At 34.8% G+C, this 72089-nt stretch overlaps 2 protein-coding genes across 6 annotated transcripts; both read left to right on the forward strand.

Moving 5' to 3' along the window:
• The first annotated feature begins 11141 nt into the window (after nucleotides 1-11141).
• Nucleotides 11142-17624, forward strand: LOC113689050 (uncharacterized). 5 transcript variants are annotated; one of them, XM_072054136.1, is made up of 6 exons: nucleotides 11142-11373; nucleotides 11779-12491; nucleotides 12601-12969; nucleotides 13201-13386; nucleotides 16702-16787; nucleotides 17453-17624. In XM_072054136.1, exons 2-5 carry the CDS (start codon nucleotides 12101-12103, stop codon nucleotides 16737-16739), a joined length of 984 nt encoding a protein of 327 aa, XP_071910237.1. In that variant the 5' UTR covers nucleotides 11142-11373; nucleotides 11779-12100; the 3' UTR covers nucleotides 16740-16787; nucleotides 17453-17624. The 5 variants fall into 5 exon arrangements, with proteins under 5 accessions (XP_071910237.1, XP_071910243.1, XP_071910220.1 ...); XM_072054142.1 differs by having other exon boundaries at nucleotides 17456-17624; XM_072054119.1 differs by lacking the exon at nucleotides 16702-16787.
• A 203-nt stretch (nucleotides 17625-17827) lies between these two features.
• Nucleotides 17828-20447, forward strand: LOC140016681 (uncharacterized). Its single transcript, XM_072070265.1, has 4 exons — nucleotides 17828-17924; nucleotides 18033-18940; nucleotides 19069-19209; nucleotides 19704-20447. Exons 1-4 carry the CDS (start codon nucleotides 17828-17830, stop codon nucleotides 20445-20447), a joined length of 1890 nt encoding a protein of 629 aa, XP_071926366.1.
• The last annotated feature ends 51642 nt before the right edge of the window (nucleotides 20448-72089 follow it).

Consider the following 72089-nt stretch of genomic DNA (forward strand, 5'->3'; position numbering starts at 1 on the left):
TTATATGAACTTTGTTACTTGGGTGATGGTACCTCATTGGGCGAAAGGTCACTCCATTAAATTTTGTTTTCCTTACAGGGAACCACTTTTGGGGACTATGATGTTTTGAAGCACGAGTTGAGTTAGTTTTAATATATTTTTGTAAAGCTCCTCGATAGTTGGAAAACTCTAAATGTATTTTGATCTAATTATCTTCCTTTTGTTTTGTAAATTACAAACGTATGTGTATAATACTGTTTAACCCTGTTCATGTATCCTATTTGGTTTGGAAATATTTTCCCGAGTTATTAGACATGGCACCCACTATTCATTGACGATTTTGATTTTCATGTTGCTATTTTGCAATTTTGAATAGATTGAGCGCGCTATTACCTTCCGGAATGTTTTAGAACGTATTTAACTGTCTCGTTAGTCCTGACGAGAGTTGGGCAGGCAGTCCGCTGACCCCTTTGGTACGCCTTAGGGGAAAGTGGGGCTGTCACATGGTGTAACGGCTCCTGGTGTAACAGCAAGCCCCAGTTTAACTTGGGGAGGTGGTGATTTGGTAGCAGTGGGTGGCAAAGTGGCTTTGTTACCTATTCCATTAGGAACCGCAGATTTTTTGGTACATCACATTCATGCATTTACGATTCATGTGACAGTATTGATACTCCTGAAAGGTATTCTATTTGCTCGTAGCTCCCGCTTGATACCGGGTAAAGCAAATCTTGGTTTTCGTTTTCCTTGTGATGGGCCCGGAAGGGGGGTACATGTCAAGTATCGGCTTGGGATCATGTCTTCTTAGGACTATTATGGACATACAATGCAATTTCGATAGTAATATTCCATTTCAGTCAGACATTTGGGGCAGTATAAGTGATCAAGGGGTAGTAACTCATATTACGGGAGGAAACTTTCCGCAGAGTTCTATTACTGTTAACGGATGGCTCCACGATTTCTTATGGGCGCAGGCATCCCAGGTATTTCAGTCTTATGGTTCGTCATTATCTGCGTATGGCCTTTTTGTAAAGACCCGTAAATTTTTCTTATTTTTATATTATATTATTTTATTTTCTCGTATGCATTTTCTTCATTATATCTTATTATATTGATTTTTTCAGACATTTTATAAGTGAGTAGAGTTTTTAAATCATTTTTCTAGTTTAAATTAGTTCATATTCAGTTGAAGCGTATTATGGATGTGGGGCCCGCTAGTGCGCTAAGTGCAAGAAATTTTTGCCGATTAATTGAAGTTTTGTATAAAGGAATATTACTGTACAAGGTGCTTGGAGACAATTAGAGGTTAGTTAGATAAATTACCATTGGTAGACAAAAGGATAAGATTAAAATGCTAAAGGACCATTTGTCACAAAACCATTGGATCTTGACTTTTGACCAAGACTTTTTCTGATCTTTATCTTGGAAAATATTGGACAAAATTTCTTCATTTCTTTCTTCCTCTTGGTCGACTTCCTTAGCTAGAAAAGAGAGAGAGAAAACCTCAACTTCATCCTCCATTTCATGCTTGAATCTTGAGTTTTAACCGTTAGTTTTGGAAACTACACCATACAAGTGCTTATTAAGGAGGAACAAAGGTCTTGGTGGAGTGATTTTTGTAGAAGAAATCCTAAGCTATCATCTTTCCTCTAGTTTCAAGGTAAATTCCCTAGAAATTTCCTTTTACTCTTGATAATTGTCAATTAGTGGATTGGAGAGGTTAAATATGTAGTTTTGCGGACAAGTTTATGGTTTGAAGTAGGGGCATGGTGAATTTCAGTTTTATAGTAAATTTTCTGTCCTCATATGATGATTGATGTTTAGCCATGATTTGGTAGTTGTCATGAGTAATTTTGAGATTGAAAATGCTAGTTTTGCTTGCCTTCAAAGAATTTCAGCTAGAGTGCATAAATTTCAGTTTTAAGGTTTCTAATTTGCCCTGTTCTGCCTAGTTCTGTTTGACCATGTTAGAGACCGAATTAGGCTTAGCACAAAACATGAAAGTTGTAGAAAATGATGTTTTATAGCTTTCTGTAAAGTTTTAGCTCGATCGGAGCACTGTAGTATGTGAAATAACTGAAATACCCTTGACTGCCCATAAGCCCTGTTTCGCGGACAGTTTTCTATCTTCGTGGAGTTTTCAATTTTTGACTCTAAAAATGCATGATTTAGCTTTGAAGGCCTTTATAATAAATGTAGGTATATATCTTGGCTTCGAAACGCCATAAGATACACCTCAATCGGACTTCGGTAGCCTGAGTTATTGTCGCTTAAGCATAGTGCAGTTAACTAGCCTGATTGTGAGATTTTGGTTCTGTAATTTGAAATTTTGACCTGGATACCCTACGAACTGGACTGAGTGGTCTTCGTCAAAGTTGTAGGCCTTTATCTTAGCTTCGAAATGGTATAAATTTCACCCCAATCCGATAAGCATAGCTTCGATTGTGTCTGTTCTGCTAAGCGACGTCAAATCTGTCTTTTGTTTTCTGACTTAAACTTCATTTCAGGACATTTTTCTAGCTTGAATTTGTACTTGTACGACTTTGAACCTATTGAACGGCTATTGAAATGAGATTATTTTGTGTGTGACTTTGGGATTGATTGAGGAAAACAATGAAGCCATAAATGGCTGGAAAATAGGTAAATACAGAGAGCATGCTGCCTAAAATTTTAGGGCTACACGATTCCTTCAAGTTGAGTTAATCTTGGTAAAAATGAAGGGTTTTGGGATTTGTTTGTAACCCTAGGACCAACTGTTATATTTTTGCTCAAAAGTCATATTTTACTCTTTTGTACTAGTACTTAACCTGGGAAGGCATACGACTTGTAGTCAAGCCTCATTGATGCATTCCATTTACTGGGTTTGTGGATGTGCGAACTATAATTGTTTTATCTTGGTTATTTTAGGGTTTCTTGGCGATTAAAGCCACTTTGGGTAAAAACTTTTGAAGTATCTGTACTGGAACCTGTGAGTGTACCACTCCCCTCATTTGTTGCTTAACTTGGTTTCTGCACCTGCAATCTGTGATTTGAATGACTGTACTATCTGTTTATTCTGTTTGAGATGAGGGTGTACTTTATCACACTTGTTCTCTTGTCTGTCTGTATGCCTATTTACTGTGTGTAATCTGTTATCTGTATCTGAGTCTGTTCAGACGTCGTTTGGAGGCTAGTATCCAACGATCTTTCTGTGACCTCTGAACTCAACACCTGTGGCTAGTTACTCGAGTCGGGCCGACAAGGGTCTGGTCGATTAGATAACGAACCACGGTAGTCTGTTTCTGGGAATCTTTGGGTATTGAGACTCTTGATTCCGGTATACTCGAGTATTACCACTTCTCTATCTGTTGAGGTGTTGGGCCCGGTAAGGGGTATGTTTGGTGGACGAAATTTGGTGTAAAGTGGGGTCTACGGACATGTTGGTTCTATATACGTTGACGGAGAGTCAACGGGTTTGGATCAAGTTCTGCCATGGAAATCTGGCTCCTGAGAGCCACCTGTATCCTTCCTATTTGAATCATGGTGTCTAACTGCTTTACTTTATATCTGTCTTGTATACTTGATTGGTTAAACGTGAAATGCCAAGATTTGCCTTTTATTATTTTGATATCTCATTGAGCGTAAACTCACCCCCTTCCCGTTATCTTTGTTTTCCTTTCAGGAGAAACTTTGAATCCTTGATTTTGGAAGAAAGGGTCGAGCTAGTGTAAATATTATTTTGTTGAGCTCTTTTGTAACCGAAACCCGAATTGTATTTTTAATTGTATGAATACTTTGGTTTGTACTTTAGTTTAGTTAATTTTTTAAAGACTCCGATGTAAATATTTGTATAAGTGTTTAACCTATTAAGTGTATTCGTTTGAGATATTAAGATTTTATGGTTTGGTAAGCATGTTCTCACCTTAGTAGTCTCCGATTGTTCATTTTTCGTTGGGTCCTATCGCGCGTATTATAGGGTTTGTGTGATTCGACTCCTAGTCTTGGCAAGAGTTGGGCAGGCAGTCCGCCGAACCTTTTAGTTCGCCTTAGGGTGAGGTGGGGCTGTCACACTTTTTTTCCTAGGTGCTCATTTTGTATGGGCTTTTAGTTTAATGTTTCTATTTAGTGGACGTGGTTATTGGCAAGAACTTATTGAATCCATCGTTTGGGCTCATAATAAATTAAAAGTTGCTCCTGCTACTTAGCCGAGAGCCTTGAGCATTGTACAAGGACGTGCTGTAGGAGTAACCCATTACCTTCTGGGTGGAATTGCCACAACATGGGCATTCTTCTTAGCAAGAATTATTGCAATAGGATAATGGCTAGGAGGATTTGAAAGGCATTATGCCATTATGCCATTATTACAGTAGGATAATGGCTAGGGGTTGGCTATGCTACGCACAACTATGCCCATTGGAATGTGTAGACTTTATCCATAGTACAGTGTGATTCAAAAAATTAAATCATTGTATGGTTCAATAGCAATTTACTGAAAAAAAAATACACAAATTAGCAATCAATAAATACATCCTAAAAAATTAACAAGTTATCTGGCATGCTTATTTGATAATAATATTATCACACATCATATAAATTTGCATATTCATATCAAAACTTTATTTAGATACATGCAATGACATCTAGTTGGCAATGTTTTTCATAATAGAATTGAATGACATTAATTTTGACCTAAAAAAATATTTCATACAAAGTAGTAGTGCTAATGAATTCACACGTATTTAATAGCGGAGCCTTGCATCCCCTGAATTTTAGAAAATATCTTTTTCCCTTTATACTGCCCCTATATTATGAGAAATTTCCTTTCTTTTTATATTACCTTCTTAGATAATCAAAAGTTTTTGGACATCTCTTCTACCGTTGAAATTTTTGAAAGCTATTAAAACCTTATTTATACTTAAATCTGTTACGCCAACCCATTTATCTGAAATAATGATTCATAAATTTATTACTCGCATAATGTATATTGATATCAAATACTTCTGAATTAATTGTTTATTTTTTTAGCAAAGAAATAATAAACAATAAAGAAAAATGTTATTCGTTTTCAATTATAATGTTATGATAATCATTAATTTATTTAACATTTACTGTTGGTGTTAAATTCTTTAAGGTAGCCAGAAAAACTTTTACATTTGTTGCTAGCATTTATATATATATTTGTTAGCAGAAAATTATCTTCAATGTAACCCCAAAGAAACAGGTGCACTGGCTTTTCCCAAATTATATTACATATCATAATGTTATTTCATGGGCCAAATTTTGCAGCCCAATTATTTCTTGTAATAGCTTCACAAGTCAACGCAAAAGAGCAAATGCAAGGCACAAGGTTCACCTTGCAGCTGCCATGTGGCAATGGCTCAAGCAACTACAGTAAGAAGAACTCGTTTTTATATTATAGTTAGATATATATATATATATATATATATATATAAACAAAATTGAATAGTATCTCTCCTTAAAGTTTTTATGGTCTATTTTATTGGTAGTGTACTACGCATTAGACTTCTTGATGTATCTTAATTATTGTATCTTTATATTCCCTTAACATTAGTTTTCTGTGTGATTTTTCACCTTTAAAAAATGATATTTAAGGTATGGCTTGTGATTGGATAGGAGTAAAAGCGATGAAAGGAAAAATGATGGAAAAAAAGCTAAAAATTGGAAGAAAAGTTCTAAGTTCAGAGAATCATAAAGGAATGCATCAGATGTTGAGTTTTGGCCGTAATATGTTCTTGTCTTTTAGCAAATTTTTCATTAATTAACATTTTCTTAATGATCAAAAACTGTGTCATGATTAAAAGTCTAGTATTTGAATTATGTAGAAAATGACCAAATCTTCATGTTCCCTCTTCTCCCTTTGCTTTGGCTGACGTGAACCAACCATTGAAGTAGAAAGTTGCAAGAAGAAGCCATAGTAGCCACAGCCCACAGGACAAATGTTCTATTCCATGACAATGTGTTTTTTGTTTTTGTTTTTTTAGTTTCGGCCATTAATTTACATCTTGGGCTAGTAAGGTTAATAATGTTGCGAATTGAATACAACTAATGCTGTAAGCCTAAGAATAAACCCAGAGAGTTCATACAGGCCCAAATAGTGTTCAATTATTAACTAATTTATTTGGGCCTTTTCCTGAAGGTGTTAGTTTGAACTTTTAAGCCCAATCTGTCTTTCATTATTAATGGTTTTCTATTGGACCTTAATTATGGGACGGAAACTGTTTCCCATAATTGAGCCCAACTTCACACAGCTCAAACCAATTAATTTATAAATTAATTTTGTCAAAGCCCACGGTAAATGTTACAAAAGCTCATTTTGAAATGCTTAATCGATTTTTGGGAAGCCCATATATCACTGTGACCCATCTTATAAGTCATGCCCAAATTTGCTCTTAAAGGCCCAGCTCAGATAGAAAAAGGTTTTGTTTAAAATTGTTCTTTTGAATTAAATGGTCATTAAACTATTAAGCTATCTAAAATGACACTATCTTATCACCGAACATTTTTTTTTGTGGTAAAAAAGGTCTCTCAACTCCTTAAAATGACATTTTTTCACTCAATTTAGCCAGTAAAGCAATCGGAATAAGCACATTTGACTTGCTATTGTAGGTTTTCAAGGATAAAAATGTCCTAAATTGATTGACACAAAATTTTCCCAAAAACCAAACTTTAGCTTAAGGAGCTAATCTGTATTTTGGTCAAACTTCAAATGAGGTGAATTTAATTAACCCAATAAAAGAAACCCACAAACACCACCGCCTTCTGCCTCTTTCTCCTGGTTCATGATTCACTGATGATTGTTAGAAGGATTTTTCAAGAACAAAAGAATCAGAGGACCTCTTCTTGTTTCATGATTCACTAGCCAAAAAATTCCTACAAGAACCATCATTATCATCATTTTCAACCCTCATCTGAGCTAGAAATTTCGACTTCCTCTTGCATTTCCTTCAATTTCAGTCCCAAAAAAAAATCATCAATGGCTGTGATCAGGAATCATCATTATTTTCCACCTTGAATCTCCTTTAATTCATTGAAGAAAATTATCATCCACCATTAATAACCAACACCCAAACCCCATTAAAACCGAAAGAAAAATAGAAAGAAGAACAGAAAATTAGAAAAGAAAAAAAAAAAAGAAGACCAAGGGAAAAACAGCGGCGAGTTGTCAGTCTGTCACCTTCGCTGCCATCATCATAGCTTATTTCTTCATCAGAAAATGTCTGGCTGAGTTTCGTCCCTAAACTTTTTTGCTAATATCAATTTCATCCTTGAATGTTTTTTTTTTTTTACCTGGCATTAGTCTTTGAACTAAAATCTTCCTGCCAATTAAGGATCTTTATGGTGGTGCCACCTCAAACATCTTTTTCTTTAGTAAGACGAACAATCACTCGGGGCATTTTACGAAGTTTCAAAGAAAAGAAGTCTTTGCCCATCTACAGCACTCACAAGCATCTACTGAAGTATTTTCTAGAATAGCAGGTTGTACACCTTCAATGGCGAGCCATTGACAAACTACGGAACAATCCAAGGGTGCTTTGGTAAATGAGCTTCAATTACATCTTTAAAATCCACGTCTTTGTCATCAACATAAAACAAGTCCCTATGTCCCAAGTGCTCTTCTAAACCGCAAAGGATCCCCGGAGGCAAAGCCATAAATTGGCTCAATATTTCATAATCTGAGTGCACTATCAATATCTTCCGCTGTCAATTTCTCTGCTAATGGCGCATGCAATTGATAGCTTCCTGCATGATTTCGTACAAGCAATATTCGACATCAGGAGCAAGAGCGAGGGCAGCAATGATGGAGCCAATGGGGGCTGAGGGGCCATGGTCCCTAAGTTTTGAAAATTTTAATTGATAGTATGAGAGTATATATATATATATATATATATATATATATGAATTAGTCACTTTTGAATTAATTTTTTTTTCAAAAAGATTATTTTTTTTTGTTGTGCCAATTATTTCAATTTCAAAAAATTTAAACATATAATATGATGATCCATAGGAAATTGACCCAATTTGATATATTATAATAAAAGACCCAATTCATGCTAAAACAAAAATAATTACTTTATTGACTCATATACAAATATACAACTTAGTCCAATTGATTAAACTTGCTCTCCCTTTTCTTGTATCAGTTGCAACTACAGAACGGATATTTTCAATTATGAAGATAATGGAGACAAAACTCTGAAACAAGATGGAAGATAATTTTTTAAACTATTGCCTACCTATGTACATAGAAAAGGAAGTTGTTAAAAAATTTAGCACTAATTCAATCATAGATGATTTTAGTTCTATGAAAGAATGTAAAAAATCATTTTACATTTAAGAAAAAAAGGTTGAAATTTCAAGATTTGTTAACATAACTTATATATATATATACACACACACACACATTGAAAATAGTCATATATTGAAAACATTTTTATATAACATTTTTAATTGAAAAAAGGTATATTTATATTGCATAGTTATATATATATATATATATATATATATATATATATTTTGCATAGGTGACATGTTGGAGTATCTTCTCATAACGTGCAACTTGGGTGGTTTGTGATGTTATAAAATATTTAATCAAATGTTATTTTTTGTCTTAAATTTTGTTATGACTATGCTACATATTTATTAAATAGACTTACATTTATAATTAAAACTAATATTTGATACTTATAGGTGTTGTATATTTACATAGATGAAAATTATTTTGAACATAACATATTAAGATAATTTTTTTAAAATAATTTTGGCCCCCCCTAAGAAAAAAGTCCTAGCTCCAGCATCTGGGAACAATTAGTTTATCCCAATACTCATCTTTTCCTTTTGTTTCCTAATTATTAGAATTTTCGATATCAAAGAATATATGAAATCTAATCGCACTGAACAATTTACAGGGAGTACTTTTGAGAAAGAGTCTAGTACTATCTTCAACAGATCTCCTGGAAATGCTAGAGGTGCTTAATGGACACAAAAACATGAAAACAATGGGTTTGGAAGCAAAAATCAAGAACTCAGGGATAGCCTCCAGTGTTGTTGCGAAGCTAATAGATTTGGAAGCAATACCGGATTCTATTTCCTTCGCTGAAAGTAAAAAGAGTACTTGTCGAGGAATCAATTAGCTTTGCTAGTCTCCAGACTTCAGTGATCAATGGTGGGCGATGATGACGTTGGTCCAACACAAGTGTAAGCTGAATTTTCTAAAATGCCACTGAGTGGTTATTGTTTGGCTGAAAAAAAAAAGTTTGGTGTGGTGCCAACCTAGAGGTCCTTAATTGGCAGGAAGATTTTAGTTTAGGGATTAATGCTAGGTAAAAAAGCATTCAAGGATGAAATTGGTATTAGTGAAAAAGTTAGGTAAGAAATCGACGATCTTTCCAAATGATTAATTCAAACTTTTAGTAGCCCAATGACCAGAGTTTATATTCGTTTTTTCCTTTCGTCCCCACCATCTTACTTTTCATTAGTGTTCATTTTACATAGAACTATGGGGGTTATTAGTATTTTACTTAATTTTTTTTTGTTGATGTAAGCTTCCTGATATTTTCTCTATGAAAAATTACAAATCATCTAACTTAATTTTGTACATTTGCCACCTAATATTTTCTTATCTAACAACCTTTTATCCTGAAGTCCACTTGACTTGTTTGAGACATCTAACGTTTGTTCCTAGTATTCAAAAAATTATAAGCTACAGAATACAAGTGTAGAATTTAACTTTTTCTTTAGAGAATTTCATTTTGACTAGAAGTGAAGAAGAATGAAAAGCGTTTAACTCTTTTTTGATACTTTAATGGTATTCAGACACATTGTTTAATGAATTAATGTGTGTTTACAGTTTAAAATACGTACCTTTCATGAATAGGCACTTGTTAACAAACTTACCTTTACCATAGGCACATCTTTTAATATTCAACAAACAATGATCGTTAATGCAAGTAAAAATGAGCCATTGGCCATTTGGTCCAGTGGTCATCACCATTAAAGGTGATGCTGGAGGTCAGGGTTCAATCCCTGCCTCCCACAAATTTGTCACATTTTGTGGCGGTCTTAATTGACCTTCATCGATGGAGTCTGTACTCACATCGAACCCCCTCCCCTTCCCCTTAGACTAGGCTAGATTAGGTTATACGACATCTATCGTTTCGACAAAAAAAAAAAAAGAAGTAAAAATGACTATATTAAAATTAATAAAAATTCATTTCGGGTTTGATAGCCCATGTTTCCCCAACTGCGTTTAGGAACTAAGAAAAGCTTCCTCTCGTGTATCAAACTAGATTTTTCTTTCCCGATGTTTGGTAAAATTTTCTTGTTATATGACAACTCGTGAACCAACATATTGTAAATGTTTGTATATTTCTAGAAGATACAAACAATAATATGAACAGTGCAACAACTTAATATACCAAATTTACAAGACCAAATCTGCCTAAAAGTGTTGACGCTTATTGTAATCATCGACTCTTTCCATATCTTTTCATGGTGACATTTTCTTTTTGGGATGTCCACAAAAAAATTTTTGTTGAACAATCTTAAAGTATTATGAATTTTGTAAATAAATGAATGCTATCCTTGGTATGCTTGTCATAATTCCCATGCATAAATGAAATAAATACATTTAACTTACAGGCTTAAGCAGCCAAAAGTATTGAATTGGCTCGTAATTGGATAGATATTCAGTTTTGTATATTAATTATATTATATAGGCTTAAGTACATATGACACCTGTAATTAGAGATTGGTTTCAGTTCACGCCTTTGACCATGAAATAGATAAAATAACCCTTGAACTGCAATTTCTGTTTGTCTTTTTAACTGACTTAAATTGTCTGACCCCAAATTTTATTCTTCAAATTTGAGAACAAATTTGCCCTTATAATTGGAGGGAGCCAACGGGCCCATTTTAAGTAGTTGCTAGTGCTTAATTATATATCATATCATATCATAATCATAACTATATGTAAAGCCCAATGCCTGTTGTGAACAGTATTTTTTAGGCAGGTTTAATTGTAAATATGGGATTTGTGAAGGGTAAAGACTTTGTCCGGTTTCTTTGTTAATTTTGCTTATTAGAGGGGTGATTTGGGAACTTGGCTTTTTTGAATTCCCTGATACATGATTTGAAGCGGTGGCTTTTTTTGAAGCGGTTAGTCAACATTAATTTTACCCTGGGATGCACTGGCCTTTTTTTAAGCGGTTAGTGGACATTAATTTTACCCTCGGGAAAACATTTGGCCAGGTGTCCTTTGCTTGTTTTGCATTGCAATTTGCAAGAGATAATGGGTTGCTCTTGCCTTTGTAATTACAAGTTCCTCTCGTTCATTGTTCCGAATAACAACGGCTAGGCTTTGACTTGCAAGTTCCTCTGGTTCTTTGTTCCCAACAACGGGTAAGCTTTGATGCTTCTCCGATTTTGGCTTTGTTCAATCCTTTGGTTAGTCGCGATTGTTATTCTTTCTTGCTTACAATTCACTGGTATTTATCTGCATGTTAAGAATTGAAGTTTATTAGTTTTTCTTCTTTCCGATGAGTGTCAGCTCAAGTTTTATTGCACCTGTGATTTAGTTGTTCCAGAGGTCTTGCGTTTTGGAGGCAGCTAGGTAGTTGCTTAATATGAGACCCATTATCATTTTTTTTTTTTATTGATTTGGTGATGTATTTATCTTCATACTTTGTAGTTCGTTGCTTACTTTTTATGCATATCACGTATTTGTTTCATTGACAATTGTTAATTCGTGTCTGATATATTATCCTATACTATGCATAGCTGAAATTAGTGCATGTTTAATTGCAGGTATTTGTTTGGAGTCCTGTAAACGTTTTTCCTTGCTCTGCATCTTCTAATATCATGTAAGTTTCTTTCCATCTGTCTGCGTTCTCTTTACCTGTATACTTTTTTTTTTTTTCCTGTATACAATTCTTTTCTTTTTGGTTTTGCATGAAAGTTAATCTTGTTTGCTTCTTATTCATTCAAGTACATTGTGCTGTATTTTACTTGCATAAAATCTGTTGATTTTTCTCCCCTGTTTTATTGGCATGAAAATTATTTTTCTTTTGTCCTCGTTAGTTGAACTATAGTATATAAGTTAAACTATAGTATATTAGTATCACTGAAAATGGGTCGAAGGAGAAAATATGCTACGCTGGAGGAACTTTACAGTGAAAAAAATCGTCGTCGTCGTGAACGATATGCTGCAGCTAAGAAACAAAAGGAGAATGGTCCATTTAATACAACTTGCACTATTGCTGTGAAAGCATTGCGAATGATGGATAATTTAGCCGAGACGAGTACTTCCTCTATGAAGCGTATGCGTATCGATAAACATAATGATGGCACTTCTTTTACGAATACGAGCACAGATGATACAATTGAGAATCCTTTGTCCTCTTCACCTCTTATGAATAAATATGGTTCTCTTGGTTCCCCTACTATTCAAAGCGATGAAGCATTGACTCCTGTTAATATCCATGGAAAAAGCATTGCTAATGTTAACAGCATTCCAATAGGTAATTCTCCTATTCCAATTCAAAACTTAGCTTTGTTTTATCATTGTAAAATTATCTTTTGATTATATAATATATACTTATATAATTACTAATGTAAAATTATGTACAGTGCCAAAGGACAATACAAGTGATTGTAATACATTATCGACTAAAAAGGCTGCTCCATGGCCTAAGACTTCCAGTTCAATCAATAGTTCTTCATCTAAGGATAATGATGTGAAAGTCTCATTCGATGGTCAACGACGAAGAATGTACGCAACACCTGAGGAAGCTCAAAGGGAACGGAATCGTCGTCGTCGTGAATGTTATGCTGTAGCGAAGAAAACAAAGCAAAAATCCTCAGTTGATAATATTTTTACTTTTCCTTTGATCACACCTGAACTACAAGAAGACATTAGAACTAATGCAAATTTTGAAAACAACAATCACGTGCCTTTCAATGATGAATCAGTATCTCATGTCCGCAGTTGTTTCCAAGGTACACTTATTTTTTTCTCTCCTGAACTAGCAATTATCTGTTTGGTTATTTACATGTCATTTTATAATATCCAGTGCATCTTCTTGTATAATTTCTTGCATATCTAATTTCAAGTAAAAGGAAATTTATTTACTCAAATCTTTGTGTGAAGTATTGTTTATATTTTCTTTGCCATTACAATCACTTGTAACTTGGTAGTTTCATTTGTTAATAATTGAAAATAATATACAGGACCTGAGCTTTCTGAAGGCAATACAAATGATTCCAGGATCGAAAATACTATTTCAATGATCAGAACTTATGATTCCACCAAAAATTCTACAACCAGTGAACATGATCAATTAAAGTTTCCTACACCAGAAAGTTTGCTTGGTCCAAATTTTCGAGATGCCTTGTCTTCAACAAGAAACATACCAGGTACTAATCTTTATATGATCGTTCGTTTTGTTCTCTCTTTGAAGTGCATTTGTTTAGATAATTGAATTACAATTTTTTTTGTCTTTTGTTGATTAAAACTATCACTAAGTATTTATCTTAAACTTTATATACATTATCCTGGATTATTACATCAAATTTATGTTTATTGACACTATTGTTATAGGTAGACGTCGTTCTGCAAAGCATGATCCATTGCAAAATATAGCTGTTGAACCTGATGTTTTACCTTCAGTTCCAAATTGTGAATATTGTGATGCTAAGAGATTTCACAAAGAACCACCTAGATTTTGTTGTTCTTCTAGAGAAATTCAATTGCTTTCAACTGAAATGCCTAGAGAATTAATGCTTTTATATCTTGAGGATTCGGATGAGGCTGCTGAATTCTGACGGTGGATTCATAGTTATAATAATATGTTTGCTTTTACTTCACTTGGCATGCACTGTGATCAATCATTAAGTAAAGATTATCATGGAATTTATACATTTAGAGTTCAAGGGCAAATGTACCAGTATATCAATCCATTGGTATCGCCAGAAGGCAAGAAAGCAAAAAACTTACAATTATACTTTTTTGACACTGATCATGAGACAATCAATCGATTATCTATCTCAAGCAGATTTCGAGAAAGCTTGATTACGAAGATTGAAGAGATCTTGAAATTGAATCCATACTCTGCATTTTTCCGTGGTTTACAAAATCTTCCCAATATAGATGATTATAAGAATGTTCTTAACTCAAATCCAGATTTGGCTCAACGAGTGTTCAATCGACCTACAACATCTCAAGTCGGAGTTGTATGGACAGAATCTGAAATTTCTGATCAGATTACCTCGCATCATATCCAAGTATATGGAAAAAATGGTGAAACACAAATTATCAAGCATTATTATGCTTGTTATGATTCACTCCTGTGACGCCCCCGCTTCTCCCAAGGGCGAACCCTAGGGTATCGGCGGGACGCCTGCCTAGCTCGCGCCAGGACTCAAAACACAAAGCTAACAAAATTATATTAAACCAAAAGAGAACTATTTATAATAGGGCTAAGTAGGGTTTTAGGGCTAAGGAGGAAACCCTAATCTCGGTTAAGATTGAAAACCCTAGTTTATGTATTAGTTTGAAATGGTTAGCAAACTCTAGATTAGCAAACCTCTAGTGTTACAATTTATTAGAAAGATTAAGTGGAGTTTTATTTATCGCCCGCCTTTTCTACATTTTCTTTATTAGAAAATTCCCCAGATAATTTTTATTGAGTAAATATAGGTTTTAGATGATTTTTCTAGTATCGGTTAGTTTTTGAGAAATTAAGAACATATATCGGACGTGGGACCCACTAGCGCGGAAAGTTCGGTAAAATTCGGCCAATTAGGTTAAGTTTTGGATATTGGAATTAATTTACCGAGTGTTAAGAGATAAGTAGAGGTTGCAATTTGGATTGATATGAGAGAGACAAGTTAGGTAGGTATTTAATAAAAAGTGACAAGTGTCACCATGTGATTGCTTCATACCTTAAGACCACTATTCATGGTCTTACCAATTGACTAATTAAATCAAAAAACAACCAAAAATTCTTCATTTCTTCTCCCTTGTTGGCCGGCCCTCTCTCTCAAAAAGAAAGGAAGAAACTCTTCAAGTTTTGCTTTCATTTTGCTCCAAATCATCAAAACCAACCATTGAAACTTGAACTTACTCCATAAAACCTCTTCAATTAGTGTTAGTAAGTTGTTTGGTGGAGTGATTTGGAAAGCTAGGAGGACCTCTTGCTCTCTCTCTCTTGTTTTTAAGGTAAGTTGTGAAGAACCACCCTCCTCCCTTAATTGATGCTTAAATCATGCTTAGTGGTAGTATGAGATGCAAGTTTATGGATTATTTCTTGATTTGTGGTTGAAGTGATGAAGTTTTATTATTTTTGGGGATTTTTCTGTTTTAATATGAACATGGTTGTGTGGTTATATATGATGATTGGAAATGATGTTTAAGGACTCTAGAAGGTGGAAAAAGTGGACAATTGCAATCAATTTCTGTTTTGGAAGAAATTTCAGAAAATTAGGTTTTGTGAAGGAACATTTTGCCCGAATTTTTAGCTCCTAATTAGAGGCCGAATTGGCCTTGGCTTAAAACATGAAAGTTGTAGGGAATGACATTTTAGAGGTGTCTACAAAATTTCAGGTCAATCGGCGTAGCGTAGAGTGAGAAAAGTCAAAATTACTATTGCTGTTCTGGTTTTACCCGAATGTAAGAATTGCGCCTGTAATTGATTGTTTTGGTTAGGAATGCTTACGAATTGGTTGTTGAGGCCTTCTGATGAAATGTAGCCCTGTTTCTTAGCTTTCAGCTGGTTTTGGAATTTCTGGATTTGGACTTGGATAGCCTGATTTATGATGTTTCCGCTAGAATGCATTCTGTGAATCTGTTTTTGTGATTCTGGTGTAGTATTTTACATTTTTGACCTAGTGACCCTCGAAACTGGACTGAGGAGCCTTCTTCAACATTGTAGCCTCTTAAGTCCTGAATATATCTGCAAAATTTCCGGTCAAACGGATCTGTGTAGCTCGAGTTATAACCAAAACACTCGCACCTGTTTTGTACCCTGAAATTGTGTACGTTTTGAATTTCAGCTTCTGACCGTGCATTTTTCCGTTTTGATTCCGTATGATCTGGGTGTCAACTCCTTCATAAGAAATGTAGATCTTGGTTTTAGTTTCGAAACGGTATAAAGTGTGTCGAAATCCGAGTTCCGTAGCTTCCGTTATGATCAAAACAAGATTGATCGTTAGAACTGCCTTTGATCTGGATAGTTCTGACGGGTACTTTGCCACTCAACTTTCGTTCTGTTCTGAATGGATTCAGGTCTTGGCCAAAACATCAAAGTTTTAGCCTTATGTCTCAGTTTTCTAATGCCTTTGGAATTTCCTGATTTAGATTTGTGAGCTGGGAGTTATGGTCCAGCAAACATACCCTGTTCGTTACTCTAGAGTGCGAATTTCTGGAACGATTTTCCATACTTTCGACCTATTTCTGTTCAGATCCGGATTTAGGTGTCTTCATGAAAATTGTAGCCCTTCCTCTTTTCTTCGCAATGGTACCTCATGTACCTTGATCCGACACTCCTAGCCTAACTTTTGATCAAAACGGTTTGAGAAGGCAGATTTGGCCATTTCCGTTTGCCGTTCCGCGCGGGCGCGTGCGCCCGTTTTGCCGTTTCCGCACTTGCATGTGCCAATTTTGCCCTTTTGCTTGTTTTAAGTATGTTAGTAGCCGTTTGTGATATATTGTGACACAATCTTCAATTTCAGACGTTGGTGAGTTAGGTGGAGCCGGTGGGGCCTACTAGCTACTCCTCGCGGCACGAATTTCGTACTTTTGCTCTTTTGTTCGTTGTGTAAGTATTCAGGCCGCTCTTATGTGTTAGTTGCTTATGTGTTTCGATATGTATGAAAAGGGTACCTAGGCGAGGGTGTACTTTATCGCACTCGACCTAAACCCTAATTTACGCACACATTTGTATATGGCATATGTATATGAATCATTTTGGAACTAAACCCCTTGAGCTTGTGGCTCGGGGTGACTTTTGAGTAAATTTTGTGAAGTTTGTGAGTTTGGGACCCGATCTCATGACCTAGATGGACTATTCGAGTCGGTTAGGGATTGGTCGAAGTTAGTCCAACCTGGTTTGAGGTCACCAAGTTTGTGAATCCGGTTCACCGATTATGTGAACCAAGTTTGTGACCCGAGCTTGTGAACAAAGCTCAATTTCGTTCGCTCGAGCAAGTTTGTGAGGTGTCTGGCCAGAGAGGGTGATAAGGTGTACGGTGGGAGTACAAGTGAAGTTCTACGGACCATTATGTGTGGTCGACGGAGTGTCGGCATGAGGTCACACATGGCAAACGATCTGGCTTTGGAGCCACCTGTATCCTTATTATGTGATGTTACTTTTCCGCTTTTGCTTTACTCTTACTGTGCAATTGTTAATATGTGAGATTTACGCTTTTGCCCCTGTTTACTTGCTAAGCATATAGCTTACCCCTTTTCTTTTGTTTTCCTTAGCAGGGGCCGACGCGGGGACTTTTGACACATACACTAGTATAGTTAGGTTTGCTTGTAATAGTCGGACAGTTAGGATGTTTGTTTTTGTTTTGGTGATTTGTATAAGAACCCTCCTTAGGGTCTACCTTCTGATGATTGTTATTATAATGTATTAAAGTGGTTTGACTCGATACTTTTGAAGATGTAAATAGAATTTTTGGCGGTTGTATATATTCCTCCTTAGCCCTAAAACCCTACTTAACCACACCGAAATAATGAATAACCCTAATATCAACTTACGAACTGATTGGGGCCTCACAACTCCAATATCCATTAATCTTCGTCAATGGTGAACCTGGATGGCATCCTTCTATTGAACGAGTACATATTGATCGAATGAATCCTCATCAACCAACAACTTGTGCTGGAGAAAATTTATTGGACCCCCATCAATATACAAGTCCTGATCAGTTATTTGAAGCTGAAAAAAAAGGTAACTTAGAATTATTTATTATATATATATTTTAAATGTATAATGAATTGTTTCATCTAGACATAAATTTATATTCTTTATCCTGAACATCTCACTTGAAAAATGCAGGTACTAATTCGAATAACCACAAAAGAACCACTGTTTCTTGTAGAGAGTATTATTGTTATAAACTTCAAATACGACCAAGTGATAAGTCAATGTTACTTCATATCGGCCGATTATTACAACAATTTGTGGTCGACATGTACATAAAGATTGAATCATCCAGACTTGCTTTTCATAGAAATGAGGAGTATCAACACAAATTTCGGACAGAATTATATGAAGGGTTACTCGATAGTCTTTCTCGAGGTGAGGCATCTTCATCAAATGTTGGAAAAAGAATCATCCTTCCAGCTTCATTTATTGGCAGTCCTCGAGACATGCGCCGTCGATATATGGATGCAATGACATTGGTTCAAAGGTACGGAAAACCAGATATTTTTCTCACTATGACATGTAATCAAAATTGGCCTGAAATTAGAAAAGAGTTGGGGTCGACTGATACGATTGATAATAGACTTGATTTAGTTTCAAGAATTTTTCGAGCCAAACTTGAGTTATTGAAACACGAAGTCATCAAGAAACAAATCTTTGGTAAAGTTGCTGCACACACTTATGTTATCGAGTTTCAAAAAAGGGGATTATCACATACACACTTTCTCATCATTTTGAAACAAGGATCAAAAGTATATTCTCCTGATGCTTATGATCGGATCGTATCTGTTGAGTTACCTGATCCTCAACAACAAAAGCATTTATACAGTTTAGTTGTCAAGCATATGCTTCATGGTCCATGTGGTATAATGAATCCTCAATGTCATTGTATGCGAGAACACATTGGCTGTAAAGATCGATATCCAAAGGATTTCACTGAATTGACAATTCATGGACAAAATTCTTATCCTATCTATCATCGAAGCAATAACGGTAGAAAAGTGTTCATCAGAGGTCATCAACTGGACAACCGATGGGTGGTACCTTATAATCCATATCTTTTGGCCAAATTTAACTGTCATATGAATGTGGAAATGTGCTCAACGATTCAGGCAGTTAAATATATATACAAATACATATACAAAGACATGATAAGATTATGTATCAGTTGAGCTCAACAGAAAGAAGCCAAATTATTGATGAAATTAGCAATTATCAAGCAGCACGATGGGTTTCACCACCTGAAGCTATGTGGAGAATTTTCGTCTTCGATTTGAATGTGTTGTATCCTTTGGTCATGAAACTTCAGGTACATTTAGAAAACTTTCAACCTATATCATTTCCTGAAAACCAATCCCTGCACAGTGTAGTAAACAATCTAGCTATAGGCCAAACAATACTTGCTCACTTCTTTGAGATGAATAGAACAGATACTCTTGCTAAAAAACTCGGTTGCCTTTATGTTGAATTCCCCCAATATTTTGTATGGTCTCAAAAGTATAGAATATGGCAGCCACGAAAAAATGTGAAGTTGTCGGAAGGATTTTAACTGTTCATCCCAGTGAAGGTGATCGGTACTACCTCAGAATGTTATTGATGCATATTCGGAAGCCAACTTCCTTCAAAAATCTTCGAACTATAAATGGATGAATATATGCTACTTTCAAGGAAGCCGCTGAAAAATTAGGCCTTCTCAGTGTTAATAATAATGCTGACACATGTATGGATGAGGCTATTCTCTATCAAATGCCAGCATCTTTGCGACAGTTATTTGCGATTATTTTGGTCCACTGTCATCCTTAGAATGCAAGAGAGTTATGGCTGAAGTACGAAGATTACTTATCAGAAGATATTAAGCTTAACAAATCACTTTCCCAAGAAGCAGCTCAGTTCAAGGTTTTACAACAGATTGACAAATACTTGCTATTAATGGGCAAGAGCCTTGGTGACTTTCACTTAACTGACATATCCCTTCAAACTTTTACTCTTGAACGGGAAACAATAGAGATTGAAGCTGAGAGAAATATTATTGTCTCCAAGGAAGATCTTTCTACTATTGACCAGCTCAATCAAGAACAAAAAATTGCATATCATAAGATACTAAGCTCTGTCTATGATACTACCTCGACGGCTTTCTTTGTTGATGGTCCTGGTGGAACCGGCAAGACTTTTTTATATAGAGCTTTGCTAGCTAAGATACGCTCTCTAAAACACATTGCTTTGGCAACGGCAACTTCAGGAGTAGCTGCGTCTATATTGCTTGGAGGACGGACTGCTCATTCACGCGTCAAAATTCCTCTTAATGATGATGAAGGAAAAACCTGCAACATTAGTAAGCAAAGCAGCATTGCACAGCTTATCAAGGATGCTAAATTGATCATTTGGGACGAAGCAACGATGGCTAAAAGAAAGGCAATAGAAAGATTTGATCAATTGCTACAAGATATAATGAGTAATAAAGAAGTATTTAGTGGCAAAACAGTTATTTTTGGAGGCGACTTCCGTCAAACACTGCCTGTTATCGTCAAAGGGAAAAAAATGATATGATTGATGCTAGCTTAGTAAAGTCTCATCTTTGGAATCATTTAGAAAAAATCCATCTGACAGAGAATATGCGTGCACGCCTTGATCCTGATTTTAGCTCATATCTATTGAGAGTGGGAAATGGTACAGAAATTACAACAAATCAAGATGAGATTAAGATCCCACCTGGAATAAATGTTCCTTTTATTGATGATGCTTCATCTATCACTACTTTAACAGATATGGTATTTGAAGATCTTTACAATATGGCTGCAGATAATACTTCCAATCAATAAGGCTATTCTAACGACCCGAAATGATTTTGTTCATGAAATCAATGATCTCTTAATTGACAAATTTTCAGGGGATGAAAAGTGCTATCTTAGTTTCGACCAACCTTTAGAATCATCAGGGTAGATTCAAAATGAAGATTTCCTACATACATTAATGCCGAAAGGTCTCCCACCTCATCAGTTGAAACTGAAAAAGAATTGTCTCGTCATGCTTCTCAGAAATATAAATCCTACAGAGGGCCTTTCAAATGGAACTTGCTTAATTTGCAGGGAGTTTGGTAACAATGTTATTCAAGCAGAGATAGCATTTGGTTCCTTTGCTAAAAAAATTGTTTTTATCCCTCGAATCCCTTTAGAATCTCCTACAGATGATTTTTCTTCAATTCCATTTAAAAGAACGCAGTTTCCTCTAAGATTGTGTTTTGCTATGACTACAAACAAAGCACAAGGACAAACATTAGATTATGTTGGTCTCTATTTAAAAGAACCTGTTTTTTCACATGGACAGCTTTATGTGGCTTTATCTAGAGCAAAAACAGCAACAAATGTCCAAGTCTTGATTCGACCACTTCATTTTTTTTGCAAAACAACTGATAAAACAAGAAATATTGTATACAAAGAAATTTTGTCATTGGTTTCAAATAGGTAACTCTACATGAGCTAGAAACTTGATGCATGTGATTTATGTAACTGCTGACATTTATTTTGCAATTATTTTTCTCTCTGTTCTCTACTTTTACATTCATAATTTCAATAACCATAAGGTAGTGTTTCATGTTTCGACTTTTTCTTCCCTATTTTGCTATGCTTCCATAGTTTTGTATGACTTATGCTATAAAATTTCATTCCCTTATTTTTTGTTCAAGCACTTTTATGTTACTTTTTATTTTCCTCATGAAATAGTATTTATTGATTTGTCCATTGCAGTTCTATGGAAGCAAGGTGTATTCCAATATCTGAACTCAAACCAAAAATGAGAAATTGGATTACAAAGCTTATAGTCATTGAAAAAAGCTTAGTTCGCTACTCAAAAAAAACTGGTGCTCCATACCAAAGACTGGTCTTTGCAGATGTCATGGTAAGAATAGTTTCATTATAATCTTTACTCAAAAACAAATATCTTAGCAATGCATATATTTTCACTAATAAATTGTCTCCCTTAAATATGACAGGAAAATACTATTCAAGGAAGCATTTATAGACAAGATATCGATGCATTGGATCCAACTCTCATACTCTATTCAACATACTATATTGGAGGAGCCGAGATCGATCCAGTGTCCAATGATGCTTTTCACCTTGCTGCATCGCCTAATCAATTAACACTCAGCAAAAGGACATTTATCCAACTTGTTCCTCAACAAAACATCATCGCTACCCGTAGCTACTATAATTTCACACCTTTTGTCGATATCCATAGACACCTAAATGATGCCAATGCTACAATAAGTAATTTTACATATTCATTTTTCTGTACTTATCAAACCTTATTTTACTTATTTGTTATTGATTTGATCATTTCTTTGTCCTAGCTCTCTTATGTGCTGTTGTTGTCCATGCATTACCACCACGACAGATTCGAAAAAGCGAAGGACATGGCACCATTCAGGAATTTGTCATCGTGAATGAAGAGCAAGTCACTAAAACATAATCCATACTTATATTTATGACATTATGCTTATTTTTCATGATTTCATGTTCAAACCTTAAACAGGCAACGGCCAATCATTTTCACTATTTGGGATGAACTCTTACATCCGGAGGCCACACACTTGATGAGCATGATACATGAACAACCAATAATTCTCATTTCTAGAGCGAGAGCCAGTACTAACAATAGTTTTTATTCTATACTCTTAATTTACACTTAACTCTATTTTACCTTATAGACACTTTTTGCTAATTAACTTACAAAGTAATTTCTCTTGCAGCACTCTCTGTTGGAACGCAAACAACTTGTATTATCTTGCATAATCCTGCCAACCCATAAGCAAACCTGCTGAGACAATGGTAATAAAATTTCCCTTAAAATTCTTTTATACAGGCTTTAGACCCATTAAACTTACACTTATCTAACCCACTTATGATCTGAATTTGAGTAATTCTGCCCATGCTTCACAGGACCAAAGCAAATAGAAATTACATAGAAAAAGTTATACATGAAAGACTTTATGACAAAAATCATCAACCAGTTCAGCCTCCAGAAGAATCGCAGCTCCGTCGACTTGAATACATCGATGCTTCTGTCCAGATGGTATTATTAATATTTCACTCAAATATTTTTCTATTAAATCATATATTTTACTAATTTAAGTCATTATAAACAGCCCAATACGCAAACAAAACCTTTTTGGGTCAAGACAGAGATCAGAATACCTACCACTAATCAAAGCTTATATGTTATGACTTGTCCTACACCAAATTGTAATCAAGAAATAAAAGCTCCAGCAAATACTGAGTTTCAATGTCACAAATGCAAAGCCACAATTATAAAATCAGTGCCCAGGTAATTATAGTTTAGATTTACTCACAACTAGCTATATTTTATGATTTTTAATACATATTTTACATATTGACATAGGCTCAAATTCGAGATTCATCTTTTCGATTGAAGTACTATCATAACTGCCTTAATTAGTGATAAACATGCAAGTACTGTTCTAAACATGCCAGCTGATGAAGTCATCTTACTAGAACAACAGGTATATATATACCCTTTATTCTACTCCATGTGGATTTTTTTTATATTGCATTGATGAATTTTAAAAACATTAATGGAAAAATTATTGTCAATTGACATGTCAAATTTTGCTTACATTTTTTAGTTTAACTTGTGAGTATTGAATTTCTTCGGTTTCTCATTGTTGCAAAAATTATTCAATGCTTTCATAAGACATAAATAGATAGTTTTTTGTTCAAAATTTGTTTCATTTTCATGATGCAAAATCTTACCATCATTACAAAATCAGATCTGGTTAATATCGATGGGCACGAATCGTATGAATCGAATACAGAGAAGTTTAGGATGTATGCAAATGAATCGTATGAATCTTAAACCTTGTTACATATACACACAAATTGAGAAGTTTAGGATGTATGCAAATGACAGGGTTATCAGGTTGACCATACAACTCATTGCACGAGTCTTGATCACTGGAAAATATGCAGAGTAAGATAATTTTGGAATAGTGAAACTATCTATTGTGTAGTAAGGGAAAAATGTGCTGCTCACCTAGATTTGCTTAGAATGTTGTGTGATGTTTTGTTATCCTTCCTTTGGATGAAAAGCAACTATTTAGTAACTTGATTCCACAATTTAGATTTCTTTTGTTGGTTGCCCCTAGCAGAATTATGATGTTTTTTGCATGTAAGGAGTCTGAATTAATTTTCTTGAACAACTGTAAAGACATAGTACTCAAAACCAAATGAATTGCCATGCTTATGTCCAATTCAAAGCTACAAGCAAGTCTACCACTTTTCATTGCTGAAGTAAGTGACCATGATAAAGTACAGGAAAAGCACAAAAAGCGCTAAGCGAAGAACAAGCCTGGCGCTATTTTAGCTTTGCTTTTCTTAAAAGCCATTGGATCTCTTTTTGTCTTATATTGACCCTTGGTCAGTGAACAGTGGGATTAGTTCATTGGGCTCAGAGGATAAGTTATTATAATTAGACAAAAGCCTCGGATGACTTGATTAATGAAGTGTAGGAGCTTAATAGTTGTACTCATTAATGCTGCTTTAGACTATTGATTCTTGAGGCATATCTAATTTTTTTGCTGCACTTGTATTATGGTGCATATGTTATCTGTTATGGTATTTCACTTTATACATATAGTCTTTGATGAACTTATTTTCTCTGTTTATGCTAGAATCTGTTATTCAGCATGCATTGTTAATTAAATACAGTCAAGACATATTATTACCTACAGCAAGTCTAATCTTCTTTCATGCATATCTGTATATTCATGTTGTTTAAGCGACAGTAAAATTGCAATAATTTTAAATTTATACTAACTAACTGACATCTATTGCTATCCCTAACATTTTTTTGTTTGTCATTTTAATTTACTGAATATCAAACTTGAAGGCTTCAAATTAAAAGCAATCTTAAATGTTTATTTTTTTTCTTATAATAGCATTTGCAAGAACATATAAATCAGATAAACACTACATTGGAGAATACTAAATTTTATGTCCATCTAAAAAGCTTCTCCTATCAATCAAGATCAGCTTGGATCACAAAATACTATGTACTTGCCTGCATTCAAACTCCCAAAGATACATTACAACTCCCTTCACCTGTAGCAGAAACAAGTACTTCCACCACTGCAAGAACAGAAACATCAAGTTCGGCTCAAAACATTAAAGAATCCTTCCTGGAATTGACTCCTGATCAATATCCTTCCTCCACTTCAAAAAGGAATATCAATCCAGATGCAGTGACAAAGGAAAGTGAACCAAACAAGCGTTCAAAAGTTTAAGTTATCATCATTAGCAATCTCATTCAGAACTCAGGTAAATATTTACTGTTTACAGTCTATTACTATACTAATTTTTGTCTATTAAAATCCAAAGGCATTTCCCATTTCCATAAAAATATAGCAACATAAAATTATAATAAAATTGCTAATCACTTTACACTATGATTAATTCGCTGACTATTCATCGTGCCTTTTGAATCAGTGCAACTCTTTTGCTGTCTTTCAGCTCTGCAGCGGTTTTTCCTACCTCTCAAGTATGCGTGTAGATGACTGTCGATCTCTTCAAAGCAAATGATATGCAACATCTTGCTTACCTTTTGAAGTTAACTGTTTGTAGTCATAGTATCTATCATCTTAATATCTATCTTTCCAAATATTCCGCTCCATGTAAATATTCATCTTTTGAAATGCTTTTAGTCCAAGTATATATATGTTCCAAGGACTATTTTGACTAATGCTTCAATGTAAACTTATTGTAAATATTTATCTTCAAATGTTAGATGCTCACATGTCTATATGACTTGACAAAATTATGGATAAATATCTAAATGATTGTTTCTTTATTAAAGAAATAATATTTAGGATTATTTAATCCATGTAAATGTCTTATATACTGCAATAGCTTATCCAATCAAATGATGCCACATCGTATATCCTTACAAGTTTGGCCAATCAAGGAACTACTTATTAGTATTATCTCTTTATTAATAAATACAAAATGAAGAGATAATATTTAAGTTGACATAGTCCTAGTATGACTGCATATCTTGCAAGACAAGTAGAGTGGTATACATGTTTTCAACCTTTACCTCATACTACAGCTATAAATAGGGGTATCTCTACCAAGTCAGGAACATCAAGAGGCATCTTATACGCTCAAGTATTGAAACTCCAAACTACAAAGGTCTGGATCTTCAAACTCAAGTCTTCCATAAATCAAGACTTGAGTTTTCAAATATCTTTTAAGTTCTTCAAATCTTCCATATCAAGATTTGAAGGAATTAGTGGATCCAAGAACAAGCTATGAAGCCCTTGGATTAGCGTTTGAAGGGAAGAATTGAAGGAAACTCTCTACAAACTTGAGAAAATTCCAGAGACTGTACTCACATATTTTCTGTGACAGCCTCACCTCACCCTAAGGCGAACCAAAAGGTTCGGCAGACCGCCTGTCCAGCTCTCGCCAGGACTACTAAGACGGTTATATACAATCGAAAACGTTTCGGAAGATCTTAGCGCGCTCAAACGATTCAAAATTCGCGAAACGGGAAACGAAAAATTGGAGCCACACATGAATAGTGTCGGCCACGTCACAATCCGGCCGGATTCTTGGCCGGATTGGAGGCAGTGACCAACTGCCCGGATTCAAAAATTCCAAGACAATCCGGCCAAGATATGGCCGGATTCCCCTTGCCTTTCCCGTCAAAATTTTTCTTTTGTCGTTCAAAACCTGATCCTGTCTGAAACCCAGCCGATTACCAACAAATCATATAAACCTTGAAATTGAACCTTTACAAACCAAAATAACACTTGAACAATACCAAACACGTTTATACACATATAGTTGCAAATTTACAACTCAAAAGGGAAATGTTGGGTCAAGATACATTCAAGGTTTTTCCAACCATCGAGGAGTTTTACAAAAGAATGTATTAACCTAGCTCAACTCGAGCTTCAAAATCACAGTTCCAAAAGTGGTTCCCTGTAAGGAAAACAAGGATAACGAAACGGGGTGAGTTAGAAGCTCAGTGAGGTACCAAAAGTATAACAGTAGAAATCATGAGAAAACACTTTTAGGGCACATATACACATCAAGTAAGAGAAATGAACGAACACCATAATTTAAAGGATACAGGTGGCTCTCAGGAGCCAAATCCCTGTTGCAATACCTGATCCAGCCTCGTTGACTCTCCGTCAACGTTTAATAACACACTCATGTCCGTAGACCCCTCTTACGCCAAAATTCCGTTCACCAAACATACCCCTTACCAGGCCCGAACACCGAACATGAACAGTAATGGTAATACTCTAGTATACCAGAATCAAGAGTCTCAATACCCAAAGATTCCCCAGGAACAGGCACCCATGGATTGTCAATTACCTCGACCAAGCCCTTGCTGGATCGACTTAATTAACTCCCCATGAGGTTGAGCTCAAGTTAACAGGAAGATCGTTGGACACACTTCCAAACGATCTCATAACAAACGCAAGTAACAAGTTCAAGTTCATAACAAGTACAAGTAATAGATTCCAGTTCATTCAGTACAGGCAAGAGAACGAGTGTGATAAAGTACACCCTCGTCTCATTCAGAATAACAGAGTTCATAGTTATCCATGTCACAAATTTCAAGTATAGATGAACCAATTAAACAACAATTCAGGGGAGTGGTACACTCACCAGTTAAGGCAGAGTTTCAACCAAGGTAGGGCTCTAATCACCAAGAAACCCTAGAATAGCCAAGATAAACAATTATGGTTCCCATAGTCACAATTCCAGTAAATAAAGTGCACAAATGAGGCTCGACTATAAGTCGTAGACCTCGCCAACTAATTACTCATGCAAGTGTGCAAAACATGATTTCGGGAAGAAAAGGTAATATGAAAACCTGGGGCTCGAACAACCCCAAAAACCTATCTTATCTATATCCCAAATCAAACCAAACTCGAAGGAATCCAACAATCCAAAATTTGGACAGCATATCCCCTACATTTCCTTACTTTTCCATCCTGCAAGCAACACCAATTCATCTCAAATCAACCACATACACATTATAGTCTATAGAATACACCTTTCGGCACAATAAGCACAACTGAAGCTACACTTATCGGATTGAAACAAATCTTATGGAATTTTGAAGCCAAAACATAAACCTACATTTATTATGAAGACCTCCAAAGCCAAATCATGCATTTTCATTGTCAAAAATGGAAATCTCTACGAAAATAGAAATCTGTCCGCGAAACAGGGTTCATGGGCAGTCAAGGGTATTTCAGTCATTTCACAGGTTACAGTACTCCGATTGAGCTGAAATTTTGTAGGCAGCTATTTAACACCATTTTATACAACTTTCATGTTTTAACCTAGGCCTGATTTGGCCTCTAACATGCTCAAATAAAGCCGGACAGAACAGGGCAAATTGGAACCCTAAAGCTGAAATTTCCGCACAAAACTGAAATTTTCCGCAAACAATCGTAACTAACATATACAAGCTCCATTTTACACCATAACAAGCTATCATACCATGATTAAACCATAATCATCCCATAAAATCAGAAAAATCTCCATTAAATCAGAAATTTAACAAACACTAGTTAAACCCACGAAATCTTCCACAAATTAACATGTTAAACCACTAGCAACCACTAATCTTTCTTATTAAGAACAAAAAGGAGATTTTTTAGCAACTTACCTTTACAACTCAAGAAAGATGGCAACTTAGCACCTCCACTTCTAAAACCACTCCACCACCTTCTTCAATCCTTCCTAACAATAGGTTTTTATGGAGGAATTTGAAGTTTAAATGGTTGGATCAAGAGATTAAGCAAGAGAATAGAAGGCAAAAGTTGAGCAATTTTCTCTCTTTTCTCTCTATGTTGCTCGGCCAAGAGAAAGAAAAATGAAGATGACATTGGTCAAAATTCATGTTTAGTAAAGGTGAAAGAAATTAGTGAAAGTCCACCCTCCAATCAAAACGCGCCACCTAGCACCTTTTAGGTTTAACACTTATCCTTATGTCTCTCCTAACAAATTAATCTAGCTAACCTCCAATTATCTCCTAACACCTAGTAAATTAATCCCTTAATGCAAGATTTAACCTAATTGGCCGAATTAACCGCACTTAACGCACTAGCGGGTCCCACGTCCATTATATACGTCAAATATCTCATGAACTAACTTATACTAGAAAAAGGATTTAAAAACTATTTTTACTTATGAAAATACCTATAAAATTATTGTAATAACGAAAATATAGAAAACGTGTGCAAAGAAAGAAAATAAGAAATTTTTTGGGTTCTCACATTTTCCTAAATTATATATTATATTTTTCGTATATTTTTCTTGTCATTTTGCAGACTTGAAATTTTATCGCGTACATATATATATAAAGATCTAAAAAAAGAAATTCAAATGATTAAAGAAAAATTAGAAAAAAGAAGTTTAGAAGAGAAAATTACTAAAAAAATAAAAATAAAACCACTATGGAATATCTAACAAAACATATTTCTAAAATAAAATGAGTGAGTCTGAAGATAACTTTACCTGTCTCTCAGATTCTGAAATAGAAAAAATAAGTAATAAATTTAATAATCTGATAATAAGTATAAAGCCTGATATAAAACCAGAGATGTCTGAAAATCCAAATATTAATGATACACGATCATCCAACAGACCTACCTCCTCATATGCTAGGCGTAGACCTGATTCAGGAAATTCTTTTATTTCATCAATAATGAATATGTCAAGGTAAAAAGGATATTTAGATAATGAAAATTATGTACTTTTAGATAGGACCACACCTGAAACTATATTTCTGTTTGAAACATTTTTAGATTTAGATTGTGTAAAAAATACAGAAGTAGTAATAGATAAATGAAAAATTGGATTAAGATTAGCAGTTTCTATAAATAAATTATCATGTGAAGATTCAAAAGGATTTTTAGAAAGATCTCTAGTAAATAGTGTTTCTTGATATTGGAAAATATTACCTGAAGAGACTAAATCAATAATATATGGAGAAAACCAAAATACAAATGGTATAATAACTAGAGCACTTGAATTAATTCGTCTTGAATTTGTTGGTGAAGGAAGTTATTTTAAAGATGCCAATTCAGTCCAAAAATAAATTGATGCATTGCTTAAATTAACATTTTGTGATATGTGTGAAATAGATAAGTATATCTATGTTTTTCAAGATTATTATTATCGAACAGATTCAAAGAAAAGAGAAACATATTTAGAAATATTTTTCTCAAAGATTCCTGACCCATGGGGTAAGAAATTAAGAGAAGAATATAATCTTGGAACTAAAGATACTCTAGGAAAAAAAAATTCCATATGTTAGATAAACCAAATAAATGGTGCGAAGAATCCATACTCTTTAGAAAGACAGGTGAATTAAAACATCAATTAAAACTATGTTGTAATAATATTAATATGCTTATCCAAATAGGATGTGACACTCCATATTATTCGCATAAGATGAAAATAGATATCAAAAGTGAAAGTATTTTAAAAGAAAATATATGAAAAGAAGAAAGGCTAAATATTACAAACATTGAGAAAAATTTCCAAGAAAGAAAGAGATATATAGAAGGAATAAGAAAAAGAGAAACATTATAGATTGTCAATATTATTTTTGTAAAGAAAAGGACACCTAGCAAATCAATGTCCTAAAAAATTTAATAAATAGAGATTTGAAGTGGATGATGATATTGAAAACTTAATTAATAATAATGAATGTATATAGATAAATAGATTTGCAGAAATAGAGGAATTTTCTTTTGATTGAGAAATAATCCTGCTGTTGCTTTATGTAGATGGCTTGATTATCCTTGGAGACGATGTTAATGTCATTTTAGAATTGAAAGATCACTTGTCATCGTCAAGAAATGAAGGATTTGGGAACCTTGAGTTATTTTTTAGGTCTTTAAGGTGTCCTTCACATATGATGGCTATTATCTCATTCCAGCCAAGTATAATTCTTAACTTCTTGCTTAAGTTGGCTTAATTGATATAAAAATTATCTTAATTCTCAGTGAGACTAATGCCCATTTTACTCCTAAGGATAGATTCCGTCTTCTTAATCCCACGCTATATTGTCAATTGATAGGTAACTTGGTCTATCTTGCTGGTCACTAACTAGACATTGCCTATGCGGTGCATTTTACTAGTCATTTCATGGCAGCTTCAACCACAAATCATATTGCTGCTATTTTTCATATCTTGCAATATATCAAGGGTACATTTTGTGATTTTTATTTATCTTCACATACTACATTGGATTTAAATGTTTTGATAATGATTGGTCCAGAGATCCCATAGACAGGCATTCTATAGTTGGATTTTGCTTTTCCTTGGCGACTTGGTTCACGGAGAAGCGAGAAACAAATCTTCACTTCCCATTCTAGTATTAAAACCAAAATCTATACTATACTTGATGCAATTTAAGAACTTATTTGGCTTTTTTGGTTCTTGGGCGATATAAGAGTTCCACATTCTTCTAGCATTGTGCATAGTTGTTGCACTGAGAGTGCTATTCAAAATTGCTAATAAAATTGTTTTTCTTAATGCATTAAGCATAGTGGGAATGACAGTTGCTTTGTTCGCTAGCATGTTTTTTGTAGGTACTATCAAACTTCTTTGTGTTTCCTAAGGTGATCAAACAGTTGACATTTTTACCAAATTGCATCCAAGTTGACGTTTTCTTGATCTACTTACCAAACTCAAGTTGGTTTTTGCTCAACTATCTTGAGTTTGAGGGGAAATGTTAACATTTATGCTCGATATTTATTTCCCCAGTCACAGTTAATTAATTGTGATTAGTTATTTAATTGATCTATTTGTTGTAGATGTGATTTGATAGGATCTCCTTTTATCTTAATTATCATGACATAATTTGATACATGATTAACTCAAGCCTATTTATAGTCTCTCATTGTATAATTGTACTACACTAATTATTTGCTAAAGTCTTGTCTTTTTTGGTATTTAAGGGAGTCTTGTGTAATCTCTATATAGTGTGAGACTAGACTGGTGGTATCAGATAGCTAAATAGTTGGAGTAGTATGGATATATATTGGGTTGCCACTTGATTTGCTGTCATCCTAGTGTGGAAAGAAAATGGAAGATTAATTGGCTAATAGAACTCATGGTTGTGGGTTATTAATAACTTGAGTTAAATATTTTGGCCTTAACTTAGATATTTTAAACGCTCTTTTGGGGCTTTATACATCTTGCCATTTGATCTCATCACATTATCATAATGGATGAACGAATTCTTCATAGCATATACACTAGTAAGGCATATTTATTAGAATTTTAGCTTGCCATTCTTGATCCAAACTCAATGCAATATCGTAACCAAAGGATTACAGTTGAAAATAAGATTGGTATGGGTGTGGTGGAGTAATGTCATCATTTGTCATTGTACCATTGCGCTTGTTAGATGAAAAGTAATAATTAAATAAGGCTAACATAGATACGCTCCACAAAGTTGAATGGCATACTTCTTGTGTGTTAAACATATTTGAAATGGATATACTTCATGTGCATAAATTTATCATTTTTGGTTGTTTAAATTGTGTTAGAAATTAAGGAAGGAGAACACTAAGTACAAAAAATTTAGAGTAGTTGACCATGAGAGAGAGCTTTAAAGCTCACTTGGACGTAGGTCAAGGAATTAAATCCCTTGACTTGGATTCTTTTCTAGAATTTTCTAATAGTTTCACCAGCGGCGGTTAAATGAAGATTATAAATTGTCACATGATTTTGAAACTTGTTTATTTGGTAAATTATTGTAGACACCAAAATTTGACATTAGAACTTTATTCTCTCAAATTTTTTTTGTTTTATTTACTTTTATAGGTTTTGTATGGATTAAGTATTTTGGAGGTGTTTTTGAAAAATTTTACTATACGGTGCATGTGAAATTTTTTACTATAGATAATTAGGTGTTTTAAGAGTGTTTTTGAAGATTTATTTTGGGTTATTTTTAGAATTAAAAATTTTTTAGTGTATTTTTTTAAAAATTAATCACCACTGATCACCATTACCCACCACCACCACCCATTTGCTACCACCCGTCACCACCACTACCTCTTTCCCCTCCTTCTCTCTCCTCTTTTTCTTCCTTTCCTTCCCCCTCCTTCTTTCTCTCTCTTCCTCTGCTCCCATGCATCCTTCTCTTCTCTCTTCCTCCTACTCTGGTTGTGGGCCATCATAGCTCGCGACCAAATCAAGGGGAAAGGGAGGGAAGGGGGTTGCAGGGGAGGGGAGGGGAAGATGAAGAGGGAGAAAGAGGGAGGAGAGAGAAGGGAGGGAAAGAAAGAGAGAGAAAAGAGGAGGGAGAGGGGTGGCAGTGATGGTGGAAATAGAGGTGGAGAAGGAGGAGGGTAGAGATGGTGGTGTGTGATGGTGATGGTAGTAGGTGGAAGATGAAAATGTGGTAGAATTTGTCTTAAATTTTTTTGGTAAATTGTATTTGAGATTATATATATTGTTGGAGTTGTTAATGTAGACTCCAAAATTAAAAACAGTTTTGAAAAGAAATGGCAATCCATACGGATTTATCTAACATTAGTTTTCTTGTTTTATATGCTTTTATTATTTTTTCAAAAAATAACCATAAAAAGGAAAAAGTAAAAAAATGTTTTCATTAGAGAGAAAGGAAGTATATGCAAATAACATATAGCAACTACACGACAAGGAATAAAAGAAAAAAATTAGAGAGAAAAGAAATTTTTTTTTGAAATAGATAGGAGCTATGTTAGTTTTCTAGCGAAAATTTTGGTTACATTTCTCTTGGAATCTTAAATTCATTCTATATTTTTGCTTCTAATCTTGAACACAGAAATGTAAATAATTTTTGTGTTGTACATTTACTAAAAAGTGTCATGCCCCAAACTCGATAACCGTATTTTTTTTTAAAAAAATTTAACTTATACTTTGGAGCATGGCGCAGCATATCCTCTCGAGAGGATACAACGCCGTCTATTGAACATATAAATACACCAATAATTATATAAACCTTTGAATGTGCTTACAAAAGTTTCAAACATAGAAAGTCACTCGTACCATCCTTCACACTACACTCTCGACACACACATACACACACACACACATATATATATATATATATATATAATACTAGGGTACAAAAGTCATATAAGCTACACTTTCACAAAATTCAACTCCAGAAACATAGTCTGATCAAAACTAGTTTTCAAATCATCCTAGACTTGATCCAAATCTATAGGAGAGTAAATAAGTGGATTGATCATCGACTTGCTTAGTACGTAACCAACCATACCTCTACTAGATCAAGCATATTAATAGTACATATAACATTTAATAAAATCATTTCACAGAACTCAATGACAACTAGCCCATTACATTTATATTATATGTAATGCATAACTATGCATAAAATTCATATTTTATTATTCTTTAATTATAGTTCATGGAAACTTTCTTTTCTTTTCATTTTGCTTTCAGCTAACTAATATGCTACGGTCACTATTATATCTTGTGATAAGGCCATTAAATTCCACTATTCTTTTCCGTGGTAAGGCCATATATCGGTTAAAATGTAACTCCGGATAATTATTATGATCACCATTCTTTTCCGTGACAGGGTGATTTGTCTACTATTATATCCCATGCGAGAGCTTTACCGGTATTCAAACATAGGAATTCTATAACCTTTTCCTGTCCTTTACTTATTTTAATAAGTCCAACATATCCAAATATCACATAGCAATCACTTTTAAACATAAAGTATAATCATGATACGCACATGATCATCAAAGAATTACTTATGCTCAATCCATTTTAATATAGCAAAATGCATTTTTGCATCACCATTTGCGAATAAAGTCTTATGAAGACATTTTAAAAATCATAGAGGTATGGAAGAGCCAATTATCCACTATGTGAAAATCCTAATTCCGATCAAAAGTTACTGAAATGCCTCTTAGTCTCCCCCTACAATAACAATTCAGAGGTACTTTTAGTATATCTAAAGGATAATTATATGTGAGAGTAATTAAGCAAATAAGCTACTCCAAGTAAGGATGTTGGCTCAATTGAACCAACATAACTCAAGTTATACTCATCCAAAAACTATGAATTTAGTTTTGTTAGAAACTAGAATCAAAGGGCTAAAAATCTTCAGGAGACATCTCTTAGAGATTCAGATCATAAGATAGTCTAAATTTAGCTACAAACCACTGCAATTTCTCAGTTCCGAACTACGTAGGTTCCAATTTTTAGCCAGATTTGCAGATTTTCTAGTATTTATAGAAAATGAACTAGAGCTTGCATTTTATACTATTGAAAGATCTATGAATCTAGTTTCTAAAGCAACTGATGGCATTCAATTTCAACTTCTCCATACCAAGTTTTGGCTAATTTACTAAAGTTGCATAGAGGTGACTATCAACCATAGAATTAGTCAGAACTCAAGGTTTCTTGATCATTAACATCTAAAATTTCTTTAGTTTAATGGATATACCCACATTAGATGCTTGGTTACAAGTTAATAACAACATACGCAAGAAATCATATTTATAAAATTGGTTTATAGCTGTCCAACTTCAACTTTAGTTCATAAAGATCACCAAATCCTATCAAGTTTAGCTCATAAAATTCAATTCTATACATTAGTTACCTCAAATCAAGTGAACTCTGGTGGATTTGGACCCTTAGTTGCTTCCCTGAAGCTAATTTGTTCTTCTCTTTATTTCTTTCTATAAGATGAGAGCACAAAATCGATACATAGGAGCTCTAAGCAGTGGAGAAGACATATATCAATGCAATTTGCACTTTGATCCTCAAATTCTTGATACAATTGTAAAGAATGCCTCTCCTACTTATACTAATTCCAATTTTAGCAATAATATTTTGGGGAAGGGGTAAACTTTGGGGTATTACATCCTGCCCTTTATACAAAAGTTTTATGCTCGAAACTTGACATACCTGATTCTTGAAACAAATGAGGATACTTGTTTCTCATGTTTCACTCCAATTCCCATATCGCTTCACATGGCACATGGTTAGACCACTAGACTTTAACATATGGCATAACATGTCGACATAGAACTTGATCTTTGTGGTCTATAATGTGAATAGGAGCCTCTTCATATGCCAAATTTTCTTGTACTTGCAATGATTCATATTCTAACACATGGCTAGGGTCGGGCACATACTTTCTTAGAAGTGACACATGGAACAAATTATGTATTTTCAATAGGTCTAGAGTAAAGCAAGTCGATACACCGGATCCCCAACTCATTCTTAAATTTCAAAAGGACCAATATAGCACAAACTTAACTTTCCTTTCTACCCAAACCAAGGAACTCCCTTTACATGAGATACTTTAATATGCATAAAATCACCTTGTTGAAATTAAAGATCTTCCCTTTTCAAGTCTGCCTAATTCTTTTGTCTATCCTGAGCTTCTTTAATCCTTTTTCTTATCAATGAAATTTTCTAAAGAGTGACTTGAATCAGTTCTGATCTAGTGATTTATTTCTTACCAACCTCGTCCTAATATATGGGAGAACTACACTTCCGTCCCTAAAGAGATTGATATGGGGCCATGCCTATACTTGCTTGATATCTATTGTTGTAAGAAAACTCAATAAGAGTAATATACTCATTCCAATTCCCTTTAACGTCAATAGCATAAGCTCTTAACATATCTTCCAAGGTTTGAATTGTTCTCTCCGTTTTTTCCATCTAAGGTTTGAATTCTTCTCTTGTCTGTCCATCCAGCTAAGGGTGAAATGCTATACTAAGATTCAATTTAGTTCTTGTGGCCTACTAAAAACTTTTCCTAAATTGAGATGCAAACTGAGGATTTCGATTAGATATAATACTAACAGGAACTCCATGTAGCCTCACAATGTAGTCCATGTACATTGCGAATCGTTTCTCCATTGATGTGATAGCATGCATAGGAAGAAAATGAGTCGTCTTAGTTAACTTATCAACAATTACCCATATGGTATCATTGCCTTATCTAGATTTAGGCAATCCAATCATGAAATCCATAGAAATATGCTTCCACCTCCACATTGGTATCTCAAGGGGTTTCAATAATTCTCTGACCTTTGATGTTCTACTTTGACTTGTTGACACATCAAACATTTGGTCACAAATTTTGCTATTTGTCATTTAATACCATTCCATCAAAAATATTGCTTCAAGTCTTTATACATTTTCATACTTTCTGGATGTACAGAGAAGTTAGAGTTATGAGTTTCATTCAATACAGAATTTCTCACATTCGAGTTATTTACACACAATCGGCCATGCATCCGAAGACTACCATGATCATGAATTTGAAAATCTTGCTATAACCCTTCCTTAACTTTCTCCTTCATTTTTATTAAATCAGCATCATCTATTTGAGAAACATTAATTTTCTCTCCCCAATTTTTCAAGGTCTTTCAAAATTTCTTTTTGCTTAGTCAACAAACAGGCCACATTAGAAGTAAACTTCCTACTTAGTGCATCAACCACCTTATTAGATTTACCAAGGTAGTAACTAATCTTCAAAATTTTCAGCAGTTCCTCCTTTGCGTTTACTACTTTTTCCAGCCAACTCAAGGCTTCATTCTTACCACAAAATAGCCTCAACTCAAGAATATACATACCAAGCCAATAACTCACTAAATCAAGTGTGACAGCCCCACCTTACCCTAAGGCGAACCAAAAGGTTCGGCGGACCGCCTGCCCAGCTCTCGCCGGGACTCAGTCATTCACCTTGTGAGATCCCGATTCGTCCTTAATTTTGAATAAGGAATATTAGTGCTAAATTTTGCTATAAAATTTGATTTTAAGGATGATGGTAATTCTTTACATGTGATTTTGCTTTTAGAATCGAAAAACCTTAATTTGGAATTTTATTAAAACCCTAATGGATTTACACCTTTGATATTTTTACACAAAACCCTAGTTTACATATTAATCACAAGTTTATGTGGTAGTAAATATTATGCATGCTAATGTATGTTTTTGTATGAGTAGATACCGGATTCGATTTCTTTTATAAAGGCTATTGTTTAGTGGGTTCTATTATGGATAAAGTATGATTAAGTATATGTGGTTAAGATAGGAGTGTGATTAGTGAAGTGATTAAATGTGATCAAGTGCTTTAGACTAGATTAAGTTATCATTTATGGAGTTAATTGAAAGATTATCAATGTTTGAGGGAAAAGGAGTAAGAAAGAGAAAGTAAAGGTTGTAAGGGCTAGGAGGCAATAACCAAGCTTTTATTTGATTGGTGGAAGTGATAAATATCTTCTATGGTCTTTGACTTATTTATTACCTTAGACTTGCAAGATAATCATAAGAAATCAACAAAACAAAAACTAAAGAGAAAGAGAGAGAGAGAGGCCGAGAGAGAGAGCAAGAGAGGGGGAGAGATTTCCTTCAAAATTCTTCAACTTCTAGCTTCCATCTTGCTTTTGGAGCTTAAGGGAACAACTTGGGTACTTGATTGTTGAAGTTTGATCAAGTACAAAGCTATTTGAAAGGAAAATCATCTCTCTTGGAGGTTTAAGTTGGGTGATTAATTTTTGGAAACCATGGAAGTGATGTATTTTGTTGTGATTATGGACTTGTATGGTGGATGTGATGTTTATATTGAAGTTTCATGGTTTATTTTGTTGAGATATAGTTGCCTAAATTTCGGTCAAGACTATGAAAGGTTAGAGTTTTTGCTTCATGGTTCAATAAATTGATTGGGTTAGTTGTTGGCTTGTAAATGGAATTTTTGATGTATTACTTGTTCTTGTATGGTTAGCTTTTAGCAAAATCAGATTTGACCATGAAACCCTAGGCTTCCTTAGGTTAGTTTAGCTTGGCTAATGTTTAGTTAGTTAGGGTTTGGTTAGTAGGTTGTTAGATTAAGTTTATTGATGCAAATAAAGTTAGGTTAGGGATTATGGTTAGTTTTTGGCAATTTTGTAGTGACTTAGAGGGAAAGTTTCGGACCATTTGTAGGTCATTTAGAAGTTAGTATATGTGTGTTTATTTGGTATGAAAGTGGTTGGAAGACTTGCATGGAAACCTTGGAAACGGACCATGCGTTTGCGACGTTTGAAACCGGCAAAACTGGAAACAGGGCAGTTCACAAATCCGAACTTGGGTTCTGTTTTTCTTTATGCTGCGTGCTGATTCAGAGGTTTCTCAAAACATGAAAGTTGTAGCTTCTTAAATCCTTGATGTGCCTGCGAAATTTTAGGTTAAACGGATTAGTGTAGCCCAAGTTATAGCCAAAATACTTGCACCTGTTTTGAACACTGGATTGTGTTACGTTTTTGGATTTAGCCTCTGACTAGGCTCGGTTCACCTGGATAACGTGCGAACTGGGTGTTGACCCCTTCATAAGAAATGTAGATCTTGGTTTTAGCTTAAAAAAGGTATAAATTGCGTCCAAATCCGAGTTCCGTAGCTCCAGTTATAACCAAAATAAGATCGGTTGTCAGAACTGCCTTTGAATTTGGACAGTTCTGACGGGAACTTTGGACCCATTTTTCACATTGCTCTGTATTGATTCAGGTTTTGTCCAAAACACAAAAGTTCTACCACTATGTCAGAGACTTCCAACGCCTTTGGAATTTCTTAATTTGGGTTTGTGAGCTGTGAGTTATGGTCCAGCAAACAGACCCTGTCCGTTACCCTAAAGTGCAGATTTCTGGTACACTTTTCCATAATTTTGACATGTTTCCGTTGAGATCTAGATTGAAGTGTCTTCATGAGAGTTGTAGCCCTTCTTCTTAGCTTCGCAATGGTACTTCATAGACCTTAATCTGACATTCCTAGCCCAACTTATGATCAAAATAGTTTGGGACAGTAACTATGCCCATTTCCGTTTGCCGACCGTTTCCATTTCCGTTTGCCGATTCCGCACATGCATGTGCCAATTTTTCCGTTTTGCTTAATTTACGCACTTTAATAGTTGTTTGTGTGACAATATGGCTCAACCTTCTGCTACAGGCGGTGACGGGCTAGACGGAGTCGGTAGGGCCCACTAGCTGACGACTTGAATTCATTTCCGTACTTTTTCTCGTTATACTTGCTCTTTAGGTGAGTAATCGGGGTTTCGGTGTAACTCAATGCTAATATGAGTTTACTATGAAAAATGGGTACTTAGGCGAGGGTGTACTTTATCGCACTCGACTTAAACCCCATTAGTTGCTATTGATACCTGTGAAATATAATTTTGTGATTTGTTACGGAGTATTTATTGCTTGTGAAACATTTGCGGAGCAATTATTGCTTGTGACGCAATTTGAGAGCATTTATTGCTTGAACCAGAGCATTTATTGCTTGAACTACGATTTTAGAACATTTATTGTTTGAAAAATATTTTAGAGCATTTATTGCTCGTGACTTGAGCTGAGACTCATGGTCTCTCTATGTGGGATCCTTTAAGAGAAGCGAGCTGTGTGGCTCAGGATCTCAAGGGTCAACCAGTGATCAACCTCGACAAATGAGTTGGCTTTGGAGCCACCCGTATCCTTACCATGTGGTGTTACTTTTCTGCTTTTGCTTGCTCTCACTGTGCAAATGTTGACATGTAAAAATTACATTTTTACCCCTGGTTAGTCACTAAACCTATAGCTTACCCCTTTCCTGTGTTTTCCTTAACAGGGGATGACGCGGGGGACTTTTTGACACTATCCCCAGTATAGATAGTTTTCATTTGTTATAGCTAAACAATTAAGATGACTCTTCTTATTTGGTGATCTGTATAAGAACCATCTTTGGGTCTACTTTCTGCTTTTGGTTATTAGTATAGGATAGTGTAATAGTTTGGATATCTACTTTTGAGGATGTAAATAGAACACTTTTGGGGGTTGTATATAATGTGAATAGAAATCTTTTAGTTTATTTAACTTTTATCGCTTTAAGTTTTGAGTCCTGGCGCGAAATTTCAGGTCAAACGGATCAGTGTAGCCCGAGTTATAGCCAAAACACTTGCACCTGTTTTGAACACTGGATTGTGTTACGTTTTTGGATTTAGCCTCTGACGATACTCGGTTCACCTGGATAACGTATGAACTGGATGTTGACCCCTTCATAAGAAATGTAGATCTTGGTTTTAGCTTCAAAACGGTATAAAGTGCATCCAAATTCGAGTTCCGTAGCTCCAGTTATAACCAAAACAATATCGGTTGTCAGAACTGCCTTTGAATTTGGACAGTTCTGACGGGAACTTTGGACCTATTTTTCACCTTGCTCTGTATTGATTCAGGTTTTGTCCAAAACACAAAAGTTCTAGCACTATGTCAGAGATTTCCAACGCCTTTTGAATTTCTTGATTTGGGTTTGTGAGCTGTGAGTTATTGTCCAGCAAACAGACCCTGTCCGTTACCCTAAAGTGCGGATTTCTGGTACTCTTTTCCATAATTTTGACCTGTTTCCGTTCAGATCTATATTGAAGTATCTTCACGAGAGTTGTAGCCCTTCTTCTTAGCTTCACAATGGTACTTTGTAGACCTTTATCCGACATTCCTAGCCCAACTTATGGTCAAAACAGTTTGGGACAGTAACTATGCCCATTTCCGTTTGCCGACCGTTTCCATTTCTGTTTGCCGATTCCGCACATGCATGTGCCAATTTTTCCATTTTGCTTAATTTACGCACTTTAGTAGTTGTTTGTGTGATAATATGGCTCAACCTTCTGCTACAGGCGGTGACACGCTAGACGGAGCCGGTGGGGCCCACTAGCTGACGACTTGAATTCATTTCCGTACTTTCTCTCGTTATACTTGCTCTTTAGGTGAGTAATCGGGGTTTCTGTGTAACTCAATGCTAATATGAGTTTACTATGCAAAATGGGTACTTAGGCGAGGGTGTACTTTATCGCACTCGACCTAAACCGCATTAGTTGCTATTGATACCTGTGAAATATGATTTTGTGATTTGTTATGGAGCATTTATTGCTTGTGAAATATTTGCGGAGCAATTATTGCTTGTGAAGCAATTTGGGAGCATTTATTGCTTGAACCAGAGCATTTATTGCTTGAACCAGAGCATTTATTGTTTGAACCAGAGCATTTATTGCTTGAATTAGAGCATTTATTGCTTGAACTACGATTTTAGAGTATTTATTGTTTGAAAAATATTTTAGAGCATTTATTGCTCGTGACTTGAGCTGAGACTCATGGTCTCTCTACGTGGGATCCTTTAAGAGAAGCGAGCTGTGTGGCTCAGGATCTCAAGGGTCAACCAGTGATCAATCTCGACAAATGAGTTGGCTTTGGAGCCACCCGTATCCTTACCATATGGTGTTACTTTTCTGCTTTTGCTTTGCTCTCACTGTGCAAATGTTGACATGTAAAAATTACACTTTTACCCCTGGTTAGTCACTAAGTTTATAGCTTACCCCTTTCCTGTGTTTTCCTTAACAGGGGACTACGCGGGAGACCTTTTGGCACTATCCCTAGTATAGATAGTTTTCGTTTGTTATAGCTGGACAATTAAGATGACTCTTCTTGTTTGGTGATTTGTATAAGAACCATCTTTGGGTCTACTTTCTGCTTTTGGTTATTAGTATAGGATAATGTAATAGTCTGGATATCTACTTTTGAGGATGTAAATAGAACACTTTTGGGAGTTGTATATAATGTGAATAGAAATCTTTTAGTTTATTTAACTTTTATCGGTTTAAGTTTTGAGTCCTGGCGCGAGCTAAGCAGGCGTCCCGCCGATACCCTCGGGTTTGCCCTTGGGAGAAGTGGGGGCGTCACACACCTCAAGGAATTGAAGATAAAATTTACCAAACAAGCGAATAACAATCCCAAACTTAAAACATAAACTTATATACATTTCTATCTCCAAAGGAATTACAAAATTCAAATATACAAAGGTTCCCAATCCTCATACATCCAACCCTTGCCAAGTGCTAGGGCGAGAACCATTACAAAAGAATCCAAAGAACTAGACTAAGCTAGTCTATACAGAACTCTCATCCTTACTCGCATCCCCTGTTAAGGAAACAAAACTAACAGAATGAGCTAAAAGCTCAGTGAGGTTCCAAACACATAAACAAACAATGAGTTCAATACGTTAACCATAGATAGCAAGTAATTCAAGAAACATGACAATATAAAGCAATAATAACATTCATTAAAAGGATACGTGCTCACATGGAGCCATTCATTCATTGATTCATTCTCCTTTCATTTCCTTATTCCTCCAATCATTTGAAAATGCATTTTGATAAGTAAAACCCTTCGTTTACATTGACATTCGTTCATTCATTTCATTTCACCCCTCCTGGACGTTGGCCAGGCTCCACCAGACTACAAGGTAATACTCGAGTATACCAAACGTTCACCTAGGGTCACTAAATCGCCCGACCGAGTCCGCTTCTGGCTCGAGTCGATCAGTAACGAAGGGCAGGGCCCAGTTCAGCCAAGAGGCTTACATTCATACACAACTAGCATTTAATCACTTAAACATTGAAAATTTCACATTTCATTTAGGTCGAGTGCGATAAAGTACACACTCGCCTAGCAAACTCATTTTAAGCAATCATTGAAAACATTTAACATGTTATCATTCGTTCATAACAAGTCATATAATCAAGAACAAGCCACATAGTCAATGAAAATATAACAAACAAGGAACACTCACCTATTTACGCAAAATAACATCCAAAGTGTTCTTCTGGGTATTACCCTTAATCACCAAGGAACCCTAATATAATTAAAAGAACACATTATGCTTTAACCATCTAAGATTTAAGTGATTCAAAGAAAGTTCGAATACGTACTAGTACAAAGTATAAATATGGTTTTGGTAGTGAAAAGAGTACATTGAAACCAAAGGACATAAGTAAAATATTTGTAAAACTTATGCTCACTCGTAAAACTTTAAAATCTCCATTTGAGTCGAAGTGACAAAGAAAACGTATTTCTATTAGTCGAAAATTTCATTTTTCCAAGGGTACAAGTTTCAGCCGAATTCTAAATTATATACCTCGATAAAAGAAAACGTAAATACCCTAGATGGTTCATGTGGTCTTCGCTCTCAAGCCTTACTCAAGTCGCAAGTATATCGACCTAGTTCTCGAGCGTAAATTTGGGCAGCACGCCCTTTGTATTTACCTATTCTCCAACCATTTATGGCTTCATTCTCTTCCTCAATCAATCCCAAAGTCACACACAAAATCATCTCATTTCAATAGCTATTCCATAGGCTCCAAGTCATACAAGTACAAAATCAAGCTAGGAACATGTGCGGAAATGAAGGTTGAGTCAAGAAACAAAAGATAGATTTGACATTATTTTCCGTAGCGGACACAACCGAGGCTACGCTTATCGGATTGAGGTGGAATTTATACCGTTTCGAAGCTAAGACAGAGGGCTACAATTTTTATGAAGACCACTTAGTCCAGTTTCTAGTGTATCCAAGTCATATTCCCAATTGACAGAACCGGATTCCTACCAACAGGCTAGTTAACTGCAGTACATTTAAATGGCCATAACTCAAGCTACCGAAGTCCAATTAAGGCGTTCTCAGGGGCGTTGGAAAGCTAAGACATAGTACTACGACTTTCATGTTTTGGCTAAATACTAGTTCAGTACATATCATGGTGGAAATGACACGACCAGATTGGTGAAATATTCAAAACTGATCACTGGAGTCACCTAGGGCAGTCAGGGTATTTCGGTCTTTTCACAGGCTACGTTGCTCCGATTGAGTTGAACATTTACAGGAACCTATAAAACATCATTCTCTACAACTTTTATGTTTTATACTAAGCCTAATTCGGCTTCTAACATAGTGAACTAGAACCGGGCAGAACAGGGTGCATACTAACTTCAAGTCTGCAAATTTGCTACAATCAAGGTATAAGTCACATTTCTAGCTTAAAACCATCACTACCACCTCATATACAAGCTTATATACATCATATACCATCCACACAATAAGTATGATAAGTGATTCATTCAAACCCTAACTCAAATTCATCACCTCCAACCATCCAAAATCACTTGATATAAGCATTACAAGCACCCTTGAACCACAAATAAGCTAACAACAAATCTAGTATTAAAAGTAAAGAGAGATTTCTTGGCAAGATACCTTAAAACCACAAGAAGATAGTGGTTTAGTCTTTCCTCCTCCAAAACAACTCCAACAAAACCATCAAGCTTCCTAGTTGAGCACTTGTATGGAGTAGATTCAAGTTTGGTTGGCTAGATCACAAGATTTGAGCAAGTTTGGAAGCTAAAATTGAAGAGCTCTTCCTTTTGTTTTCTCCTCAAGAGCAGCCGGCCAAGACAAGGAAATATGAGAGAAAATTGGTCAAAAATTGGTTTTAGTAAAGGTGATGAATAGTAAGTCAAAAGCCATCCTCCAACCGGTTTGTGACACGTGGCACCTTGAATGTTTTAAACTTATCTTCTCACTCCCAATGATTTATGTATCTAGCTAACCTCTAATCATTTCCTAGCACATTGTAAAATAATAACACTTAGCACAAAAATCACTTAGTCACCAAAATTATATTGCACTAGCGGGTCCCACGTCTATAACGCACTTCAAATTAACGTACACTAACTCATATGATTTTAAAACTGTACTTACTTATAAAAATGCATATAAAATTTAATATTGCCAAGGAAAGTATAAAATAGAAGCAAAAAAATAAAATAATACTGAGAAAATGTGAAAATTTTTGGGTTCTCACATCAAGCATATAACCATCACCTACTTAAGCTAGAAAATGAAACCCTAAACTGAAATTCCTAATCACAAGCTGGAATTTTCTTTAGGCAAATCAAACTAGCATATAAAAGCTAGATATTTCACATAGCAAAGCTACCAAACCATAGCCAACACTTAAGTATTGTATGTGGGCAGAAAATTCACCATAAAAACTGAATTTTTCCATAACATCACTTCAAACCATAATATTTCTCATAAAACTACCAAAACTACAACCTTAAGCCACTAATTTACACATATGTGAAGGAAAAGGAAGTTTCTTGCCAAAGTACCTTGTAACCTCAAGAAAGATGGTAGCTTAGTGCTTTTCCTTCCAAAATCACTCCACCAACACCTTGAAATCTACCTTAGTTATCACTTTTATAGAGTAGTTTTCAAAACTAACGATTGAAACTCAAGATTGAAGATTGAAATTGAAGTTGAAGTTGAAGGTCTCTCTTTGGTTTTTCTCTCAATATTTTCGGCCAAGAGGAGCAAGGAATGAAGAGATTTTTAGTCCAAAATTCCAAGATAAATACCAAAGAAGTCTTGGTCAAAAGTTGCATAGATGTTCAACACTTGGCACCACCAAATTTTTTCTTGTTTTTGGTTTCTTTTCCTCTTGTTTTTAGGTCAAATATTTCAGCTGCTTTAAGGGTTAATTAGGGGCTGATTAGCTGAAACAAAACCAAGAGAATTAGGCCAAGAAAGTAGTGGTCAAGTGGGGTACTCGATTGGTAGCAAACGGTGCGCGTCGGTTCAAACCTATTTTCCTTAACTCTTTTGTACTTGCATTTTAACTTATGATTCACTAACTTATTATTATCGCCTCTAATCATACACTTCCTCTTATCTAAAACTCACTCTTAACCACCAAATTTAGTACATGCACCTCACCAATTAATCACGCTACCAAAATACGCCAAAACCCTAACTTACTCTAAGTTGAAAAGAAAAAGTAAAACTCTTGGCTCAATTAATGAAATCACCATGAAATTTAGGGCTAGTAAATAGTTAAATAATCAAGTAAAGAAATATAGAAGGAAACATAAATTAATTTTTTCAAAAATGGGAGGAAATTCTAAAGGAATTTTCGGATCCTCACAGATGGTAAATCAAATCTTGAAAATGGTTTTCGAAAGTATTGGAAAAAGAAACTACATAGTTAGTTTATTTAGTTGTTTAAATCCCTTACCCCTTCCACTTATTAAGTCCCACTCCTCACTAGTTAGAAAAAAATTTAAAAAAATTCTTATAAGACCCTCAATTTATTTTCATGTACTTTTAGGAGGTAAGGTACATATCCCTCTCCTTTTTGTTTAATTTTAATAAATAGGAGCAGCATCTCTCCTCCGTATACAGGGTTTGCCATTAAAAAAATAGTTGTTAAAATTGTCTCATTTTGGATTTTTTTCTATGTTCTTGTTAATTTTAACTCTTATACTTATTATTCTTCCATTACTATTTTTGTTCCTTTCTTTTGAGTCCTTGAATGCTAATTTGAGTTGTATTTTCTAATTTTTAGAATTGGTAATTAGGCCCAAATTGTTTTTGACAATTTGCAATTTTGCCATTATGATAATTTAATTCTCTTTTTCATGGGCTGTTCAAGCTTGTTCATTGGAGTAATTATGTATATTAGCAGCACACCTTAATTTATCACATTGATGGCTAATTAATGTTGTTTCATTTAGACTTGTTTAATGATTGATTTTAAATGATGATGTTTTTAACCCTTACAGTTTTTTTGGGAGCAAATTTTTATAATTAATGAATGTTTAGAATTTACATTTTCACCTCCAAAGTTTAGAAAAATAATATTTTTTCCTAAAATAATTTTCTCTCTTTTCAAATAGGTCCCTAGAAAAATCTTAATTAATCAATAAGGATAATTTTTCTGTCTTTAAATTGCTATTGTTTGTATAGTTTATAGGTTTATTTCATTTTTAATTCCTATAGTGTGTTATTTGCATGATTATTTTTAGTTAGGTGGTGCCAATCCATTTAAGTACTTTACTGTTTGTTAATTTGTACCTTGAAGTTCATTCTTATTTTGGGTCTTATATAGGCATTGTTTCCTCACTTTTTGAGCAAGCACTTCGAGGAAGGTACGTCTTTTATTTTTTAAATTTACTCCTTTGCTCTAACGTATATTATGTGTTTTGCGTGCTATTTGATTTTACTACATTCATTTAAGATATTTTATTTTTTCCTTATTTGGTGATATATTTCTAAGAAAAGAGACTCTTCCCTGATGGGGGAGGGAGTCATCAAAGCATTTTGGGAATACCTAAATTGTATCTCTTCAATGAATGTGATGGATTGGTTGTTCTTTTTTTTTTCTTTTTTATAATATTAAATTGTATATTTGTGGGTAATGTAATAGATACAGTGTTGTACTTATATGGTCATGTTGATTATTTTCTTCAGGGCAAACATGCTGGAAATTAGCTTATGTGCCGATGCACTTGTATTTGTGCTTCATTTGCTTTCTATGTCATTCATCATTTACTATTATGAGGTTCTATATCTTGCATTTGTACACTAGTCAAATCCTAGATGTGTATTCTTCTCTAAAACGGATTAGTCCAATGTTAGTCCATTACGCTCTCTGTGCTAGATTCATGCATTTTATTTTTGGGTTCACTTCATTATTCATGCATTTTCTCTCTAGGTTTTTTATCATCTCGCATGCCAGTGTATACTTTTCTTTAATTATAATCTCTATCCCTTGTGTGTTTAGTATATATAGCATGTAGAATTGCATATAATATAGGATTTATGAATAATTATCCCTTTGCTTGATTAGGATAGAAAAGTCTTTTCTTACATATGGAAAAGAGATAATTAAGTTTGACTTTCAATACCTTAGCACATCCTTACTCAACAAGAAGGTAAACATTATGTGTTACAAGCCTTAGCCTCCGTATCTATTATACTGCATCTCTTATTCTTGTTCACTTATACCTACATGTACAAACTCTAATTATTTATTTATTTATTTAGTTTTGGAGTCCATTTGCATTTCTCGTGAGCCATAAAGGACATTACGCTTGGGCCTTGTAAATCATGCAATGCCACCAATGGGACCGTGAAGGAAAACTTGTCTTGATTCAATCTCCTCCCTAGGTCCTTCAATTTTGCATTCACATAGATGACATGTAAGATATGACACGTACATAATCAGAGTTTCATTAAAACTTGCAGCTGGTTTTGACCATATAGAAGGATGCCTTGAAGGAAATTGAGTTTTGGCATTCCCTTTCCTCAACTGTAGCTCCCAAATCTATTTATCTTGTTTTTTGGAGACCAAAAATCATCTACAGAAGGGATTTGACATTTAAATTGAAAATTTTTGCGAAAATCTATTTTTGGTAACTCAGTACCTTCAGAAAACCAATACTGAGTGCTGACTCCTCCTTTCTAAAAATCACTTTTCTAGACTGTATGTTTTTTTGTCTCAAATCATCGCAATAAAAACTCTTACTTTTGGTCCTTTGTTTCTCAAACCAAAAACCATTTTCCAAAATCTTTCCTTTACTTTCCTTTTATTTACAAGACTTTTTATTTCTATTTACTAAAAATAGGCTAAAACAACTATCATTTCTTTAGTAGTTGTTCACACTCAAATTAATAAGTAAATAAAAGGATGGGGCTTTAGTTAAAGGAATTTATTACAACAAATGGTTAAATTGAGAAAACGCAAATGATAACTCCAATAGTAGAAACTTTGTTTTTGAAGGCATAAGTTATGAGAAATTTAAAGTTGCAGGCTACCAGCTAATCCAACACCTTATAAGCATAATCATACATGCCATAAATGAAAATATATTAGCCCTCAATATCATTTGACTTTCCAACCAACAAAGCATCATAGTGATCAATCATGCTATTATACTTTTTAACTGCCATCTTGAGTATATGTATTTTATCATCTCGAACTTCTTTCTTTTTCTTTTCCAAATAAAGTTTTATGTCCTCCTTTTGTTTCTTCAAATCTTCAATCCTTGACTTTTTCTCCTTAAGCTCATTTTGCAGATTTTTCAATTCTGACATGTTTGCTGAATCTGCAATATGATTGCACAAATTAAGCTAGTTATGAAGTCGTAACCATATGAAATGTAAAAGATAATATTTTGATGATAAATTAATCCATAAAACGATAATTACATTTTGGTAGGGTTTCTTTTGCCCTAACAATTTTACTTTCATTTAGAAATATATTTTTCTAATACTGAATGATAATATGAAATGTGAAAAAATACAAGTACTAACAAGATGGTTAAAACTAATAACGTTGGTGTATTCTTTTTCCAAAACCAAGATGATGAATATATTTGAAGGACCATGTACAATGGTGTAGTCTTTTCTCTTTTCAATTAGAGGGGAATAATCCTCATCAATAATCAACTAATATGAATTGAAAAATAACAAAACCAAGGGAAAGAAACAACTTTGTTATGCTGGTACATACTCATTGTATTGCATTTTAATGGATCTTCTATGGAATCATTCCATTCCCTAAATAAGAATTAAATAAATAAAAGTATCCAAGAACTAAATAGTAACATGAACAATTGTAGAGGTCAATTAATGGCTCATATTAGGTCAAAACTGGACCAGCACGATCTAGGCCTCTCAAACTTAATTTTGAAAATAAAAAGTTTGGAATCTATAGCAAATATTGAAACACATTAATTACGATACCGAATAGGGTTAATTGCAATCTATGGTGAACGTGCAACAACAAACATGTCTAACCTACCAAAAACTGAATCGGTTGCCAAAAACCCAATAGGACAACACACACATATATATAATATAGACACACACACACACATACATACATATATATACACATGCATACACGCACATATACTTTTAATATCTAGACAACATGGTGAGTAATCAATATAGTATAATAGTTGCAAAATACAATTTCTTGTCATGATGGGAAAAAAAAGTTCTATACTTGTGCTTTAACTTCTGCTAAACTTCTTCCATTTTATATTAGTAAAGTGATTGCTTTGATAAAATTATAAGTATGAATATGTTTGAAAAGAATGAACTCAGTTATGATTTGGTAGGAAACAAAATTGGTTTGATTTTGATTTTACTAAACAAAATCTTAAATGTTTTAGGTATTTACCTACAGAAAATCCAAATTACAAAATAAATAAAATTTATGCAATTATTGAAATTCCGAGTGCATGATTTTATTGCAAAGCATATTGTTTCCTAATCAAGTTCTTCATTCTTGTGGTCTTAATCAAAGTGGCCTCCGAGGTATAGCATAATGACATAAGCCTCTCAAATTGAAATGATTCTAACCATTTCTTTATTTTTTAATAATCTATAAGGAAACAATGAAAGACCATGTCATTTTTTCAACAACTTAGCAAGGATTTTGACATGAACCATCCTATGACGTCGATGTCTATCTATAGATTGCTCCTTCAAGTATCGTATGATGAGATCATTGATTTTAACTACATGGAAAGTTTAGTACAAAAAAAGAAAAAAAAACCTTAAAACCTTAACTTCTTGTTTTCTTTTTCTATGAGAAAGTGATTTGTTTTGGATTTTGAAACTCCAATAGCATTTGATGCATCATAAAACCAAAAGGGACTATAACAAAAGATATGGATAAAAAGGAAAGATCTAAAACTCTATAGAGTCATCTACCTAAATCAACTAACTGCTGACCTACCTAATTGGGTCATTCAAACCCTTTTTTTTTAATTATAAAAATAGAATTGAAATATAAAATTAGCTACCCAAATGAGATAAATACAGCAACAAAGGGATCTAAATCTCTATTGCACATACTCAAACCCCAATCGCAATTGAGGTGGCCTAATTTGAACCATCCAAAACTTATTTTGCAATATTAAAAGCAAAATTAAAATAAAATCAACCACCTAGATTGTGATATATTAATTGTAACTTGAATTGGGCCATTGCTTATCATTTGTGATTGAACCAACAAAAGTATATAGTTCACAGCCTAATCCGAGCCACTAATTACTCTATGTGGTTTAATTGTAATTGAACATAGCCCACTCCTAATAAGGGTGGATAAAATACAAATTTCAAGAGCTGAAGAATGAATAAAATTCAGAAGAAAAAGTTTGAATAAAGATATAGAAAAACCTTCAATAAATGACCACCAGTTATCACCCTTCATCACAGCGTAATCCTTGATGGGAGGAAATTTTTGTAGTTTGGCTATGGATTTGAAGGAGTAAGAGCAACTTAATGAGTTTCAACTATAAGATATGTCTTTTGAGCATAAAAATTTTCTTGGTCTGTATCTCTTTTTGTTGATACGCACAAACAAACAACTTGCTTTTTGAAATTAGCAGTTAATGATGCTTTCTGATCTGTCCTATAAATGTGATCCCTTTTAGGGTGTTGTCTTTATTTTAATAGTTACAAACAAGGTTCTTAATTTTCTTGACTTTTTCCCTTTGTCCTTGAGCATTAGAATGGGAGCATGTAATTGATTCAAGTGACTCTTTAATAGCGGGAGTTATAAAAGGGATGTGAGGCCAAATTCTTTTGTTTGTCATCCAAATATGCATCCAGGAGGATGTGTGCATTTGCAGTACATTTTTCTATTTAACTTTGTAAATTTTTATAAAGCATATATGCATAATTAAGTTAGTAAAAGATGTGATTCGGAGATTATTCCCATAACATTATTATAATGTCATTTCACCCAGTCTACTGAAGGTAAAAATAGGAAAAGAGCAAAATAAATTAATTGACATAAAAATTTTAAGATAGAGGGAAAAGGATAGAATGACAACTTCAATAGAAGGGAGGTTGTAATTACCTTTACTGAAACTTTGTCCAAATAATGATTTGCCCCTAGAGTTTAGCAAAAAATACACCTAACATCCATTTCATCAACAATATCCAAACTTTGGTAATTATAGCAAGAAAAAAAGAAAATAGCCTTTTCCTCAAAAACATTTACTCAAATTTGAAATTTGTTGATATTAGAATCATATATTTGAATATCCAATTTGGCGAAAGCCCTGTAAAGGTGTTTTAAAAAAATTAAACCAAGAATATAAGGAAATAAATAATTGTTAAATTTCAGTCCCAAATTCGCTTAATTAAAGATGTAACAGGTCACGCATTTAAGAATAATAACTTTTCCAGATACACAAGACATCATGCTTTGCTATATCACAAAAAAATTCACATGAATTCTAAACTTTTAAATTAATATGATATATTTTTAATGTAGAAATAAAACTAAAACCATTGTTCTATGGAGGTCCTAGTTGTCGCTTATCACGTCATAAGCAATAACACTAACCACTACAACAAATATCATCTGCAAATTCAGACCGGCCAAATGCTCTTGAACCTTCTTCTTATTTTTTCATTTCCAGTCATATACTGTCTTGTGCTCTTTTACAAAATCTATAATAATATTCAATATCATGGGTTAAGTGACTACTCACTTAGTGAGAAAATTAAGCTACCTTTGCCGGATCAGATGACTTGCATCTAATACCTTTCATTATGAGTTTTGTAAACACATCCATACATTATTTGCATAAAATACTTTTAACATGAAAACATTATTTAGTAAGTGGCACATAATCATAATCATAAAATCATGCTGCATATAGTATCTTAATAGTGCCAGAATATATATTGTAATTTGTTCATTTTTTAACATGAAAACGTTATTAGAGGTTTTAATCCATAAAGAGTATAATACACTCTCAACAGTTTCATATGTTCTCCATAAGCATTTAGATGTTTTTTAAACCATAAAATACAAAATATGTCTCAAGTAGGTCTTTTTCAAATTTCACGCAATTTGGCAAAAGAATCATGGGTTGAGATATAAAAATAATTTTTGAAAAGTTGACATACTTACAGAAACTACACTGAGAAAGCTACAACTTTCATCAGGAAGTCATTCCTAGAATCTGATGTGGTATATTGAATATGAAGTTAAATTAAACCTTATCACTCTCAAATCCATGGATCATACGCAGATAAAGTCGATTATTTGAGTATCGTATTCTATAGAGAAGATCAATCAAGTACCCATATTTGTCAAACTTTTATTATTTAGACTACAAACTAGCAAGAAGATATTAAATAAAGAACAAAAATCAATTTAAACTAATATAACTATGAACCATAGTTATTAAACCCGGCCCGGCCAGCGGTTCAACCGGTCAACCCGTTGACTTGTCAATCGAACTTCGAACCTTACACAGAAGAGCCAAGCACGCGCACCACTGGACCAACAACTCCTTTGGTGCTTATTCAGCCCTTCTATGTTATATATTAGACATTTGTTCTTATTTTATTTCATCAAAACAAAATTGTTTGGAATCTTATAATAAAATTTTATTATTCCCCAAATTCTATAAGTTATGAATGAATTTAAAAAATACAATATTACACAATTCATTTTAAAGACCAACATTATTCTTAATAACTTTTTACACTTAAAATTCGTAAATAAATTAGATAATTACATTTAGATATTTGGTCGATTACTAATTAAATTTAGATTTTGTTAATTCTTATAAGAATTAATGATTTAGAATAAATTGGACTAACTAAGTATTTACTATGGTATAGTTTATTATAGTTTCAACCATATCAAAAATTATGAAATATAATATTTAAATATATTTAGTGACCCACCGGTTGGACCACTCACCCACTGGTTGAACCAGTAAGCCGTTGACCTACTTTTTTCGTCGAGTTCCTCCCCGGGCCGGGTTTAATAACTATGCTATGAACAAACTGTTCCTAGGGTTTGGATTTCTTCACTTATCATTTATCTTGATTAATTTATTAATTGTTGTATAAAACTATGGTGAAATATCTTAATGCCATAATACTTACTTTCGCCAGTATATCAATTATATCAATAACAAGGATTAGTCTAATTTCATGATTTAAACTAAGTTAAGTACTCATTAAAATCAAGAGATTATGCTACCCTACTTCCGTTAGTTGTTATTAAAAATTTATGCCTTTATGATCTATTATTAATTAACAATTTTTGTCAATTAACTAGCACCTTAGATGCTTCACAACCAATGACCTTTTAACTGCAAAGGTAGAAAACAAAGATATAAAATAGCATACCACAATATTATTCCCACCATAGGCATAAGGAAGGATAGATTCCTCCCAATTAAGAACTGGATATACGATTCTACTGATACATAAAAACACACAAAATTTAAAGCATTACTTATTTTGTAAGTGCATTTAATTGTATTGTAATTGATCAAAATTAGCCTTCAATCACATTAACTAATGATCTTAAGTTACCTAAAGAGACAATGTTTCATTTTCAAAAGCAAAGGACATGGAGCAATATTACAAACCAAAGCTCTTCAGGAGGGTAATCTATATTTAATAGAATAGTTGGGGCCAATTTGGAAATTTTTGAACTTCCATCATCTTCTTTATTTTCTTAGCAAAACTGTAGCTCTAATAAACCAACTGCCACCACTAGTGTAGTCAACTAACAAGAGGGACTGAAAACTTTCCTTGGGTATAGATCAAGGAAGTAGCGGTTCAATTCCCTTCGAATTCCCCATTGACCCTCTTTGGGTCCACCCCTTCCTCCTATGTAGAGTAGAAGTAGGTGTAGAATAGGAATTATTGTGTTGATAAAAAAAAACCTAATAAGCTTGCACTGCTACCACTACTCTACTAACTTCAGTCGACAATGGTGGCACAAAAAAAGGCTTTCTATTTCATCCAACCCTTTTCTTTTCCAATCGCCAGAGAAAGATGTTTTGTTTCACTCGGCCTTTTATCCTTTTTCTCTTTGTATATCAATGGGCAGCCATGGCAAAAGAGTATATCTTGATCTTGATGGAGGAGGTAAACACATATTCAAGGGAAGGGAGGATGAAGTTACAATTTACAAAGGGAAAACATGGGATTATGTCTGATAAAGCCATGGCTGAGCAGTGGAGGTGTTTTTCATTATTTGACATAGGAAGCTTTTATTTTTAAAAAAGATCTGAATAACATATTTTGCCCAATAGATGGACAAATTTTTCCTCAACTAATCAATTTAGACATGTGCAAGAGATTTTTCATCTGATTATGTAAGAATCTATTGGAGCTATTGCATAGGGTGGATTGAGAGGTGGGCCTTCTTTCTTTTTGCTTAAACATTTTACCCCTAGTTTTCCCCTTTGAACCTTCAGAATGACCTACCCTTTTCATTTGGTAGCCCTCGAGGATCGCAAACCTCACACTGAGGCAAGTTTTATTTTTCATTTATTTTTCTCAAAAAAACAAAAAAAGAGAAAAAAAGAAAAAGAAGAAGAAAAAGATAAATGGGAAAAAGAAAATATATAGAATAAAGAAAAGAGAGGAGAAAACTCAGTCAAAAATTAAACTGGAGCAGTTTCCTTTTAGTTTTTAGTTTAGTTTCCTTTCAAATCTTAACCTCTTTTAACACTCCACCTGACCCCATTACAAAGACCAAAAAGCTCCCGACTTTCGCCTTTTGCAATATTTCTAATAGAAATTTTTTTAATCAAATGGCAAATGATTTAAACACACCTTCACCAAATTTTACAAGGAAAGAATTGTCTCACTGATGCTATCAATCTTGAAGCATGTTTTTGAATTGATAGAGGCTGTCGTTAAAGTTATTCGATAGGTGAAAACCCAAAAGGGCATTTTTTTCAAAAAAAAACTTAAAAAAGAGAAAAAAAAAAGAAGAAAAAAGAAGAAGAAAATAAAAATAGAAAAAAAGAAGAAATTAAAGAAAGAAGAGAAAAATAAAACGGATCGGGGTAACCTTAGTGAAAACTAGAAAGGGCACTAAGGTAGGGATTCAGAGCATAAAGAGTCATGAATGGAAAGCAGAATGGTCGAGGATTGAAATAGTTGGTGACTATATTCATTTCGATTCATCTTCACATTGTGATTCTTTTGCCGACCTTGTGTGAGGACTCGTAAATTTTCTTTATTTCATAATATTTTATTTTATTTTCTCACATGCATTTTCTTCATTATACCTTATTATATTGATTTTTCAGAGATTTTTATAAGTGAGTATAGGTTTTAAATCATTTTCATAGTATAAGTTAGTTCATGATAGTTTGAAGTGCGTTGTAGACGTGGGACCCGCTAGTGCGCTAAGTGCGATAAATTTTTGGTGATTAATTGAAGTTTTGTATTAAGAGATATTATTTTACAAGGTGCTAGGAGACAATTAGAGGTTAGCTAGATAGCTTAACCATTGGAAGATAAGAGGATTAGATCAAACCCTAATAGGGCCAAGTGTCTTGAAACCAATGGAGGGTGGAATTTAACTTACTATTCATCACCTTTACCAAATACCAAAATTGACCAAAATCATCTTCATTTCTCTTGCATGTTGGCCAGCCATTGTGAGAAGAAAAACCAAGAGAGAGCCTTCACTTTGTCCTTCCATTTCTTGACAAAATTTGGAGTTTCAATCGATAAAATCGCAAACTCTTCCATAAGAGTGTTATCTAAGGAAGAACAATGGTCTTGGTGGAGTGATTCTTGTAGAAGAAACCCTAAGCTATCATCTTTCCTCTAGTTTCAAGGTAAATTCCCTAGAAATTTCCTTTTTACTCTTAATAATTGTTGATTGGTGGTTTGGAGAGGTTAAATATGTAGTTTGGTGGATAAGTTTATGGTTTGAAGTAGGGGTATGGTGAATTTCAGTTTTATAGTAAATTTTCTGTCCTCATATGATGATTGATGTTTAGCCATGATTTGGTAGTCGTCATGAGTAATTTTGAGCTTGAAATTGCTAGTTTTGCTTGCCTCCGAAGAATTTCAGCTAGAGTGCATAAATTTCAGTTTTTGGGTTTCAAATCTGTCCTGTTTTGCACTGTATGTTTGTCCTTGAGGGAGGTCGAATCAGCCCTTTCCCAAAACATGAAATTTGTTGGTATTTAAGTTAGCTAGATATTGGTAAAATTTCGGCCCAATCGGAGCATTGTAGCCTGTGAAATGACCAAAATACCCTTGACTGCCCACAACCCCTGTTTCACGGACAGTTTTCTGTCCTTACTGAGATTTTGATTTTTTACCATGAAAATGCATGATTTGGCTTTGGAGGTCTTCATAAGAAATGTAGGTATATGTCTTGGCTTCGAAACGCCATAAGATTCGTTTCAATCTGATAAGTAGAGCTTCAGTTGTGATTATTGTGCCGAAAGGTGTGTTTTATAGTCTATGATTTGTATATGGTTGATTTGAGATGAATTGGTGTTGATTGTAGAATGGAAAAATAGAGAATTAAGGGGAGGTGCTGTCCAATTGTTAAGTCGTTTGGTTCTTTCAAGTGTGAGTTAAATTTTGTTAGAAATGTAGGGTTTTGGGGGTTGTTCATGTTATAGAACTAACCGCTATCATTTTACTCCGAAACCACACCTTTATCTCTTGTAATTGTAGTCATTTGAATAGGCATACGACTAGTAGTCGAGCCTCGCTTGTGCATTCCGTTTACTCTGTTTTGAATGTGGAAACTTCAATTGTTTTACTTTGGTTATTCTTAGGGTTTCACGGGGATCAAAGCCCTACTTTGGGGTGAAAACGTTGAAGTGGTTTGTTAGAACTGGTGAGTGCTCCACTCCCCTCATTGTTGCTTAACTTGGTTTCTGTACATGCAATCTGTGATTTGAATGACTGTACTCTCTGTTTAATCTGTTTGAGATGAGGGTGTACTTTATCACACTCGTTCTCTTATTTGTCTGCCTATTTACTGTGTACATCTGACTCTGTTATCTGTGCTTAATCTGACGTCGGTTGGAGACTTGTATCCAACGATTTGTTGTGATCTCTGAGCTCAAAACCTGTGGCTAATTACTCGAGTCGAGCCGGCAAGGGCCAGGTCGATTAGATAATGAACTACGGTGGTCTGTTCTGAGAATCTTTGGGTATTGAGACTCTTGATTCCGGTATACTCGAGTATTACCACTTCTATTTTTGTTGAGGTGTTCGGACCCGGTAAGGGGTATGTTTGGTGGACGAAATTTGGCGTAAAGTGGGGTCGATGGACATGTTGGTTCTATATACGTTGACGGAGAGTCAATGGGTTTGGATCAAGTACTGTAATTGAAATCTGGCTCTTGAGAGCCACCTGTATCCTTCCTATTTGAATCACTGTGTCTAACTGCTTTACCTTATATCTGACATGTATATCTGATTGGTTAAACGTGAAATGCCATGATTTTATTGCTATATGTTTGGTACGTCATTGAGCGTAAGCTCACCCCTCCTCGTTATCTTTGTTTTCCTTACAGGAACCATTTTTGGAAATCATGATTTTGAGATGCGAGTTGAGCTAGTTAGATATTCTTTTATTTTTTTGTATAGCTCCTTGACCGTTGGAAACCCTAAATGTATCTCAATCCAATGTTTCCTTTTGATTTGTAAACTTACTAACGAGTATATAGTAAAGTGTTTTCTCATGTTTTATGGTACATTTACTTGGAAATGTATGCTCTCTAATGTTAGTTAAAGTTTATTTGTATTTTGGTTGGGTTTTGGACGAGTGCGAAAATCGAATGAGGTAAGAAGAAAAATTTTGCCGGGAACTGTTCACCGAATCCGGCCGAGCATCCGGCCAGTTCTTGGCAGGATATCTGGCTGGATTTACAAGGGAATTTGAAACAAAATTGAGTTGAGCTACTGCCTCCAATCCGGCCGGATTGTGAAGTGGCGGTTACTGTTCATTTTCAGTTTCGTTTTTGTTTTCCGTTTTTCTTTTCGTTGAAGTGTTTAATCGATATTTCATTTTACCGTATGATTTAGTAAGTTATATTTGAGCTTGGTGATTTTCAATTGTTCATTTTCGTAGAGTTCGATCGCGCGTAATATAAGGTTTGTGTGATTCAACTCCGTAGTCCTGGAGAGAGTTGGGCAGACGGTCCGCTGAATCCTTTGTTTCGCCTTAGGGGGAGGTGGGGCTGTCACAGGTGGTATCAGAGCTGTTTCGCGTGGTCTTTGCGCGGAGTGAGTTTGGGCCAAGTGGTGTTATGGTCCTGCTTTGTGAATGTGTTGTAAGGATTAAGTGTTTTCCTTGGGTGCAAGTTATGAACCGTTCATGTTATAAGTATAAAAATCTTTATCATGGAACTTGAGAAAGAGAGATATGTATGTCAGGTAGAAATCTTTAATATGGATGATTTATGCTTGGGACCGGCCGGCTCGAGTTGTGAATTATCTTATTTAGGATTCTCGTACCCAGCTACTAAAGAGATGAGAGTCTAGCTTAGAAGAGACTTGGGCGGACTAGAAATGTGATTCTATGGAATTTCGTGTGATTTGTTCGGGTGTCCTTAAGTATGATTAACCTTGATTAAGATATAAATTGTGTTATTTTCGTAGATTATGGATAGAGCCCTAGAGGGGGAATGCTTTGCGTTAATTCCTTTTGTACCTTTAGCCTGGATGGTATATGGTACTTTTGATGACCCCGTTACCTTCTTGGACCTCTTTTGTTTGTATCTAACTGACTGCTATTGTGTGAAGTATTTGATAAAGTTGTGTTAGACAGATATATGCCTTTTGATCTGTGTGTATCTTTTGTTACTTGCTTACGCATATAATTATCTTTAATGTTATATTCACGCTTCGACCCTAGATTGGTTTGGCCAATAGAGGGTACTCGTCGTGGATGTGGTCGTGGGCGCGGACGTAAGCAACTCTTGAATGAAAGGAGTAATCGGGAACCCACGCCGGAATCAAACCCTGAGCCTACAATTGAGCCTAATGCCTTAGTAGCCGTTGCTATCCAGCGTATGACCGATCTGCTAGCCCATGTAGTGGAACACCAAGGCCAAAACTCTAATCCTCAACCTGGAAACCCTGGTAACAATGTAGAGGGTAAGGATAGAGCCCTTGGAAGATTTCAGAAGTTCTCTCCACCAAAATTCCTTGGAGGACCCAATCCAGATGTGGCCGAAGGGTGGTTGGAGAAGATGATAGACATATTTGCGACTTTACACTATACCGAGGAGAGGCAGGTCATGTTTGCTGTCTTCCAACTGGAGGGGGCCGCCCGTTTTTGGTGGAACGTAATTCGAATGAAATGGGAAAGAGAACAAACCCCGAGGACGTGGGCGAACTTCATGAGGGAATTCAATGCCAAGTTTTTCCCTCCTCTAATCCAAGAAAAAAAAGAAGATGAATTCATTCGGCTTCACCTTGGAACTCAGACCGTAGCAGAGTATGAGAGTCAATTTACTCGGTTATCTAAGTTTGCGCCCGAACTGATTGTAACCGAACAAAGACGGATAAGGCATTTTGTCCAGGGATTAAATGTTGAGATTCAGAAAGACCTGACTGAAGCCCAACTTAGTGCCTTTAGTGATGCTGTGGAAAAGGCCCAGCGAGTTGAAACTGCGAGGTTACAAGTTAGAAACTTACAAATCAAGAAAAGGGGATTTCCTGGAAGTAGTTCAGAGCAAGAAGATACAAGTACACCCCATAAGATTGGAAAGGGAAAAGGGGGAGTACGACTACCGGGGGTATCAAGTGGTGTCTCCCAGGGAGGATCGGTCTCTGCTATTCATGGTACTTATGGATATTGCGGAGGGCCAAATCACACGGAGGCGAATTGTTGGAAGAAAGAGGGAAAATGCCTGCGCTGTAGAAACGCTAATCATCGGATTGCTAACTGTCCAGCTCGACTGCGCGAAGGGAAAAGGACCCAGCAACTAACTGAGACTAACCCTGGACAATCGAAAGGGGAAGAGACTGGATCAAAGGTACCGGCTCAGGTGTACTCTTTGGAACACCATCAGGTTTCTAACTTGTCTAAGGACGTAGAAGGTACGATCCGTTGGTTACCTTAGATTTTGATAGATCCCGTTCATAAGAAAATTTCGAGAACGAAATTTCTTTAAGAGGGAGAGAGTGTGAGGACTCGTAAATTTTCTTTATTTCATAATATTTTATTTTATTTTCTCGCATGCATTTTCTTCATCATACCCTATTATATTGATTTTTCAGAGATTTTTATAAGTGAGTATAGGTTTTAAATCATTTTCATAGTATAAGTTAGTTTATGATAAGTTTGAAGTGCGTTAAAGACGTGGGACCCGCTAGTGTGCTAAGTGCGATAAATTTTTGGCGATTAATTGAAGTTTTATATTAAGAGATATTATTTTACAAGGTGCGAGGAGACAATTAGAGGTTAGTTAGATAGCTTAACCATTGGAAGATAAGAGGATTAGATCAAACCTTATTAGGGCCAAGTGTCTTGAAACCAATGGAGGGTGGACTTTGACTTACTATTCATCACCTTTACCAAATACCAAAATTGACCAAAATCATCTTCATTTCTCTTGCATGTTGGCCGGCCATTGTGAGAAGAAAAACCAAGAGAGAGCCTTCACTTTGTCCTTCCATTTCTTGACAAAATTTGGAGTTTCAATCGATAAAATCGCAAACCCTTCCATAAGAGTGTTATCTAAGGAGGAACAAAGGTCTTGGTGCAGTGATTCTTGTAGAAGAAACCCTAAGCTATCATCTTTCCTCTAGTTTCAAGGTAAATTCCCTAGAAATTTCCTTTTTACTCTTAATAATTGTTGATTGGTGGTTTGGAGAGGTTAAATATGTAGTTTGGTGGATAAGTTTATGGTTTGAAGTAGGGGTATGGTGAATTTCAATTTTTATAGTAAATTTTCTATCCTCATATGATGATTGATGTTTAGTCATGATTTGGTAACTGTCATGAGTAATTTTGGACTTGAAATTACTAGTTTTGCTTGCCTCCGAAGAATTTCAGCTAGAGTGCATAAATTTCAGTTTTTGGGTTTCAAATCTGCCCTGTTTTGTACTGTATGTTCGTCCTTGAGGGAGGTCGAATCAGCCCTTTCCCAAAACATGAAATTTGTTGGTATTTGAGTTAGCTAGCTACCGGTATAATTTCGGCTCAATCGGAGCACTGTAACTTGTGAAATGACCGAAATACTCTTGACTGCCCACAACCCCTGTTTCACGGACAGTTTTCTGTCCTTACTGAGATTTTGATTTTTGACCATGAAAATGCATGATTTGGCTTTGGAGGTCTTCATAAGAAATGTAGGTATATGTCTTGGTTTCGAAACGCCATAAGATTCGTTTCAATCTAATAAGTAGAGCTTCAGTTGTGATTATTGTGCCGAAAGGTGTGTTTTATAGTCTATGATTTGTATATGGTTGATTTGAGATGAATTGGTGTTGATTGTAGAATGGAAAAATAGAGAATTAAGGGGAGGTGCTGTCCAATTGTTAATTCGTTTGGTTCTTTCAAGTGTGAGTTAAATTTTGTTAGAAATGTAGGGTTTTGGGGGTTGTTCATGTTATAGAACTAACCGCTATCATTTTACTCCGAAACCACACCTTTATCTCTTGTAATTGTAGTCATTTGAATAGGCATACGACTAGTAGTTGAGCCTCACTTGTGCATTCCGTTTACTCCGTTTTGAATGTGGAAACTTCAATTGTTTTACTTTGGTTATTCTTAGGGTTTCACGAGGATCAAAGCCCTACTTTGGGGTGAAAACGTTGAAGTGGTTTGTTAGAACAGGTGAGTGTTCCACTCCTCTCATTGTTGCTTAACTTGGTTTCTGTACATGCAATCTGTGATTTGAATGACTGTACTCTCTGTTTAATCTGTTTGAGACGAGGGTGTAATTTATCACACTCGTTCTCTTATTTGTCTGCCTATTTACTGTGTACATCTGACTCTGTTATCTGTGCTTAATCTGACATCGGTTGGAGACTTGTATCCAACGATTTGTTGTGATTTCTGAGCTCAAAACCTTTGGCTAATTACTCGAGTCCAGGCGACAAGGGCCAGGTCGATTAGATAACGAACCACGGTGGTCTGTTCTGGGAATCCTTGTGTATTGAGACTCTTGATTCCGATATACTCGAGTATTACCACTTCTGTTTCTGTGGAGGTTTTCGGGCCTGGTAAGGGGTATGTTTGGTGGACGAAATTTGGCGTAAAGTGGGGTCTACGGACATATTGGCTCTATATACGTTGACGGAGAGTCAATGAATTTGGATCAAGTACTGCAATGGAAATCTAGCTCTTAAGAGCCACCTGTATCCTTCCTATTTGAATCACTGTGTCTAACTGCTTTACCTTATATCTGACATGTGTATCTGATTGGTTAAACGTGAAATGCCATGATTTTATTGCTATATGTTTGGTACCTCATTTGGAACCGAATTTTTAATGCAATTAAGAAATTGAATCCTACGGTCGTACATAAGATTATTTCTTGGTTAGGAAAATAGTTAACGGTCGTACCTTGACTATCGATAAAGTAAGGAAAAGTTGGTTGTATATCGTGTGTATGGCAACTATAACCAATCTATTAATAAGTAATTGAAATAACTTTGCATCGATGATCAGTTGAATGGACCGTGTCTGAAAAGTTGTACCTTTGGCTAGAATCGTATCTCTTATTGATTAATTCTTGTTTATTTTCGTGAGTTGTTTATTTTTAGTTAATTAGTTATTTTTATAAAAATCCCCCATGCACTGAACTCTAGAAGAAACGAATTATCCTCAATCCCTGTGGATTCGACCCTACTCACCACTATATACAAAATTTATATTTTTGTTAAGTAGGTTTTTATTATTGCACAGGCTCGACACCTGTCAGAAGATGATATTGAAAGGGGTTAAAAGTGGCAGACTATCCGTTCACATTTGTATCCAAGTCATTTAGCATCTTTAAGTCATTTTTCACAAATTCAATAAAGGTCATTTTTTTATTGAATATCATTTTTGTTCTGTTTTGTATCATTGCATGGTAAATAATGTTGTTTGAAATGTCCCATTTATTTCATTGGATTTTGCCAAAAAAATCCTCATAATTTATCGCAAATGATGGTTAGAACCGGATATACTATGATGAGCAACAGGATTGACTGATACTAGAAGATTTGAAATAAGTTGCAGAACAGTTCTAAGTGAGACAATTTCTCGACATCAAAAAACTCATGTTTACATGGTTCTTAAGGCCTGAGGGATCATATGGTGGTGACATTATCTTTCATCATAGCTGTCTTCTTTTTCTTTTGCAGGTAGGATTATGCAATGCCCTGTCGGAAGGAGGAAATGCAGCATCTACTTTGGCTAAGTATGATCTACACTTGGGCAAATTTTTTAAAAAAGTGATTCTATCAATATGCTCAACATTTGCTCAGGAAAAATTGTAAAAGCATTCTAGATCTTGCATTTCAGTTCCTTCTGACAACTTAGGCTTTGCATTTTATTCCAACATTTTTGGAAGCATTTTTAGTCTTTTTGTTCCTCTAGTCCTATGGCATGGATGTTACAAATTTGCTCTCTCAAGATTAGTAATCCAAAATTTGCATTTTCATTTCTCTCACTAATTGATTGGGCTTGAGGTTTAATCCCACCAATGGACTAGACTCGTGATGCATTTTCATTTCTCCCACTAGTTATTTGGGTTCGGATCTAATCCGGCCAGTAGATTAGACTTGAGATGCGTTCTCATTTTTCCTACTAATTGATTGGATTTGAATCTAATCCCGCCAACAGGCTAGGCTCGGGGTGCATTAAGTTTGAGATGTATTTTCAGTTTTCTACTAATTGTTTGGGTTCGAGTTTAATTCCACCAACAATTAATATTTGAAAATATATTTCTGTTCTACTATTTGTTTGGGCTTGGATTTGATCCCGGTAGCAATCGACATTTGAAAGTTCTACTTTTTCTTTGGACTCAAGTTTAATCCCACCAACAATCGACATTTGAAAGTACATTTCTGTTCTACTATTTATTTGGGCTTGGGTTTGATCTTGCCAACAATCGACATTTGAAAGTTCTACTTTTTGTTTGGGTTCAAATTTAATCCCACCAACGACCGACATTTGGAAGTATATCTTGAGTTCCTCCATTAGCTGTTTGGGTCTGGGTTTAATCCCGCCAGCAAGTATTGACTTGTAATTTGATATACTTCTCCTTTTGCTAGTTGTTTTATCTAATCACTTTTCATGTTTTCCTTCATTTTATCTTATTTTATTTTATTTTAATTTATTTCATTTTAGCACAAGTTTCATTCTACCATGTATTTAGATTGCGTCAAATACGATGGGAGACGTAAATAAATCCATATAAGTTCGGTCGTGTTTTATTGCTACTTTATCAAGTAATGCATGACATTTTATCTTGTTTGTCTTGGTTTAGTTGCAGCCGAAAGAGACAGATAGGTAATTTGGTGTCTACGTTTTTGTCTCAAGTTTTTTTGAAACTCAGACAAAGAGGGGCAAGTTATAGACACCAAAATTTTCTTAATTTCAAGTCTACTATTTTCATTTTCATTTTTATTTTTGACTTATAAATTGCTTAAGTAATTATTTTAATTTTATTTTGTAGGTTTACGCAAAAATAAAGAAAAGGAAAAGAAAAAATGGATGTTCAAATTGGAGAAAATAGTAGAGGTTTTGTGAGAGCCCGAAAATTTATTCATACAGTTCACATTTTATTCAAAAGATTGAAAGTATTGCATATAGCGTATCATTGATTGATTTAAGTGTTTGGCTCCTTATAATTTAAGTGTATGAGAATACTCTAGATTATTGTATGAATATCTTTATGGAAACTATACCAATTAGAACAAATTAATGGGGCAATAGTGTGACTACTAGAATTACTTTGGCCATAGTAGAATAATGTTTGGAGACAAATCATGCAAATGACATATGTCCAATTTTTTTTTTTTTTTTTTTTGCCAAATGTTCAAGAGTTTGTTAAATGACCAAAATGGCCATGGAATGCTTCAAAAATGACCATGCAACCAGCTTCATTCCATTTGTCTTGACCGAGAGGAACAAAAGAAACAAAAGGGGAAAACAAAATCGCTTTCTTCTTCTTCATCCCAAAATCGCACGAGAGAGAGTGTGTGTGTGTGTGTGTGTGTGTGAGAGAGAGAGAGAGAGAGAGAGAGGGAGAGCATATTTCTGGTTCCTTTTTCTTCCAGCCACAACCGAGAGAGTGAGAGGGCAAGGCAGAAAAAAAACCTGGTGCGATTTCATGAGGAGCCAGGAGAGGAAATAGGCTGTCTGCATTTTCCAGCTTATATTTTCACAGAAAGGGAGGTAAAACTTGTAATAAAACCGCTCAATCTTCCAATAATTATGTATGTTGCATGTTGATTTTAGATAAGAATGGCGAGTTTTGCTGAAGAAAAACCGGTTTAATAACTGCTCATTTGCTGGAAAATTGTGTTATAGCCGACGTAATGAGAATTGATATGTAGCTTGTTATCTGAAATTTTTTTTTGGAGAAATTATCCTAAGAATGCATGAAATATGTTTGTTTGGATAGGGTATTATTTGAAATAATTACTATAACACTTTTTGTGATGTGATGTATGTGATATAAAAAGGTGATTGGGAATATAAAAAGGTGGATTGGAAAATGTGTGTATGATGCAAGCGAAATATTAATTGGGATAATTTTACTATCCAAACAAACCCATGGTCATCTCTAGTCTTATAAGATATTTATCTGTGAAAATAGTGAAATGTTGGTAAATTTGGCTGAAATCGTTGAAAGAAGTTGTTGGAATTTTCTAGCTTTAGCTGAGAAAGAGAAAGGAAGAATTTTCTAGTTTCCTCTATGAATTTTGACTGCAAACTTTCATTTTGTGGTTCAATACATTTTATAACACATTGGTCTTGACATGCATGTTAGATTTGAGTGTAAAAAATGGGGAGTTTATAGGAGGAAATCTACATTTCAAACTACCAAATTGCTGGAATTCTTCCAGTTTTGACCGAGAGAGAGAGAGATGGCAAAATTTTTCAGTTTTTCCATGAATTTTGGCTGTAAAATTTCACTGTTGTTGTTGTTCACACCTTATTATACATTAATATTGACATGCATGATAATTTTATGGTGAAAATTTGATTTTTATGGCTGGAATTTTTATTGGAAGTTGCATGACTCTTGTACCATTTTCCAGCTTAGCCGATGGAAATTTCTTGGAGTTTGAATGGATATTTTGCTATAAAATTGGCTGAAAAATGCTTGATTCGCACTTGTTTGTGTGTTATGAGTTTGTTGGTGTGTGATTTGTGGTTGGAAATAAAATTTAAATGGTTAAAATTGAAGGGGAAGGTTACTGTACCAACTATAGGAATCGAGGGGACTTTGTAGCTTATTTGAGTGGCTCTTCAACTATTATCGGGTTTAATTGGCTTTATATGAATTGCACACACACCTTAACATAATAATCTAGTCATGCATGTGGTTTTTGGCCAATAAAAGATGGAATTATGGGGCAAGAAAGTACATTAAAAATAGCTACTTTTGAACTTGAATGATTAGAAAAGGGGAATGGGAGTTAAATTGATCCCTTGCGTCTAAGTAGAACCAATTCAAAGAAAACTAAATGTTGAGATTTTTAGGTATCTAAAACTAGAGATGTCTGAACTAGTTAGACCCTTTTGAGCCAATTGGAATGGTTGAGGATTTCAAACTAATTTCTAAACTTTCTTTGGAAATTTTGACCAAACTTTTAACTAAGAACAACCTATTAGATATAATGGTAAAATGCAAGTTGGATTTTAGGAGATTTGAACAAAGAAAATAGTGAACTTTGGACCAAAATCATGAAGTATGTCCTACTAAATCTATTTTGAACAATCCTAACTTAGATTCTAGCTTTTAACTTTGAATTTCTAAGGTAGAAACGAACCAAAATTGATCAAAACTTCTCTAAGTTACCTTATCAAAGTTTTACCTATAAAACTCATCCAAAATCTAGGGTTAAAACAAGGAACTTCATAAGATCCCTAAACTATCAAATGCTAAAAACTTACTTAATTTACACCTGGATTCTAAATGATCCTTAGAACCTAAATCCCAACTTTTATTGACATATAATGACCTTAAAACTCCTTCTAAAAATATATATGCACACCTATATATACGGTAGTCACAATAATCATGTGAACCGTAATGTAGCCTAATACATTTATACAAATATCTCAGGGGCCAAGGGTGAACCGGAGGAGGGACCGAGCACTGAGGTGTGAACTCAAAATACTTTAGGTGAGTGTTTTCGGATTTGTGTGTCTAAACTGTTTATGTTTTACTTAAGTAAAGTTATGTGATAAATGTGCTTATTATGGAATATTGCTAACGATTCATTGTAAAATGTATCTCAATTGTCCCTCGTCTTCTAAGTTGGAGGAGTACTTTATCACACTCGATTTAGTTGAGATTGAAGGTTGATTGTGAGGACCTGAAAATTTGTTTTCTGCATTTTTGTTCATTTAATTTACTTGTCTTGAATTTATGGTTGATTTAATGGTTGAGGTGTGTTTTTAACTCTATTACCTTATTTAACTTGGTGCATGTTAAATTTCATAGTGCATGATACTAGTATGACCAACTAGTGAGGTTTGTGTAATAAATTTGGAGGATTAGAAGAAATTTTGTGCCAAAGAAATTATGTGATAAGAGGTGTTAAAAGTTAACTGGAGGAGAGTTAGATAGTATAGTGAATGAGAGACAAATGGATAGACATTAGTTTTTGCTTGCCACTTGTCAAGCATCCAAAGACCCTTGGCCAAGACCAAGCTTTCTTCTTATCCAACCAAGCTTTCATTTTCTTTCTTCCTTGCATAGCTTGGACGAAATTTTAGAGAGGAAAGGGGAGAGAAAATACTTCATTTCTAGCCTTGATTTCTTGCTTGATCCATGAGAAATCCAAAGATCAGCCTTAATCTGCTCCGATAGATCTTGAGTAAAGTTTGGAGGGAAGCTCTTGGTGGAGTTTTTGGGGGAAGAAAGTCTTGCATATTTCTTGATTTGCTTGCCATCCTTGGGTTTGGCGGTAAAGAGGTGAACTTTGCTAGAACTTCTTGTTTTCTTCCTTTATTTTGGGGTTAGTTGATGTATGAGGTAATAGAAGCTAAATGAAGCATGTTTATGGAAAATTTCATGGTTTTGTTAAGTGTTATTGAAATTTCTAACTTTGATGCAAGATCTAGATAGCTTAGTTGAGAGTTTTATATATGTGAAAGTTTGCTAGATTTCCTTGTCTAAAACATGTATATTTGCCATGGAAATGGGGTTGGCTCAAGTTATAGAGTAATTGCCATGAACTTGTTAGTTTGGTGTAAGAAGTGAATAGCTTAGTGAAAGCTTTGTATATGTGTAAGTATGATGGATTGTTTTTGCTAAGGATATGTCCCATGTGACACATGCTATGCTAGCCATGATTTATAGTGTTTTTCCATGAGAATAAGGTTGAAAGTTGGAAGATTCGATAGACAAATTTGGATAACCTTGCTGGAAATTTTACTTGGGTTAGCCGAGAGGGCGAGGAAGAAATTGCAGCATTCTTGCTAGAATTTATATGCTAAGTTTAACATACGTTTGCTCAAGATACTTGTCAAGATTTTGATCTTCATATGTATGTTGGTTTGAGCCAAAACAAAGGGGGACAAGAGAAGGAAATGAGTTTTCTCCAACATGCTTCTTGCTTGAATTTGCCAACTTTGCACCTCGAAGGTCTTGTCCCCTTTTCGTTAAAATTTTTACTACAAGTGATGTCCTTGTGCTCTATATGTTGTTTGAGATATTGTGTTATCATGCATGAGGGTTTTTTCCTAGATTTGAACAAAAATACTTTGCACTTTGACAGTTTTATGGGGGTTAAACCTGTAAATTGCTTTATTGGCTAAGTGAAGTTTCAAAATTCATAGTTTGCATTTATATTGGCATGAAATGGTTAGACTCTTGATGTATCAAATGATCACAGGACTTGCGAGTGACCAAGAGAAAGAACCATGGTTTGAAGTAAAAAAATTGTGATCAATTGGTGAGTATTCCAACTACATGTTCCATGTTACTTGATCAAATGTGACTTGTTGTTAGAAATTGCTAGGGATTTTGAATTGTTATTTCATAGGCAAGTGTGTACTTTATTGCACTCGACTTTTGTAAAGTTGAATTATATGATCCTACATGCGGACTTCAATGTACATATGCATGAATGTAGGTCGGCTGTATATCTTCTTGCAGTGGTTAAACTGGGTTCTTCACTGGCACCCTTATCTAAGACGTCGAGTATGCTAGACAGTCTTGAGTTACTCATACGTATGCGTGAATGTAAGCTAGTAACGGCTGAACTGGGCCCTTCGTTGGAACTATTACTTGAGACCAGCCTTAGAGCGGTCGGGTAAGTTGTACAACCTTGGATAGAGGAAAAATTTCCTAACATGTTGACCAGTGACTTGAGCTCGTGACTTGAACTCATGACATGTTTGAATACCAAAGCGTTAGGTGACCGCTAACGTCTCCAATCGTGACATGCTTGAGCGTTGGGTGACAACCAACGACTCTACTCATAAACATTTGAACATTTAGGACTCCAAACATAGATCATGAATATTTGAACACTTGGGGCTCTAAACCCAACCACATGGCTAGTTGGTCGAATTGAGCCGACAAAGGGTTTGGTCGAGGAGAATGACAAGTCCTGAGTACTTGTTTGACTTGCGGGTCCGGTATAGGAGGATAATCGTAGAAACGGGACTAGTGACAAGTGGTGGTCTACAGACATCATAATTGGTTAACGGAATGTCAACGGACCTTGGATATGCTACTGTGGAACCTGCTCCTGAAAGCAAACTATATCCTTTGACACCAATGTGTTCTTTACTGTATATTATTGCATGATCTATTTGGTTTACCTGTTTTACTGTACATTATGTCATTATTTATTAGGATATGACCTGTTTCTTGATATCCGGTAAATTGTATCATGCCTACTAGTTTACTTGCATGTTTTCTTGGAATCTCATTGGGTGAAAGCTCATTCTATTAGATTATTTTCTTTGCAAGGGGCGAGAACGTGAGAGTGAGAGTTGGAGAAAATGGAATCTTTGTCTAAGTTTTGTTAGTTGGTCGTGTGAGCATTTCTTAACTCCATATCGGATTCACTTTGTTTTACTTTGTATGTTTGGAGCCCTGGCTATATTTAGGGATGGTTTGGGCATTTGATATCCCGATCGTATACATTTAAGGTCGAAATTGCTATTGCTCTTATTGTTGAGATTATTATTTTGTAAATTTTGTAGTGCGTGAGTAAGTCCTGACGAGAGTTGGATAGGAGGTCTGCCAAATCCTTGGGTACGCTCTAGGGGGAGGTGAGGCCGTGACATTGATAATTGACCAAATATTACTGTGAGTGTGCATGAATGTAAGTCGTCTATGTACTTTATCACACCGATTGAACTGGGCCCCAAAACTCTCTGTTCAATGGACTATTCAATCCAGCAAAGGGTTTGGTCAGATAGGGCGGTAGTTTTGGGTAAGTGTTTCAGTATACTCGAGTATACCCTGAACTTTAGAGATTATTGAACTGGTTAATGAATGTAGGGGATTGTTTA

Source organism: Coffea arabica, chromosome 1e (genome assembly GCF_036785885.1).
Source record: "Coffea arabica cultivar ET-39 chromosome 1e, Coffea Arabica ET-39 HiFi, whole genome shotgun sequence".
Taxonomy (NCBI): Eukaryota; Viridiplantae; Streptophyta; class Magnoliopsida; order Gentianales; family Rubiaceae; genus Coffea; species Coffea arabica.

Excerpts from the sequence above, each read along its gene's own strand:
- LOC113689050 (XM_027206887.2), top strand. The coding sequence starts at position 12,101 with ATGGGTCGAAGGAGAAAATATGCTACGCTGGAGGAACTTTACAGTGAA. Across the intron at positions 12,492-12,600 it reads TGTTAACAGCATTCCAATAG|TGCCAAAGGACAATACAAGT; the intron begins GTAATTCTCCTA and ends AATTATGTACAG. Across the intron at positions 12,970-13,200 it reads TGTCCGCAGTTGTTTCCAAG|GACCTGAGCTTTCTGAAGGC; the intron begins GTACACTTATTT and ends AATAATATACAG.
- LOC140016681 (XM_072070265.1), top strand. The coding sequence starts at position 17,828 with ATGAATCCTCATCAACCAACAACTTGTGCTGGAGAAAATTTATTGGAC. Across the intron at positions 17,925-18,032 it reads ATTTGAAGCTGAAAAAAAAG|GTACTAATTCGAATAACCAC; the intron begins GTAACTTAGAAT and ends TGAAAAATGCAG. Across the intron at positions 19,210-19,703 it reads CTTTGGTCATGAAACTTCAG|AATGCAAGAGAGTTATGGCT; the intron begins GTACATTTAGAA and ends TGTCATCCTTAG.